At 38.7% G+C, this 72,089-nt stretch overlaps 2 protein-coding genes across 2 annotated transcripts; both read right to left on the reverse strand.

Moving 5' to 3' along the window:
- Window positions 1-47,887: 47,887 nt before the first annotated feature.
- On the reverse strand, window positions 47,888-48,463 carry LOC113315801. Its single transcript, XM_026564051.1, has one exon. The coding sequence runs from the start codon at window positions 48,461-48,463 to the stop codon at window positions 47,888-47,890; it is 576 nt and encodes a 191-aa protein (XP_026419836.1).
- Window positions 48,464-52,405: 3,942 nt separating this feature from the next.
- On the reverse strand, window positions 52,406-53,223 carry LOC113317279. Its single transcript, XM_026565418.1, has one exon. It carries the CDS (start codon window positions 53,008-53,010, stop codon window positions 52,609-52,611), a length of 402 nt encoding a protein of 133 aa, XP_026421203.1. The 5' UTR covers window positions 53,011-53,223; the 3' UTR covers window positions 52,406-52,608.
- Window positions 53,224-72,089: the final 18,866 nt, after the last annotated feature.

Raw genomic sequence — 72,089 nt, forward strand, 5'->3', positions numbered from 1 at the left:
GAGTCTTCAGACATATAGTCAGGTTGTATAGCCCGTACAATTTGTTCAAACTCTCTTACATGATTATAGGGATTCTCAGAATCGAACCCTCGAAATATAGGAAGTATTTGTATCATGCTTGCGTTTAGTTCAAATGGGCCATCAGTCTGGGGTAAGACGATACATAATAACTGAATTATTCTGTTAGAGTACATGTATTCATGGATACTACGGGGTTTATTCACATACTCGCCCATTGTTTTCAGAAAAATTTGGTTTTGATGGGTTTTGAAATTTTTTGGATTTGTTGGGTTTTGAAAAGAAAATTTGGTTTGAATGTGGGAGAAAATTTTTGGTTATTGGGAGCAAATTTGGTTTTAAAATTGGGAGAAAGCCCACATTGGTGGGAGAATGCACAACCCACTAGGCAGTTTGAAAAACAGCCTACAGCTGTGAATTTGGATGAAGTTTGAACAGACCCAGTTGGTATTTTAACAGGTCCCAAAGCATAGCCCAGTAGTCCTCAGGAGGCTCAACAGGTTATTTGGAAAGTGAGGAGCCCAACAAGAGTTTTTGAAATTGGAAAACTTGATAGATTTTCAAAGATTTTAAGCCCAATGTTCTCAAAGTTCCAAAGTTGCTGTTTTGAGTACAAGGCCCAGTTAATGTTCAAAGTTATAAGCCCACAGTTTTGGTTTGGAGACTTTGGTTTTGAGGCCCAGTTGGGATTTTAAAAACTATTGAAAAGTTCAATTTTCAATTTAAAACATGCCCACAGGTAATTAAAATTACAAACCCAACAGAAAATGGAAGCCCACAATTTGGGTTCTCTTAATGGGTTTAGGCTTACCTTTTGGGAGGGAAGCCCAGTTGGGCTTTGGTCCCTTTGTGTTTGTTGCAAAAGCCCAGTTAGGCTTGGTTCAAATTCTGTGCAACTCCACAAGCAGATCCAGATGGTTCACAGCTTCTACTCCAACAGCACCATCCCAGCCCAGCAGATCAGCAAGGCAGTGTCAGGCTTCAGCAACAGGCCCAGCAGGGTATTTGGACTACCACACCCAGTAAACTGGGTTAGATTTGGCTGATTTCTGCCTCAGCCCACATCTACTGTTCCTCTCCCTTCCAACTTTGGCAGCAGCACCACAGGTTCAGGCTTCACAGCAGCACAACAAGAGAAGCACAGCATCAACAGAAGACGTTGCTCCACAGTAGGTACCTGCTGGCTCAGAAGAGAAGATCAGTCTCTTTGAAGAAAATGGGTGGAGCAAAGAAGCAATGAGGAAAAACAACAAACAATAAGTGATGCAAGATGCAGGAATGCACTATGCAAGAATGCTAAGCTAGGCAGTAGCAGGAAAGCAATGCAGTATGCAATATGACAGATAATGAAGTTATGCTAAAATGCAAGAATGCAAAGAGAAAGAGTAAGATGAAAGAGCAAACTAGCAAAGATGACAGCAAACTAGCAAGATGCAGAAAATGAGAGAAAAAACACAGCGCCGCTACCGAGTCCCCGGCAGAGGCGCCAAAAACTTGGTGTGGTTTGAAAAGAACCTACAACTTAGACCTGCAAGTATACAGGTTCAGTTGTAGTGAGTGAGGTAAGAAGGGGTTTGTCCTCAGGTACAAGGAGGGTGTAATGCTATTTCTTTGTGTTTTCCTAACTAATTTCCTAAAGTGGCAGTGACAAGAGCTAAACAATGGGAAGTATACTAGGGCCTTTGAGTCCACCACTAATTTACATTACTTGTTCTGATCCTAACACTAACCTTGTCCTTACAACTGATAATGAAAGGGATGTCAATCCTCTACATATCTAAGGTCAATCTGATATGGATGATTCAATCACAACTAAGATAATCCTACTAAGCATTAACTGTCTTTTCAAGGTACATCTAATAAAAAGGTTGATATATACTGTTAAGTATGAGTTGCAGTTCTACAACACCGAATAAATCTAACTACAATGGATGCATTACATACACTGTGAAAGTTAAGTGTTGAAGTCCTAAGACTAAATTCCATCCTAAACAATTAAGCATAACAAGGTTATTATCATGAACATGAACAACAAATAGCAAATTAGGGTTTCATCTAACCCTAGCAGAACAACTTAGAACATGAACTGTGAATTAAAATTAGAATTGAAACAAAAAAAGTAAAAACCTAAAACTAACACTATTGGTGCTCTGGCTAGATCAGGCATACCCCTAACATTACAAACACCATGTTCTATTTATAGTGCAGAATCCCCAAATTTCTAAACCCTAATTTTTGAAAACCTAAAATTTGATTTGGGGATTTTCAATTTGACGTACCCACTTGCGATTTCACCTCGACCCATACCTTCTTCTGTTTTTCCCACTTGTTCTGCTGCTTTTGCTGCTATTCTTTGTGAACTGTGAACCCTAGCTCGAGTCGTCTCATCAACTCCACACCCTAGGTCAGTGGGATGTGAATTTGATGAAACACCTAGGCTAGGTAGAGAGATGGTGGAGTGGTTGTGGTGGTGGTGTGGTTCGAGGTCTGGTGGTGGCAGTGATGGCAGGAGATGGTGGTGGCGGAAGTTGCAGGTGATAGGGAAGAGAGGAATTTGGGGAGAAGAGGAGAAGAGGTCGATGAAGAATGGGTTAGGGGCTGTTTGGTTTGTGGTGTAGGTGTTTGGCGTTTGGGTGTTGAGCGGGAGTAGCGAACTTTGATGCACAACGAGTAAAGAGCGTTGGATGATCCCATATAGATTGAATCGAACGGCTACGATGGAGAGGTATGTAGCGACCGTTGGATTATGAGATACAACAAAACTGACGGCTTCAGATGGAGTTAGGTACTATGGTATTTGACAGGAGCTTCGGATTTTGATGCACAATGATGAGGTGGCCGTTGGATGATGAGATGGATCCAATCTGACGGCTCTCATGGAAATGGGTATGGATAATGGAAATGTATTTGGGTATGCCAAGCCCATATCTTCTTTAAGAACAATTCTTCCTCTTCAAGCCCACTTTTAATTGATCCGGCTCTTACAAACATCAATCTTCGCTGCCTTTCTGCGGGAGTCTTTGCCGTTTCTTTGCTCTTTTCGCTCCGTGAGTTAACCAGGCTTTATTTAGTACCTAAAAATGCAAAATTAATTGAGAAAAGTATTTATTCTTGAAAAAAACGAAAACACAGAATATGGGATAAAATGGAGCGTTAGTGCACAAATGATGAGTTAAATGCCAATAAAAAGGTGCAAATATATACAATATTTGGCACTCATCAAATACCCCCAAACCTGAATTTTACTTTTCCTCAAGTAAAACAAAACTAAGGAAATCCTACCTATACCACTGTCGCTGGTCTCTCGATTGCATTTAGCGAATGCAATAAGCCTTTTAAACCACTAAGTGTCCCTAGTGGACGAGTTGAAGTCTCGTGAAGGTTTGCTTAGAACGTACCTACAAAGTTCTAGGACAAAATATAAGCTCAGATTCCATGAAATGTGACATGCGCAAGATAGTAGAATCTCACAGCAAAATGGAGATGTCAATCTAGCTATCAAAGGCACAATCCTAGCACTGATAACAAATAAAGACATGTGACAAGAGTGTAAAGTGTATCTACACATGTGTAAAGAAAGATCGGATGTTATGACTACTAATCACCAAGAGATAGTTTCTCAGGCTAAGAACCGAGGTCGAAATCTAGCTAGGTGTCCGGACTTTACGAGAATTGTGAATGAGTTGGAAGTATTTCACAATTACTCGCGTTGTACATCAATGGCATACACCCTTCCTTGCTTATAACACAAAAACACAAAAGATGACTCTTTACATGACTCTTATTTACATTGACTACTCTCTTTTAGTGTTGGAACAAGAGATGATGGAATTGATAAATACTTGATTTTTTTTTTTTTTTTTTTGAAAAAAATTATTTACAACATGGTAACTCTTTTGATACATAAGAAAAAAGAAACAAAAAATTACATGACACTTTGCAAGAGGTAGCCCTTTTTGATGCACCATGTTAAATTCGATGGTTGTCTTTCTTAATGTAACCTCCACCTTCTATCCCAACCAACCAAAGAACAAGATAGTCAAGTTTCGTTCAGTATTCTAAAGTGATTGGCAATCTTGACTTCCGATGGAACACCTCAAGGATGAGGCTATACATGTATTGGTAGATCGTGCGTGTGCAAGTTTCTTATCACTATGTGAATTGTGCTAGAATCAGGGTGCCTAAATATCTAGACTAAGAATCCTTATGTTTACATACATGCACAAGAGTCAACATTTCAAGGTAAATGAGCTCCATTTTTATGTTTTTTTTTTTCGAACTTTTTAATTTTTCATTTTTTTTTTCAAAAAGAAAGAGTTCTGTTTTCAATTATAGCATGTTATCAAAGTATCTACTTTTCACCCCCAAACCTAAACTAAACATTGTCCTCAATGTTTCAAAAGATAAACATGATTATAACACATACCATGAGAACGATGCTAAGTGTAGAAAAAGGAAAGAGATTACCGGATATTGGCGAAACCAAGTTTTGAACTCCATTATTCAAGGGAAAACCCAACAGTAACTCAACTGAATTCACATTGGGTTAGCACAATATATACAAGAAACATATGATTCCACTAAACATTACCTACCAGATTATATACAAACAATTCACTATATACATACAGTCTAAAGAGTTGAGGATCAACCCAAAAGACAAAGTGTTGAAACATAGACAGTTTCAAACAACTATTGTTGGACTGAAATGCGAGTGAGAGTGAAAAACCAAATGAGATACCCCTAAACCTGTATTTTACACTAGATATACTATTGGATACAAAATCTCGCAGTTTTGGGGGTTCATCATGCACAAGGTCTAACTCGAAATGGACTTTGCTAGGGACGGGCGAACATGCATATTCCAACTGTGGCTCCTTAAAGGTGTTGTATTTAGATGCAAAATAGTCCAAGAGGACTTGGGAGGCACACAGTTCCAGGCCTAGATTAGGTATTCTCAGAAAAGTTGGTTTTACAATATTGTTACAAACCAAATCTAGGTTGGGTGGAAGGCTATCAGATTGTGACTTAAGTAGGAAGGTGACATCTAAGTTTCTCACATGCATGAGATCAAGAGTACCAATATTATTAGTCACATCAGCATTTTCCAAGTCATAATCAAGTTGTGTAGCATGCTTATCATCACAAAACAATTGCACAAGTCCAAATTCAGAATCATGGTTATCCGAAATATCCAAGTCAGCATCAAAAGAAGCAATATATTGTGGCTTAAGTATGGAATCAGACACATCAACTATATTTTCATGCATAGGATCATTAGTGTCAACAGAAGATTCAACATTACCTAAGTCATGCTCTTCACAGGATAACTGCACAATATCTAAATCAGTAGCCTCATCACATGTATATGGAATACTAGAAGAAACATCATTCATGAAGGTCGGGGTAGAAAAGCCTAATGTATTTGAACCCAAAGGTTCCATAACATTTTCAGCATAGATATGTTCTTCTAAACTCAATTATTGGTTATGGGATAAAAGTTGATTTCTCAAGCATGTTATTTAAATCAATGAATTAGTTTTGTCTCAAAACTTTGTTGTTTATGATTCATGGTTGATATTGTTTTATGATTTGAATGCTAGTTTGGTTGAGTCCGGAATCAATTAGATTAGTCTTCATCTCTATTGCTAGATTAGGGTTTTCAATACGAAATAGTTGTTTATCCCTGATTCTAAGTAGCATAGTGCCATTATTACTTGTAGTGATACATCTTTTTAATTGCATATGAATCATAACCTTTGTTAAAACGAATTAGTACTTTTACACGTTTGTTTGCATTGATTGGTCTTATTTCATAGAACTTATTGCTCTTAGGGAGTTAAACTTAATTGTGCTTTTACACTTTAGGTTGCTTTCTAGGTAGATTTCACAATAGCATCTTTTAATGTTGTTTGTGATAAAATCGGGAAATAAACGAGAGACTCTTGCGATCAAGATATCCTAGGACTTTTAGTAAATGAGAGATTAAAATTCCAATTCTAGTCATTGATGAAAATACATGTTTGTGAATGATACTATCCCGTGACCAATATCTTCTCCTTATTGATTATTCAAATTATTTTATTTCTTTTGATTACTTTTATTGCTTTTTTTATTTAGATAAAACAAAATCCCCCCCCCCCCCCCCCCCCCCCCCCCCCCCCCCCCCCCCCTTGGTTACTTAAGAATCTGAAAATTTGATAACAACAAAAGCCTCTCTGTGGGAACGAACTCTTTCTTATCACGTACTATATTTATATCTAGTTGAGTGAGAAAGTGAATTATTTTTGACGCATACGACTGCGACCAGCCACGTTGGTGCAACAAAAACTAACGAGTATCTATGCTTGCTTGTAGTGATCACTGTTGGCCTCCCTCCCTTTATTGGTGTATTGGTGTGATAAATATCTTGTTTTCCACTAATAGATGGTGTACCGTGCAATTGATGTTATTAATCGTATCTTAATGGAAGAAATGTGCGAAAAATGTCTGGTATAAAAATTAAAGGTGTAAAATTTAAAACCGAGATTGTCCGAAATTTGAAACTGAAGTTTCCCCGATACAAAGTTGTACCAGTGTCTTGGTCTCATCCGAGACAAATTAAAATCCGATATTAACCACATTGGTTTCAACATCCCAAAAAATCTGATTATTAAACTGTACTCTTTCCAAAGAAGATTTTGTTTGGTCGTAAAGGTAATATAGGTATTAATTTCATTGCATGGGATGATTTTTGTAAGCCTGAAGCACTCGGTGATTTATCTTTTAAGAATTTAGAAAATTTGAATAAGGGATTCGCTTAGTAAATTAGTTTGGAAGGCTTGCACTAATATTGATGACTGTTAGACTAGAGTCTTAAAGCAAAATATGCTAAAGATTGACGATTTTTTCATTACAACCATCTGAGCGATACGAGCTCTTGGATCTGGAAGAGCATCTACCAAGGCATCAATACTAATTTGATATTATACTTTTTGGGATGTGAGGTGTGTTTCTAAATGATGAGTGCTAAAAAGTGCATATTTCTATATATTTTTCTTGGCATTTAACTCATCTTTTGTGCATTAATTCTACATTTTAACCCATATTCTGTATTTTCATTGTTTTCAAGAATAAATATTTTTATTAATTAATTTTGCATTTTTAGGTAATGAATAAAGACTAGATGAGTTGCGGAGCGAAAAGTGCAAAGACACGGAGAAAACCGGCGGAAACTCTAGAGAAAAAGAAGTGCAGAATACGGTATGGAAGACTCAAGGATGAAAATGGGCTCACAAAGGAAGAAATTGTTCTTAAAGAAGAAGTGGGCTCAAGATTGTTTAAGCCCAAACCCATTTTCTAAGCCTAAAATCAATACCCAAACCCGTTTCTCTCCTTCACCGTCAGATTGAATCCATTCCATCATCCAACGGTCGCTCCATCAGAGTCCATCGAGTTTTGATGTTCCTGTCTAACACTATAACACCTAACTCCATCTTGGACCGTCAGCTTTGTTGTATTTCACAATCCAACGGTCGAAGTGATTCATCTCTCATACCACCGTTAGATCTACCAACCATCTTCGTATCCAACGTCTTTCACACGCTGATCATCAGATTCTTCTGTTCCGCCTCACACCGAAAAGACCTAACCCTATACCCTAAAATCTATCGACTTCTCTTTCATTTCCTTCTTCTTCTTCTCTTTCTCTCCACCTCCTCTCTGCAACACCCATTCCGCCACCATCACCTCCACCTTCTACTGCCACTGCCATCGCCACCACCTACACCAACTGCCACCAACTACCCCCCATATCTGCAAAAACCCATCCACCTAGCCTTTATTGTTTCATCAAACCCACACTCACGCCTCTGAACCCTAGGGTGTGGAGTTGATGAAGTAATTCATGCTAGACGCAGCAGCAGGAGCGTGAGAAGAATCAGAGCAGAGAGATAAAGCATGGGTCGACGATGTGGTGAAGACATGTCAACCAAATTAGGTAAAAAAATCAAACCCTAGGTCTGTAAAATTAGGGTTTTTAATTTAGGGTTCATAGGTCCCTTTTTGTATAAATTGAACACAAGGGTGTCGAATAGAAGATATGCCTGGACTAGCCAGAGCACCACCAAGAGGACTGGAATAGCCAGTTCCTCAATTGTTCATGTTCTGTTGTTGTTTCACTTTCAATTTCAATTGCTCTTTATGTTCATCATGTTTTAATTTATCACTTGCTAAGGCTCAGATGAAGCCTAGTGCACTGTTGAATGATGTATTGCTAGGATAGTAGTCTTAATGCTTGTCTTGCTTGAGCAATGGGAAGAAGTCAGTGCTCTGATATGCCTGTGATTGACTGTGCTGTCAAAAGACAGTCAATACTAGGGGCATATCAATGAGCAAGCTGATTCTCCTCCCATTCTAATGTATGCTTAAGATCCTAATTTCAACCTAGAATTGCATTGCTTGATTAGGACACAAGGTGGATTCTAAGCCCTTAGCTTAACCCACAATTTGTTTTCACAGTCACTTGCAACTCCGAATCTGTTTTTCTTATTGCTTAGTTAAATTTTCCTTGCTGCTTTGTTTAGTTTTTGTGCAATTTACAGCTTGCTGTGCACTGAAATCAGTGCACAAACTCCCCCTGCCCTTGGCTTACAGCCTTGGTTCTTAACTGTTCTGCCTTATTGCTTTGCCTTGCTCACTGCCTTGGCTTATCCCTCATTGTCACTGCCTTGCATATAGCTTAGCTAGGAAAACTTCATAACACCCCAAGTCCCTGTGGAATGACCCTGTTCTTGCACACAAGCTACAACTGACCCTGTGCACTTGCAGGTATCACTGTAGGCATCCATTTATTGTCTTATTTTCACATCTTTAAATGCCTACCAAGTTTTTGGCGCCGCTGCCGGGGACTCGGGTTTGTTTCTCTAGTAGTTTTATTAGCTATTTTTGCATTTCACTGCATAGCATTTGCATCTGCTTCACTTCATTTGCTGTTGGACCTGCTGTTCTGAACCAGTTTTTCCTCTGCTGGGACGCCACCAAGGAAAAGAACCAAAGCCCAACTGGGTTTTTGCAACAATATCAGAGCAGCTGGGCTGTGCTTAAAAGGTAACCCATTCAGAGAACCCGAATTGTGGGCTTCCAATTTTTAATTGTGGGCTTGTAATATTAAAGCCAATTTTTGGGCTTTTTATTTTCTGTTGGGTTTGTAATTAATTTTTGTGGGCTTGTTTGTTTAATTTGTGGGCTTGTATTTAATTTTTGTGAGATTGTTTAATTTGGACTGGTATTTTGTATTCTGGGTTTTTAAACCCAGCTGAGCTTGTAACCGATCACGCTAGGTTAACTCGTTAGTGGGCCGAGTACCCAAATTCTAGGCCGAGATTTTGGACTCAGTTTCACCAAACGTTTTCAAACCAGCTGAGCCAAAGCAAACACAAAACCAACAGTGGGCTTGCTCCCATTCAAAAACCAAATTTTATTTTCTTTTTAAAAAAAAAAAAAAAAAAAAAACCAAAAGTTTCCAAATTTCAAAAACCAAAATTTTTCTCCCTCTTTAAAAACCAAAATTTATCCCAAGCAAAACCAAATTTTTTTTCAAAACCCTTTCCCAAAAATCCAAACCCATTAAAAACCAAATTTTGGGCTTTGTAATATAGTTACTTAGCTTTTGAGCCCAATCATGTCTAGATCTTGGTTACAGTTGGGGAATACAACAAATCCCTTAGAGAACTTGCGTGTGGACATACTTCACGTTATGAACCTCCCATAGACCATGATGTCAATAGTCATAGGAATTATTATGGACATTTTCAAAGTCCCGAGCCTCAATACATGAACCCTAATGACTATTCACACATGCATCATTCGCCACAACGTGAAAATGAACATTTTGCTAGTGCCTCACTCACACAATCATCACTGATCGATCAATTAGAAGCTCGAATCGCAGCTTTAGAAATGCAATCACATGAGGAATCTGTCACATCTAATTTTATTAGGCAACCTGAAATCTATGCATGTCCCGCATGTGGTAGTTTAGACCACCCTGTTGAGAATTGTCATATTTTGCATAATTTTAGGCAATCTAGAGAAAATCCAAGGTATGAAATGCCCATAAATTGTGAGAATGGTATTCATTGGGACCATAATCAATCCTTTGAGGGTTGCGATCAATATTTTGTAAACCCTAATGACCATGCACGCATGTACCATTCACCACAATTTGAACATGAAGAATTTTGTACTCCCATGAATTTAGACTCCACCACAGAAGCTTTAAGACTCAGTAAGCAAAACTTTGATAGATCTACATCACGAATTCATGCATATTTAGATCAGATTTTGCTTCACCTACAAAAGGAGGAAATTCATGAGGAAATGTATGTTGTCCCTAATGAAGTGTCTAGTCCCATTCATGTAAATGATGTTGAATATGAACCTAATTTAGAGGAACATGAATCGACTAATGACACCACCACTGTTAATGAGGACCAATATGCATGCTACCATGATGATGATTATGATGATATGTTAGAAGAACATGAAAATATTGTGGAACCTGTTGGTTCAATAACATATGGCTTCTCGCCCTTGACCTTCATGAATGTTGTTTTTTCTAATACTCATTGTAATTCATATGATTTTGATATTGACATGGGATTCGTACAATTATTCTGTGAAGATGAGCATGACATAGGAATAGTTGAATCTTCTGTAGACACTAATGCTAATATGCATGAAAATATATTTGATGTGTCTGATTCTCTACCTAGGTCACATTGTGATATTTCTCCTGATTTTCCGATGCATGAGAATAAATTTGTTGATGATGTTGATGACTCTGATTGTGATCTTGCCAATTTGTTTGATGATTGTGAGCATGTTGTGACACGTGTAGAAGACTTAGGAGATGTTGATGTGATTAGTAATGATGTGCCTATCGTCCTACATAAGTCACAATATGATGGCCTTCCACCCAACCTAGATTTGGTTTGTACCCATATTGTCAAACCGACTTTTCTGAGAGTCCCTAATCTAGGTTTGGAACTGTGTGCTTCCCAAGTCCTTTTGGACTATTTTGCATCTAAGTATAATACATTTGAGGAACCACAGTTGGAATTAGCATGTTTGCCCGTCCCTAGCAAAGTTCATTTCGAATTAGACCTTGTGCATGATGAACCCCAAAAACTGCGAGATTTTGTATCCAAAATTTTATCTGTTGAAAAATCCAGGTTTGGGGGTAGCTCATTTTGTTTCACAGTTTCACTTGCGTTTATTTCCTGTTATATTTGTGTGAAGCTGTTGAAACCTCTACACTTTGTCTTTTGGGTTGATCCTCAACTCTTTAGATTGTTAGTGTATGGTGAATTTTTTGTATATAATCCAGTAGATAAAATTTCTTAAAACCCTTTTGTTCCTTTGTATACATTTTGCTAATCCAATATGATCTCGGCTGAAATATGTTGGATTTTTTTCCTTGAATAACAGAGTTCTAATCTTGCTTTCGCCGAAATCGGGTATTCTCTTTCCTTTTTCTCTACTCAACATGATCCTCTTCATATGTTGTATTATAATTTTGTTCATATTTTGAAACATTGAGGACAATGTTTAGTTTAGGTTTGGGGGTGAAAATTAGATACTTCGATAACATGTTATAATTGAAAACAGAACTCCCTCTTTTTGAAAAAATTTAAAAATTCCGAAAAAATTAAAAAATTAAAAAATCATAAAAATGGAGCTCATTTACCTTGAAATGTTGACTCTTGTGCATATATGTAATTTTTAGGAGTCTTAGTCTAGATATTTAGGCACCCTGATTCTAGCACAATTCACATAGTGATAAGAAACTTGCACGCGCACGATCTACCAATACATGTATAGCCTCGATCTTCAAGGTGTTTGATAGGAAGTTAGATTGCCAATCACTTTAGAATACTGAATGAGACTTGACTAGCTTGTTCTTTGGTTGGCTGGGATAGAAGTTGGAGGATACGTTAAGAAAAGCAACCATAGAATTTGACCGGATGCATTCGATAAGGGCCACCTCTTGCTAAGAGTCATGTAATTATGTTTTTCTTTTTGGTTCATGTATCAAAAGTGTCACTATGTTGTAAAGATCAAAGTTATTTCTTCAAAAAAAAAAAAAAATATCAAGTATTTATTTATTCCATGTTTTGTCATGTTAAAGACAATATTCTCTCTTGTTCCAAAAATAAAAGAGAGTAATCAATGTAAATAAGAGTCATGTAAAGAGTCATCTTTTTGTTATAAATAGTCTTGTAATAAGCAAGGAGGGTGCAGCCATCGATGTATAACGCGGGTAAACTGAAATATCACCAACTCATTGAGTGAACATTCACAATTCTCGTAAAGCCGGACAGCTAGCTTGGCTTAGAATTCGGTTCTTAGCCTAAAAACTATCTCTTGGTGGTTAGTAGTCATAACATCAGGTCATTCTAGAAACATGTGTAGATACACTTTACACTCTTATCACATGTCTTTATTTGTTATCAGTGCTAGGATTGTGCCTTTGATAGCTAGATTGACATCTCCATTTTGCTGTGAGCTTAAACTGACTTGCACATGTCACATTTGATGGAATCTGAGCTTATATTTTGACCTAGAACTTTGTAGGTACGTTCTAAGCAAACCTTCACGAGACTTCACTCGTCCACTAGGGACACTTAGTGGTTTAAAAGGCTTAGTGCATACGCTAAATGCATTCGAGAGACCAGCGACAGTGGTATAGGTAGGATTTCCTTAGTTTTGTTTTACTTGAGGACAAGTAAAATTCAGGTTTGGGGGTATTTGATGAGTGCTAAAAAGTGCATATTTCTATATATTTTTCATGGCATTTAACTCATCTTTTGTGCATTAATTCTACATTTTAACCCATATTCTGTATTTTCATTGTTTTCAAGAATAAATATTTTTATTAATTAATTTTACATTTTTAGGTAATAAATAAAGACTAGATGAGTTGCGGAGCGAAAAGTGCAAAGACACGGAGAAAACCGGCGGAAACTCTAGAGAAAAAGAAGTGCAGAATGCGGTATGGAAGACTCAAGGATGAAAATGGGCTCACAAAGGAAGAAATTGTTCTTAAAGAAGAAGTGGGCTCAAGATTGTTTAATCCCAAACCCATTTTCTAAGCCTAAAATCATTACCCAAACCCGTTTCTCTCCTTCACCGTCAGATTGAATCCATTCCATCATCCAACGGTCGCTCCATCAGAGTCCATCGAGTTTTGATGTTCCTGTCTAACACTATAACACCTAACTCCATCTTGGACCGTCAGCTTTGTTGTATTTCACAATCCAACGGTCGAAGTGATTCATCTCTCATACCACCGTTAGATCTAACAACCATCTTCGTATCCAACGTCTTTCACACGCTGATCATCAGATTCTTCTGTTCCGCCTCACACCGAAAAGACCTAACCCTATACCCTAAAATCTATCGACTTGTCTTTCATTTCCTTCTTCTTCTTCTCTTTCTCTCCACCTCCTCTCTGCAACACCCATTCCGCCACCATCACCTCCACCTTCTACTGCCACTGCCATCGCCACCACCTACACCAACTGCCACCAACTACCCCCCATATCTGCAAAAACCCATCCACCTAGCCTTTATTGTTTCATCAAACCCACACTCACGCCTCTGAACCCTAGGGTGTGGAGTTGATGAAGTAATTCATGCTAGACGCAGCAGCAGGAGCGTGAGAAGAATCAGAGCAGAGAGATAAAGCATGGGTCGACGATGTGGTGAAGACCTGTCAACCAAATTAGGTAAAAAAATCAAACCCTAGGTCTGTAAAATTAGGGTTTTTAATTTAGGGTTCATAGGTCCCTTTTTGTATAAATTGAACACAAGGGTGTCGAATAGAAGATATGCCTGGACTAGCCAGAGCACCACCAAGAGGACTGGAATAGCCAGTTCCTCAATTGTTCATGTTCTGTTGTTGTTTCACTTTCAATTTCAATTGCTCTTTATGTTCATCATGTTTTAATTTATCACTTGCTAAGGCTCAGATGAAGCCTAGTGCACTGTTGAATGATGTATTGCTAGGATAGTAGTCTTAATGCTTGTCTTGCTTGAGCAATGGGAAGAAGTCAGTGCTCTGATATGCCTGTGATTGACTGTGCTGTCAAAAGACAGTCAATACTAGGGGCATATCAATGAGCAAGCTGATTCTCCTCCCATTCTAATGTATGCTTAAGATCCTAATTTCAACCTAGAATTGCATTGCTTGATTAGGACACAAGGTGGATTCTAAGCCCTTAGCTTAACCCACAATTTGTTTTCACAGTCACTTGCAACTCCGAATCTGTTTTTCTTATTGCTTAGTTAAATTTTCCTTGCTGCTTTGTTTAGTTTTTGTGCAATTTACAGCTTGCTGTGCACTGAAATCAGTGCACAAACTCCCCCTGCCCTTGGCTTACATCCTTGGTTCTTAACTGTTCTGCCTTATTGCTTTGCCTTGCTCACTGCCTTGACCTATCCCTCATTGTCACTGCCTTGCATATAGCTTAGCTAGGAAAACTTCATAACACCCCAAGTCCCTGTGGAATGACCCTGTTCTTGCACACAAGCTACAACTGACCCTGTGCACTTGCAGGTATCACTGTAGGCATCCATTTATTGTCTTATTTTCACATCTTTAAATGCCTACCAAGTTTTTGGCGCCGCTGCCGGGGACTCGGGTTTGTTTCTCTAGTAGTTTTATTAGCTATTTTTGCATTTCACTGCATAGCATTTGCATCTGCTTCACTTCATTTGCTGTTGGACATGCTGTTCTGAACCAGTTTTTCCTCTGCTGGGATGCCACCAAGGAAAAGAACCAAAGCCCAACTGGGTTTTTGCAACAATATCAGAGCAGCTGGGCTGTGCTTAAAAGGTAACCCATTCAGAGAACCCGAATTGTGGGCTTCCAATTTTTAATTGTGGGCTTGTAATATTAAAGCCAATTTTTGGGCTTTTTATTTTCTGTTGGGTTTGTAATTAATTTTTGTGGGCTTGTTTGTTTAATTTGTGGGCTTGTATTTAATTTTTGTGAGCTTGTTTAATTTGGACTGGTATTTTGTATTCTGGGTTTTTAAACCCAGCTGAGCTTGTAACCGATCACGCTAGGTTAACTCGTTAGTGGGCCGAGTACCCAAATTCTAGGCCGAGATTTTGGACTCAGTTTCACCAAACGTTTTCAAACCAGCTGAGCCAAAGCAAACACAAAACCAACAGTGGGCTTGCTCCCATTCAAAAACCAAATTTTATTTTCTTTTAAAATAAATAAATAAATAAATAAATAAAAAATTTCCTAATTTCAAAAACCAAAATTTTTCTCCCTCTTTAAAAACCAAAATTTATCCCAAGCAAAACTAAATTTTCTTTTCAAAACCCTTTCCCAAAAATCCAAACCCATTAAAAACCAAATTTTGGGCTTTGTAATATAGTTACTTAGCTTTTGAGCCCAATCATGTCTAGATCTTGGTCTACAGTTGGGAATACAACAAATCCCTTAGAGAACTTGCGTGTGGACATACTTCACGTTATGAACCTCCCATAGACCATGATGTCAATAGTCATAGGAATTATTATGGACATTTTCAAAGTCCCGAGCCTCAATACATGAACCCTAATGACTATTCACACATGCATCATTCGCCACAACGTGAAAATGAACATTTTGCTAGTGCCTCACTCACACAATCATCACTGATCGATCAATTAGAAGCTCGAATCGCAGCTTTAGAAATGCAATCACATGAGGAATCTGTCACATCTAATTTTATTAGGCAACCTGAAATCTATGCATGTCCCGCATGTGGTAGTTTAGACCACCCTGTTGAGAATTGTCATATTTTGCATAATTTTAGGCAATCTAGAGAAAATCCAAGGTATGAAATGCCCATAAATTGTGAGAATGGTATTCATTGGGACCATAATCAATCCTTTGAGGGTTGCGATCAATATTTTGTAAACCCTAATGACCATGCACGCATGTACCATTCACCACAATTTGAACATGAAGAATTTTGTACTCCCATGAATTTAGACTCCACCACAGAAGCTTTAAGACTCAGTAAGCAAAACTTTGATAGATCTACATCACGAATTCATGCATATTTAGATCAGATTTTGCTTCACCTACAAAAGGAGGAAATTCATGAGGAAATGTATGTTGTCCCTAATGAAGTGTCTAGTCCCATTCATGTAAATGATGTTGAATATGAACCTAATTTAGAGGAACATGAATCGACTAATGACACCACCACTGTTAATGAGGACCAATATGCATGCTACCATGATGATGATTATGATGATGATATGTTAGAAGAACATGAAAATATTGTGGAACCTGTTGGTTCAATAACATATGGCTTCTCGCCCTGACCTTCATGAATGTTGTTTTTTCTAATACTCATTGTAATTCATATGATTTTGATATTGACATGGGATTCGTACAATTATTCTGTGAAGATGAGCATGACATAGGAATAGTTGAATCTTCTGTAGACACTAATGCTAATATGCATGAAAATATATTTGATGTGTCTGATTCTCTACCTAGGTCACATTGTGATATTTCTCCTGATTTTCCGATGCATGAGAATAAATTTGTTGATGATGTTGATGACTCTGATTGTGATCTTGCCAATTTGTTTGATGATTGTGAGCATGTTGTGACACGTGTAGAAGACTTAGGAGATGTTGATGTGATTAGTAATGATGTGCCTATCGTCCTACATAAGTCACAATCTGATGGCCTTCCACCCAACCTAGATTTGGTTTGTACCCATATTGTCAAACCGACTTTTCTGAGAGTCCCTAATCTAGGTTTGGAACTGTGTGCTTCCCAAGTCCTTTGGACTATTTTGCATCTAAGTATAATACATTTGAGGAACCACAGTTGGAATTAGCATGTTTGCCCGTCCCTAGCAAAGTTCATTTCGAATTAGACCTTGTGCATGATGAACCCCAAAAACTGCGAGATTTTGTATCCAAAATTTTATGTTGAAAAATCCAGGTTTGGGGGTAGCTCATTTTGTTTCACAGTTTCACTTGCGTTTTTCCTGTTATATTTGTGTGAAGCTGTTGAAACCTCTACACTTTGTCTTTTGGGTTGATCCTCAACTCTTTAGATTGTTAGTGTATGGTGAATTTTTGTATATAATCCAGTAGATAAAATTTCTTAAAACCCTTTTGTTCCTTTTGTATACATTTTGCTAATCCAATATGATCTCGGCTGAAATATGTTGGATTTTTTTCCTTGAATAACGGAGTTCTAATCTTGCTTTCGCCGAAATCGGGTATTCTCTTTCCTTTTTCTCTACTCAACATGATCCTCTTCATATGTTGTATTATAATTTTGTTCATATTTGAAACATTGAGGACAATGTTTAGTTTAGGTTTGGGGGTGAAAAGTAGATACTTTGATAATATGCCATAATTGAAAACAAGAACTCCTTTTTTGAACTCTTTTGAAAAATTTAAAATTCCAAAAAAAAAAAAATTAAAAAATTAAAAAATTAAAAAAATCATAAAAATGGAGCTCATTTACCTTGAAATGTTGACTCTTGTGCATGTATGTAAACATAAGGATTCTTAGTCTAGATATTTAGGCACCCTGATTCTAGCACAATTCACATAGTGATAAGAAACTTGCACGCACACGATCTACCAATACATGTATAGCCTCGATCTTCAAGGTGTTTGATAGGAAGTTAGATTGCCAATCACTTTAGAATACTGAATGAGACTTGACTAGCTTGTTCTTTGGTTGGCTGGGATAGAAGTTGGAGGATACGTTAAGAAAAGCAACCATAGAATTTGACCGGATGCATTCGATAAGGGCCACCTCTTGCTAAGAGTCATGTAATTATGTTTTTCTTTTTGGTTCATGTATCAAAAGTGTCACTATGTTGTAAAGATCAAAGTTATTTCTTCAAAAAAAAAAAAAAAAATATCAAGTATTTATTTATTCCATGTTTTGTCATGTTAAAGACAATATTCTCTCTTGTTCCAAAAATAAAAGAGAGTAATCAATGTAAATAAGAGTCATGTAAAGAGTCATCTTTTTGTTATAAATAGTCTTGTAATAAGCAAGGAGGGTGCAGCCATCGATGTATAACGCGGGTAAACTGAAATATCACCAACTCATTGAGTGAACATTCACAATTCTCGTAAAGCCGGACAGCTAGCTTGGCTTAGAATTCGGTTCTTAGCCTAAAAACTATCTCTTGGTGGTTAGTAGTCATAACATCAGGTCATTCTAGAAACATGTGTAGATACACTTTACACTCTTATCACATGTCTTTGTTTGTTATCAGTGCTAGGATTGTGCCTTTGATAGCTAGATTGACATATCCATTTTGCTGTGAGCTTAAACTGACTTGCACATGTCACATTTGATGGAATCTGAGCTTATATTTTGACCTAGAACTTTGTAGGTACGTTCTAAGCAAACCTTCACGAGACTTCACTCGTCCACTAGGGACACTTAGTGGTTTAAAAGGCTTAGTGCATACGCTAAATGCATTCGAGAGACCAACGACAGTGGTATAGGTAGGATTTCCTTAGTTTTGTTTTACTTGAGGACAAGTAAAATTCAGGTTTGGGGGTATTTGATGAGTGCTAAAAAGTGCATATTTCTATATATTTTTCTTGGCATTTAACTCATCTTTTGTGCATTAATTCTACATTTTAACTCATATTCTGTATTTTCATTGTTTTCAAGAATAAATATTTTTATTAATTAATTTTACATTTTTAGGTAATAAATAAAGACTAGATGAGTTGCGGAGCGAAAAGTGCAAAGACACGGAGAAAACCGGCGGAAACTCTAGAGAAAAAGAAGTGCAGAATGCGGTATGGAAGACTCAAGGATGAAAATGGGCTCACAAAGGAAGAAATTGTTCTTAAAGAAGAAGTGGGCTCAAGATTGTTTAAGCCCAAACCCATTTTCTAAGCCTAAAATCAATACCCAAACCCGTTTCTCTCCTTCACCGTCAGATTGAATCCATTCCATCATCCAACGGTCGCTCCATCAGAGTCCATCGAGTTTTGATGTTCCTGTCTAACACTATAACACCTAACTCCATCTTGGACCGTCAGCTTTGTTGTATTTCACAATCCAACGGTCGAAGTGATTCATCTCTCATACCACCGTTAGATCTAACAACCATCTTCGTATCCAACGTCTTTCACACGCTGATCATCAGATTCTTCTGTTCCGCCTCACACCGAAAAGACCTAACCCTATACCCTAAAATCTATCGACTTCTCTTTCATTTCCTTTTTCTTCTTCTCTTTCTCTCCACCTCCTCTCTGCAACACCCATTCCGCCACCATCACCTCCACCTTCTAGTGCCACTGCCATCGCCACCACCTACACCAACTGCCACCAACTACCCCCCATATCTGCAAAAACCCATCCACCTAGCCTTTATTGTTTCATCAAACCCACACTCACGCCTCTGAACCCTAGGGTGTGGAGTTGATGAAGTAATTCATGCTAGACGCAGCAGCAGGAGCGTGAGAAGAATCAGAGCAGAGAGATAAAGCATGGGTCGACGATGTGGTGAAGACCTGTCAACCAAATTAGGTAAAAAAATCAAACCCTAGGTCTGTAAAATTAGGGTTTTTAATTTAGGGTTCATAGGTCCCTTTTTGTATAAATTGAACACAAGGGTGTCGAATAGAAGATATGCCTGGACTAGCCAGAGCACCACCAAGAGGACTGGAATAGCCAGTTCCTCAATTGTTCATGTTCTGTTGTTGTTTCACTTTCAATTTCAATTGCTCTTTATGTTCATCATGTTTTAATTTATCACTTGCTAAGGCTCAGATGAAGCCTAGTGCACTGTTGAATGATGTATTGCTAGGATAGTAGTCTTAATGCTTGTCTTGCTTGAGCAATGGGAAGAAGTCAGTGCTCTGATATGCCTGTGATTGACTGTGCTGTCAAAAGACAGTCAATACTAGGGGCATATCAATGAGCAAGCTGATTCTCCTCCCATTCTAATGTATGCTTAAGATCCTAATTTCAACCTAGAATTGCATTGCTTGATTAGGACACAAGGTGGATTCTAAGCCCTTAGCTTAACCCACAATTTGTTTTCACAGTCACTTGCAACTCCGAATCTGTTTTTCTTATTGCTTAGTTAAATTTTCCTTGCTGCTTTGTTTAGTTTTTGTGCAATTTACAGCTTGCTGTGCACTGAAATCAGTGCACAAACTCCCCCCTGCCCTTGGCTTACAGCCTTGGTTCTTAACTGTTCTGCCTTATTGCTTTGCCTTGCTCACTGCCTTGGCCTATCCCTCATTGTCACTGCCTTGCATATAGCTTAGCTAGGAAAACTTCATAACACCCCAAGTCCCTGTGGAATGACCCTGTTCTTGCACACAAGCTACAACTGACCCTGTGCACTTGCAGGTATCACTGTAGGCATCCATTTATTGTCTTATTTTCACATCTTTAAATGCCTACCACTAAGTTTACTAATTTGATATCTACCAAGGCATCAATACTAATCCCTCGCAATTTACTTATGTATCTGAATTGCTTATCCCTAATATTAGACAATAAATCTAAGTTTAATTAATGAGATTTTCAATCAGGATTATGCTTTAAAAATAACGTCTATGATAGTTCCTAGAATAGGTGAGGATTATCTGATCTGGGTACACCCGATAGAAAAGGCGTGTTTTCTGTCAAAATCTTATTTTACCTCCGCATATACTTCATAATTATTTTTTTTTCATGTAGTGATGACCCACAAAAAGAGGTATTATTAACCTCCCCATAGGGTGATTTTTCCCCCTACCCTTGGAGAAGCTCTTAGTAGTTCTATTCAACCTCTTGTTTATACTTTAATTTGGAAGCAACTTTGGAAAACTAAACTCCCACATCAGACAAGTTGTTTGTGCAAAAATTTCTCAAAGATATCATTCCTACCAGGGATGAAATTTCTAGATATAAGTATGATATTGAGCCTCAATGTTGTCTCTGTGGTGCTGATCGTGAGACTGTTAAACAACTATTTGTTGATTGCTCCTATGCAAAACCAATTTGCATTGGAATGAAGGTTAACATATTGTTCATGTATCCTCTTAAATTAGAAGCTTACTAATGTGGGGTATTAGTTGGTTTTCAATTTCTAATGCTTTATGGGGTACTAATATCATTGACAACTTCTTAGATAATCTGGAACGAATTGAAAGATAGATATGCTATCATTTGACAGGTGTTGTACGTGTAAAAAATTACTTTAGATGTTTCCCACTAATACTATTAAGTAATATTCAGTAATAAGGATCGTTCCCATGAGGATTTGTGTAATTGATATATGTCGTTGGCTTCTTGTGTAACCAAGGGGAGAAGTAATTAAACTATACTACACTAATTATAAAATAAAAACGAATAAATAAGGATTGAGATCAAGGTGAGAAAATATTGGTCAAGGAATTCATCTTCCATCACCAATCATGCTCCTTAATCGATGAGATCATCATCCATTTTCTCTTCATACCAATAACATTAAAGTATTCCCAATCGATCTAATACTTCGTTATGCCTCCACATGTCAACGCATACTGCAACTGCAATCGCTAATACGAATTCGTCTCCACCAAATAACTTAGGATTTATGGCTTTGAGATTCAGCTTGAGGAAAGCATTAATATTTGTGATATAAGTTATTGATAGGAAATACATCAAACAATCGTGGCATATTCAACCTAGGACAAACTTTATTTGTGACTTCCTTCACGATTCACACCGCTAGTGATCGAAAATTGCTACTTGTTGCTAGAGTTCTTAATAAAATTACCTAAGAACCCTAACTAGATATAGAAAATCTCCCAAGCTTATTTAATTTGCAACTTAAACATTCAAGAGATCCATCATATTGCATGAACACAGTCACCTAATTGTTATAAGTAGTAAAACTTGACGATAAAAAAAGATATTGAACATTAATAATAATCAACCATATTGATTCATATGTTTAGGACTCTCTATTACACCCCCAACAAATAGGAATTTTAGATAATTGTAGGTTTACTAAAACCCATGGAAAATATAACATATGTAATATGAGAGGTGGAATAGAAACCCTCGGCGTAGAATGTTTTGTTTGAGTTTTAGGTGTCTCTTTTATATCCATCAATACTTGGCTCTCAAGTATTCTCTATTTTTAGGGTTTGGAAACCTATTGGGAACAAGTTTCCTTAATTTAGAACTCAATTTCACAGCTTCTTCTTTTCTACTCGCGCATGCCCAGTAAGGCCCAATAAGCAATAAAAACCAAACCAAAGTTGATTTCCGTGTTTTTCTCATAACTTCGTCCAAACTTGAAATTATCTCATTGTTTTTGCGTTGGATTTGTATTTCAATTCTCTATAAGAAGGTGAGAAGAAATCCTAAATTTGGATGAGTCACAGTTGGTCTTTGGCCCTTCTCCTTAGACATCACTTCTTTAAAACTTTTATAGCTATTTCCACTTCTTTTGGTTGATTCATCCTAAAAAAAGGCTGCAAAATTACGAAAATAAATAAATACACATAATACTAAGTAATATGAAATAATAACTAATTTAAGTATGAATTTGATACTCAAAACATGTAAATTATGCACTTATCATCATTTTCAAAACATGAAGCCTAATCGACAGTTTACGATTGAAATAACTTGGAAGATTGCTGAAAAATTTTGCTCTATAGTTAATGGATGTAATGTAACTAACATGTTACAAAGTTTTCAGAATAAGATTTGACATTCACCCGAAGAAGGATTCGTGAAGGTATATATAGATGCATCTTATGTTAAAGAAACATGTATATATTGAAGCATAGGATAATTCTTAGTGATTGTACAAGGACATTTTAGTGAGCAAGCAAAAAAAAAAAGATTCATCAATAGGGGGCTAGCTGCTGATAATAGGGCAGAACAAGTAGAATGCTTGGATGTTAAGGAAGCAGTGAGCTGGGCTAGTACCTTGCGCTACAACAACATCATCTTTGAATCTGATAATGAAAAATCAATCAATAAACTACAACCTTGAAATTAAACATCTTTTAATGAGTCAGAACTCATGATTTTTTTAATTCGTTAATTGTAGTTGTAATGGAGTAACAGACACCTTAACTAAATAGGAAAGATCGAAAGGTTCTGATTTTGAATTCTATAGTAATCTTCCTTTTAATACCTGGTCGGATCAGGGAGGATTCCGCAATGTACTAATTTAACTATTATTAATGGAATTTCTAAGTCTGAGTAAAAAAATAAAATAAAAAAATAGATCCAAAGTCAAAATAACCCATAAACTTTTTATTTTCTTTCATTAGTTATCATAATTTCGATTTTAATCTTCCAAAACTTGTTAGAATAACAGATTTAGTTAATAGTTTAAGACCAAGCACTATGGTGAGGGATTTCGCGATGCTATCCCCTAAATGAAGCGAAATCCAAGTGTTATGGTATCTCTTTAGAGAAGGGATATCCCTTAGCTACTCTACAAAGTTGATCAGATCTGATAAATTTTGTAACATAGAGAAATCTGTTTGCTTTTTCACTGAGTTTCTGTGTAATATTGAACGGATACTCAGTATCTGTGTTTCTGGTTTTCCATATTTTAGGCCAATATTTCTATTTTTCACTCTTTTATTTACTTTTACTTTTTTTTTTACTACACGGATATTCAATATCCGTTTGACACTATTTATACGAAACTATATAGCTAAAAGATACAAAGTCGCCATAGGGAGGTTGGCTTCAGATCCATTTTCCTTTCCTTTAAATAAGCTATAACTAAGGAAAAGGTTCACCATACTGCCAGGCCTAACCGTGCATGCAAAGTTGAAAACCATTGTTACGTTTGACTAGTGAATTAAGGTCGTGTTGGTGAGTTTCACTCAGAGCCCATATACCACCAAAAAAAAGTTATAATTTACCATGGTGCTCACTGCATTTAATAAAGATTATATAATAGGTTAACATTTGCCTCTGAAATTCGAAGAACTTATTTTTAGGACGTGTAGTGGCATAAAACCACACACTACATCCAATGGTATAGACGATGAATTAAAACTAAGTAAAGATGCACAACAAACATAGACACAAAGATATACGTGGTTTGGTATGATTACCTACGTCCACGGGGTGAAAGGATGAATGTTATTATTTATTTTCTTTGATTACAAGGTGTTCTCTCCTTCTCCAATGGTGTAACTCTCAAACTCTCAAATGTAGTGTCTTCTTTTCCTCTCATTCTCAAATGGTCAAGCTCTCACAACTCAAGTATGATGCCTTATTTTCCTCTCCTTACAACCTACCTCTCTCTATCTCGAACTGCCCTTATATTTATAGGCCAAGGTCGACATACAACAGAATTACAATATTGGTCACATTACATCATTTTAGCTGTTCTCTATCGGACCTTCATTGATTTCCTGACTTCCTGGTTTGACCGATAGTTCTTTACCCGAGGCCGAGTCTGTATCGCCTGGTTAGCACGATGTCACCCTTCTTTCTTCTCGTTCCTTTGTTTGACCATCTTCCTTCATCTGACCGAGTGCTTTCTGATTGTTCGCCCGACCTGTAAGAGGATAAGGGTCACATCACATCCGACACCTATTGGGCCATCACGTCCGACCCACGTGATACCTCGCTCTTTGCGCCATTTGGTTCTATCATGTGCTTCACCGCTCTTTTTTATTTGGTATATCATAGCTTAGGATCTTGCCACCTATCCCAGTGGATTATCTACACCTACATTTATGCCTCTTCTTTCGCTTGTGTGCTTGACACGAGGGAAAGAAAATCGTTCCATCTTCCCACGTCCTCGAGCGTGCCGCGAATTCCGCCATGCAGTCTCCCACTAACTCTCCTTTATGACTCGTAATCGTTGTTATCGGTTGAGGCGTTGTACCTTATAAATACCCTCCCTTAGGTTCTCACTCCCTTGTTCGCCATTTTTCAGAGAAACGAAGTGATGTTCATCTTTCTTATCTTCCTCCCTTTGTTGCCGACGCCATTAATTCCGGTGACTCTCTTCTCTTTTCAATCTTCGTCTTTGTTGTTTCTGTTGGTGAGATTCGCGACTGTTGTGGTTAGTTCTTCCTTTTGCTTTTATCTTCATCAGAGCTCGTATCTCCCTATTAATTTTTCTTGACATGGCTTCTTCTTCTCCGTCAATGACCGAAAAAAGGTGTGTGAGTGATACCTTCTCCGAGGGCGATGTCGTTTCTCTCGATTCCCTGTTTTGGCTTGAGAGTCCATCCCATCACGATTATCGTGTTATAAATTCCCTTTTCCCTGATGAATCTCCTTCTTTTTCATGTAGGTCTGATAAGAGAGTCTCAAAAGACTTGTATGATGATGAGTTTGTTGAACAGTTGAAGGAAGAATTTGGCCTTCAAAACTACGAGGTATCCCTGGTCTCGAGCCGGACGGGTGTATTGAGAAAGTCTGATGTCGACAGATATGATCAGTCATCCGAGGCGGTTATCGTTACTCGTGGGCAATTAGAGCTCGACCTTCGCTTTCCTTTGTATAACCTACTAGCACTTTCTACTTTGATGTGTTGTCGCAGCTTCATCCGCCTCGGGACTTGACCCAGTGGAATGGCAACACTTTCCGTCTGATGAATGAGTAGAGAGACCGGGGCGAGGGTCATGGATCTACGGCCGATTGGTCGACCTACAGGCCCGAGGATGCTCCCCAATATATTTTCTCCAATTTCCTTGTGAACTATCGGAGTGGGACATATACCAATGGTGACCTTGCTGGCTTTGCTGCCAGCCCTCATCGCTTGAAGTCTATGCCCGATGGTGCTGAACGATTGATGCTGGATGCTGATCCTCTAGGGATAAGTTCCAACAAGTGTGCTCGCCATACTAATGACCCATACTGGGATCGGGTTCCATTACTTGTTCGCGGCCAGATTTTGCATGGTAGCTTCCCTCCTCCTCAGTTTCTTGCGGAGCCTTACTTATTCTGGGTGATTAGTGATGACAAGGTATGTTTTTTTCTTTCCATTTTCTTCGATTCCTGTTGTGTCGGCACATGGTATTGATTACTTTCTTGTCGTAGGTTAAGCCTCAGGGCGAGGCTACCAAATCGGCTTCTATTCCCAAGAAGAGGAGCGCTGGCACAAGGGTCGAGGAAGACCAGGGGAAGGTAACAAACATATAGCTTTTAATCTAAGTACATGTACTTGCCCCTGTTTTTTTCCTTCATGTGTTCTGACGCTGAACTTTGTGCAGAAAATCCCTAGGCGCGACGATGAAGATGTTGGAGGGTCCGATACTGTTGGTGGTGAAGGTTTGGTTCCAAGACGTAATTCTCCTCGGGGGAAACTGGCGGCGAAGGGAGTGATGCTGAAAAGTTCGGACATCGTGATCGACATCCCAGATCAAGATGATGAGGACGATATATTCGGGGACGGGAAGCTGTTTGATGAGGATGGTGGTGGGCAGAAAGAAGGGGAGATTCCTTTGGACACTACTATTGTGACTCCTACCGTGCAGCCCGGGGCTCAGGGGCCGACCGAGACATCGCTCCAAAATCGGCCCCCAATGGATGTTGGTTCTTCCTCGAGTGTTCACACATCTTTTACCATATCGGGCCCTCTGTGTGATTCTCTTGGAGCATTACACTCGGAGGAGTTCGGCTCCTATACTGATGAGCAGATGATTGTTGTCGTGCCCCTGTATCCTGACATTGCGCCGGTCTTTGATAATCTGGTAAGTGGTTTTTCTGAACTCTTTGTTTTGATGTTTTCGGGCCTTACTAATCTCGTCTTGGGGTGAAATTTGTAGGCGTTGAATCGGTCGAGGTTGGAGGTTGCACTCTGCCGACAAGAGATTAGGAAGTTAAAGGCTGCTCTTCAGCAGGAGAAGGAATGATCTCGTGACCTGGAGATCAAACTCGCCAATGCTCAAGGTATATTGTTTACATAGTTGTGTTAATTGAGTTCTTCGTACCAATATCCTGAGTCAATTATTGTTCTTCTAGCCGAAATATCTAGTATAGATCTAGATGCTTCTTCGGAGTATATGCTTATGAAGAGAAAATGGGATATCGAGAAAGATCTTGTGGAGAATCTTCGACAACGAATTTTCAATAAGGATGGGAAGATAGACCGACAGGAGGCCGAGATCCAACAACTTCAAGAGGAATTGGACAGATATCGCCTGTTTGAGTATGTCCCCGAGGAGATAGATAACTTGTGGGCTCGCTTGGGGATGTTTCAGAGACTTGCTGGTGATAAAACGTTACTAGCCGATAATCTGGAGAGTCAAAATTGTTCCCTTAGGCTTCGAAATCGAGATCTTCATGAATATCGGCGACGAATTTTGAGGAAAAAAGCTGTGGCCGAACAGTCCAACCGAGATCTTCTTGAAAGGACCAAGGGCTTCGATAAGCTGTCCAGTGACCTAGAGTGGACCCAAGCCCAGTTATCGATGCTACAATTGTCCTATAATCGTCAGAGGGCCGAGTGGAGCGATCAGAAGAAATGTTTCCCTTCGAATGAATTTAAAGAACAATACTATAATGAGTTAACTTTGAAGCTTTCTAAGGCCGAGGATGAGTTGTCCAAGTCCGTAGAGTCGTTAGAATCTGTGTTGTCAACCCTATCAGGTCTCTGGGGTGTATGCTGGGGTGGCCTTAGATCGAGTTAATTTTTTGTTCTTATTCTGCATTCTGCTATGCTCCTTATCTAACATGCTTGTGATTCTCTGTTACAGCCGAGCAGGGTCGTGTTAAGGATCTGGAGCGAGATGTGCACAACTTCGGGCAAGAGGTGGAGAAGTGGAAGAAGGCTGAAGGTGAGACGAAGGTTAATCTCCAAGCCGCCGAGTCGAGGTCTGAGCAGCTTTCTCAGCAGATTGTGGACGAGAGAAACGCTCATCAGAGCGAGCTGGCTGAGGCGATTAAGGCCGATGTGAACGAGTACATCGCGCAAAAGCGTCGCGAAGTTGCTCAGAGGAAGGGAGGGGCCGGTGCTATTCCACCCAGGAGTTGATCACGCCTTTTGTAGTGCTGCGCCACTAATTTTCCCTTTGTTGCGGGTTTTAATTCGTTTGAACACTTGTCCTATGCTGCTTTGAACAACTTCTTTTAAATGGGGTACTGCATCGCCAAGATTGTTTTTTCTTTTCTATTTTCCTTGATAATTTCCGCCTTTTCCACTTTGTTGACAATTCTCTTGATAATTTCAGCCTTATCTTTTTGTTTATGTTGCGCACCTGCATTTAATGTCACATGTATTGGTTATTAGTGCCTTTTCTGTCGAACGCACTCAACAAGGAGGGTCATCCGGCCCGATGCCATGTCCCAGCCGAGGTATCTCATCACTATCTTTTAAATTCAGTGGAAGGGTTATAGTCGCCCTAGGTCTAGGCCCGATAATCCCGAGTGGTTATCGTCCAACCAACTCGGGAAAGTGGTCACGGCCACCTGCGATGAGGGTAACCTTTCAGATGTAACTAGGTTACCTGGCTGAGAAGAAATCGTATCTTAACAACCTTTGTTATCTGGCTTCCAACCACCAGTACCCTTAGGCTACCTCGGCACTTGCACACTTCCAATGCCCCGAGTATCGAATATCCAGTCGACTGTAAGTCACCTCGGCACTTCCACACTGGCTTTGCCCCAAGTACGAATGACCATTCGAGTGTAAGTCACCTCGGAACTTCCTCACTGGCTTTGCCCCGAGTACGAATGACCATTCGAGTGTAAGTCACCTCGGCACTTCCTCACTGGATTTTCCCCTAGTACAAATTACCATTGGTCGCTCATGTCATATTTCCTACCCCTCGCGGTTTTAAAGAAATGAATGACAAGTATGTTTACCTGTTTTTCTCGAACCCCTCATGGGTAATAGAGTTTCATATGTTGAGCGTTCCACGGTTTTAACTCAGGTTTGTCGTCTGGTTTGAGTAATCGATAAGCTCCCTCGCCAGCTTTAGACACGATTGTGTATGGTCCTCCCCATGTCGCCGCTAGTTTACCGCCCTTTTTGTCACGTTCCCAATCGACTAGATATTTCAACACTAACTGCCCCGGTTGAAACTCTCTTGGTCGAACTCGTTTGTTGTATTCTCGTTGTAATCTCCTTTGGTAATTCTCCATTTTTGCAACGCCATCTCCCTTGTTTCCTCCAAGTCATCGAGCTTGGACAATATTAGATCTGCCGATTTGTTTCGCCCACAGGCTTCAGTTCTTGTGGTGGGTATCATTGCTTCAGTTGGTAGTATCGCTTCGGTTCCATAGGTCAGCATCAAAGGTGATAGCCCTGTTGCTTCTCTTCGAGTGGTTCGATAGGACCATAAAACATTGTAGAGTTCTTCGCACCAATTACTGTATTCTCCATCTAACTTTTTCTTCATATTATCGGCGATAATTTTGTTTGTGATCTCGGACTGCCCATTACTTTGAGGGTATATCGGGGTAGCCTTGCTTTTTCTGATGTTGTAGGTGTTAAATAGTAGGTCGATGTTTTCTCCCTGGAGCTGTTTTCCATTATCCGAGACGATGGTCGCCGGTACTCCGAACGACATATGATGTGCTCTCAAATAAACCTGAAGACGTCCTTGTCACGGATATGTCTCAGTGGTGCCGCCTCTACCCATTTAGCGTAATAATCCGTCGCTACTATTAAGTATTTTCTCTTCCCCGATCCCACATGCAATGGTCCTACGATATCGATCCCCCACTTTGCGAAGGGACAGGGGCTTACTACCAAGTTTAGAGCTACTGAAGGTTCATGTATCTTCTTACCATACCGCTGGCATTCTTCGCAAGCTTGCGACATTTGTTTTGCATCACCTTTCATATATGTCCAGAAGTATCCCATCGTTTTCGCTCTCGCTGACAGACTTCATCCCGAGCTGTGATTTCCGGCCCCTCCATAGTGTAGTTCATTTAAGATTGTCTGGCCTTCCTCCTTACTTAAGCATCTTAAGAGTGGTCCCAGGTATGATTTCCTTATAGGATTCCGTCTCTTAACTCGTAAGTGGCCGATTTGGTTTTCAGTTTGTTGATCTCGGGTCACCCCTTGGGTAACTTGCATGTCTCCAAGTACGAATGAATCGGTTTTCTCCAATCTCCGTCTGGATATCTGTCGGCCGTGTTGATATCCACGTTGACGTGCACCTCGGGTATCTCTGGTATAGATGGGGCGAGGAGTCTCATGACACGAATACCCTCCACACTTGGGTCTGTGAGCTGGGATGCAATATATGCCAATGCGTCCGAATGTCGATTATCTTTTCTGCATATGTGGCGAAATTTGGTGCCGGGGATCTGGTCGATATAGAATTGGGCGAGCTCCCAGTACTTCTGCAAAATCGTATCGTGGATGTCATATTTGCCTGTGATTTGTCGGATTACCAACTGTGAGTCGCTAGTCAGTCTTACATCTTGTAGGCCCATCTCGACGATTAATCTCAGGACGTGAATCGCAGCTTCGTACTCGGTGACGTTGTTTGTCGCCACAAATTCCAATCTAAACGAATGGACCATTTTTCGTCCCTTTGGTGTGGTAAAGACTATCCCAAGTCCCAATCCATCTTTGTTTGATGCTCCATCGACGAATACTTCCCAACATGATGGTCTACTTGCTTCGAGTAAGTCGTCCGGGTCTTCTCGATCTTCTTCCATTCCGGGTATGTCCTCGACCTCATCTTCGTCGCTTAGTGAAAAATCTTCCAAAAAATCTGCCACTACTTGTGCCTTCACTGCTGTCCTCATTTCGTAGAAAATGTTGAACTGTTTAATTTGCGCCCCCCATTTGGAAATCCTTCCATATCGGCCTGCATTGTCCAGTACCGCCTCAATAGGTGGTTTTGTGAGCACGCGGATCCGATTGGCTTGGAAATATTTCCTTAGCTTCAAGGTGACGAAAGCTAGCGCTAGAATCATCTGTTCCATCCTTGTATAATTTTTCTCGGACGGACTCAATGTCTTGCTAATGAAGTAAACGGGATTTTCCTCATTCCCTTCATTTCGGACTAAGACTGCACTGATAGCATATGAAGTTGCTCCGAGGTATAATGTGAGGACCTCCGACGGCTCGGGTCTTTGTAATACTGGAAGACTTGCAAGATGTAGCTTAATATTCTGAAACGCCTCCTCACAGGCGTCCGTCCATTTGAATTTCTCTCCCTTTTAAGAGTACTAAAGAAATCCTTGCATTTGTCGGACGACCGAGATATGAATCGCCCCAATGCTGCTATAGTTTCGTTCCGCTTTTGTACGTCTTTTATTGTGGATGGTGACGGCATCTCGAGGATGGCTCTAAATTTCTCGGGATCTGCTTCTATCCCCTTTGGAGTGATGATATTGTAGATGGGGAAAAACGATTTGTTGGTTTTTAAGGGATTGAGGATACGACCGTACGGAGGAGACTCCTCGTACCGAGCGAAATGTTAAACCTCACACAGATGCACCGCTGCAAAGGGGGTGCTTTAGATTCGAGAGATCAATCTGTAGTACTCCGGCCTAAATCAAGACAATGATCGTTCCGGAGTAAATTCGGTCACAAGAGAGGATGGGTTGATTTGTAGGAGAGAAGCTGAGAAATGTGTATAATCAATGGTAATCAAAGATTGTGGGTGTGTGAATTCTGAATACGATAAACTCTGAGTGATTGAAATTGCTCAATTGAGAGTAGTTGCTCAATTGATGAGTTGATGATCTCGTGTTGTCAGTTTGACGTGATATTGACGATACTGATGATGATGATTCAATCATGATTCAGAGACTTATTTATATTGCTGGAATTTTAGACACCATGATTCGATGAAGTGTGACAGTTGATGGAATCGAGGAGTGGGAAAGTGGAGATCGTGTTTGAAACCAGTTACTCAACGTGTGGAGACTTGGTCGATTTTCCACCCACTACCTCGTGAATTCCTTCAACTGATTGCACGACTTGCTCACATTCCATCGTGTGTTTGAACACACGTGCCGTAGTCCGCCAGACCAAAACCCTAAGTGATATCCCCCCAAAGTGACATGATTGACGTCTCGTGGTATGTTAGTCAATTGATGACTTCGTGGTTTGATGGGACGATGAGTCCATGTAGTTGCTGAGTTAAACATGATGTTCTGAAACTCACGAGTTGAACATGTCAAGAGACAGAGGTATAGTTCTTACGATGAAGTGAGCAAGTATTGCTCATTCGATGGATCGTCTAATATTGATTGGTGAACCAATATTCCTTGGTTAGATCAAATATTTATCATCTGAGCAAGTGTTGCTCATGTGATGAATTGTTGAATATTTGATCGTCTAAGCATGTGTTGCTCATCTGATGGATTATTGGCAGCGTACCAAAAATATTAATTAGAATACTGGTCGTCGAGCCGAGCATAATTGTATATTAATGACCATGAGGCCATCATAAAATTATTAAGGTTGGAATCTGGAGTGATGATCCTTGGATTCAGAAACCCTAATTTGATTAATTGATGATCAATTCATGGTTCGTCAAAAGTTTAACCATCGGACGAAAGAGGGAGCAACTACATGGGACCGTGGATCAACCATGTAGTTTCCATATGATCACGTGAGCAAATACAAAGAACTCCTAAAGAGTTGACGATTTGTTGGTGGAAGAATGATTAAATGCTGGCTTAATCATTTATTCAAAAATGCTCGTCTGAGCCTTATGTGAGAAAACCTAATTAATTATGACGGGGCGAGGGATCGACCATGGAGTCATGAAACCGGCCCTGGGTTGTCCCGTGACTGCCTGACGATCACTTCATGAAAATCCAAAGTGTTTGGGAGAGTTTTGGACCTAATACGAGCAATTGTGCAAATTAGGTAAAAACTGTGAAAATTGATGGGACCGGCTTCCGTGAGCCAAAGAGCCAATCTTGGTCGGTCAAGATAGCGTGCTCGTGTCCCCAAGGCGTCCGCGTCTCAGTCCTGAGAATTTTGATATTTTCTGGCGTGCAATTGAGCATCCATTCGAGAAAATATGCCAAAATTAGGGTTTCGACGAAACTGAGGAAAACACCATGAGATGATGAAAAATAATTATAAAATAAAGAATGAGGAGGCGTGGGACCTCCGTGGTCAAGGAATGGTCGGACGGTCGTTACCACGGTCCCGTGGTGCCCTTTCCTTAATTTTATAATATTTTGATGATTTTATGAAAAATTCATGAATATTGAGAAATTTGATGAATTTAGGGAGTTTCCATTAATTGAAGGAATTTTCATGAGTTCAAGGAAGCAAAAAATATTAAAATAATAAAAACAAAGGCTTGTGGGATCGTGGAAGGCATTGCCGGCCGGCTTGGGCCGGTCCCACGAGATTCCTTAATTTTTTGTGTATTTTCATGTATTTTTGATGAATTGAGGGATTTTTTCCTAATTTGAGAGAAATACCATGAAATCAAGGAATTTGATGAATTCGAGGAAAACTAATAATAGAATAATAAATCAAAGGGGCGTGTGGGACCGGCTAGGGCATGGCCGGACGGCCAAGGCCCGGTCCCACAAGTTTTCATAATTTATTTTATTATTATTTGATGATTTGTGCAAAATACCATGAAATCAAGGAGTTTTTTTCATGAAATTAGAGAAATAATAATAATAATAATAAAATAATAAGGTACCGTGGGATGTGGGGCCGGTTGGGACCAAGGCATGGCCGGTTGGCCAATGGTCACGCCCCACACTCCTTTCCTTAATTTTATATTATTTTTTATGGATTTATGGAAGTACCATGAAACCGAGGAGTTTCTTCGAGACGAAGGAGATTTGATAAAATCAGAGAATTTTCATCAAATCATGGAAAATAATAAAAATGCATTAAAAATATAAAACTGGCGTGGGATTGACCACGACACGGTCGGTCGGTCGTGTGTCCGTGCTCCCAACACCCTGGTCAATATTTTTAATTATTTATTATTTTCTTCTCTATTTTGCATGGTTCATTGTTTCATTGTATTTTTGAAATACTCGTTCGTGCGGTGACTGTTAGTGTATCGTCGTTGAATACACCTTCACCATTTGATTCGGGGCTTACTTAGAGGTAGCTCAGACGCCCAGTTGTTGATTGTATAGTACTAATTGTGGAATTCGGTGGAGAATAATTCACAAAACTGAGTAATAAGGTGTTTATTATTAATTCATAAGATCAGTTGAGGATTCGACTACGAATTCAGAATAATAAAGTGAGCATTACCATTCCATGGGATCGTAGATTCGACCATAGAATCGGAGTAATTAAGATTTATCTATTACCATTTATGAGACCAGTTGTGGATTCGATCATGAAATCGGAGTAATGAGATAATATAGCTATTGCTATTCTATGAGATCAAGCCGTCGATTCGATCATAGAATCAGAACAATTGTTATTGCCATTCCATGGGACCAATCGTGGATTCGACCAAGGAATATGAGCAATTGTTATTGCCATTCCATGGGACCAGTCGTGGTTTCGACCATGGAATAGGAGCAATTGTAATTAGGAATAATTAACTTTGTGGCTCTATACTAGCAGAGCAAGCTGTCTAGGAGCATTAATTATCCCGATATGAGCTTGTCGGTAAGTCATATCCTTTATATAGTCAGGGTAAACTCGTTGTTTGTTCCTGAAGACGTTATCGCTCTATACTAGCAGAGCAAGCTGTCTAGGAGCCGCCCATCTCGTGATACTATATATAAATAATCACTGAAAGTGTTCAGTATTCATGAGATATGCCGTTGTCTAGTCGTGAGACTACATATCTACATGTACTCTGAGAGAAAGTACTCTCCGTTGAGAATTCGATGAGAGAGCCGTGTCTCGATACTCATGTCTGATTGTTGAATCAGAGCTTCGTATAATTATGAGTTTACGATTTTAGCCTTTGTCGAAAATCCACCATCTACACAAGTCCCCTGCTTACTGAGGAAAGTTGTGTTCCTCAGTCAGCATTAAATGGTGATTTTTCGGCCATAAATAATAATACCAGTAATTGAACTTAGTCGTGGGTTGAGACGTTACCGGATTTAGAGAGCATGAGAAAACCACGACTTGATGAAGGCTTCAATGTCATGATTGGAGCGTCGTTTGATGAGCATAAATTGGTGTTGAACCGCTGGTTTGGACGACGAGTCCGTGGTCAGTTAGGATTCGCGGGTCGGGCCCAATAAGGAAATCCTTAGAAAATTAGGTTTTGGAAATAAAATTGATATAAAAGGGATTAATCCTTCTTTTTTTTTCTCACACACGACCAGCACCTTCATCACCTTTACGCCAGGGAAGAAGGGTTTTTCCACCGGAGCCGCCAGCCGCCACCGATCGTCGGCGTCGTCCGACCGTCGTCCGGCCAAATTCCGGCCGCTGCACGTTAGGTAATTTTTTTTTGTTTGCTGATGTTTATGATCCTCATGAGTTTTTCATGCTTTGATCATGATGAAGTTATATACATGTGTGTATATTAGTGTGAGTTTTATGAAAAAACTCTCATTTTTAAAAACGTATGTTCGTCCAATCGTTAGTTTTGAAAACTAACTATAATCCCTGATTTAGGAGAGATTTTTTTTTTATATATATGAACCTAGGTCCAGTGATAAAACCTAGTTTATGAGTTTTCATGTGTACCAAGGTTTTATCATAAAAGAAGTGAATTTTCATGAAATCCGAATAATCCTTCGTTTTAAAGACAAATAACGATGACACGAAGGAAAATATGTATGATGAACTTGTGTCCAGTGATAAAATTTTGCTTATGAGCTTTCATGTAAATAAAAACTTTATCATATGTATGAGATGTGAGCTTTCACAATATTTTTTGAAATAAACCTTCGTTTCAAAGACAAATAATGACGATACGAAGGAAAAATAGTTTTTTTTTATATATATATGCAGCCGTGACATATATTATGCAAAATATGATGATATATTTTATTTGCATGAGTTTGTTTTCTTTATACAAAATCCTTGAAAATTTATGTATGCAAGTTGCATTAATTGTTATTTTTTCGAAAAATCAAAACGTGGGTTTTGAGGAACCTTCGAAGATAGACGATATATTTATGATGAAATATTTTATTGTTGTAAACTTCATAGGTCAGTTGTGTGAATGTTCACATCATGAAAATTGTGTCCATGATTTTATGAAAAATCAGTTTTGGAAATTAATAAAGTTTCGTTCGTTTTTTTGCAGTTTTTCGAAGAGACGAACGATTTTGAGGTGTTAACTCTAACATTACTATCACTATTGTTAGGGGAAGTATAAAAGGTAAGAGTTAAGAGTTACCATTTTTTGTTGATGCTGGTTTGTTTACATAGTAGTAATCTTTGATCTTCCGGTTCCAGAAAATGTCGACCAACAATAACAACAATTACGATTACTGGTATTCCTCTTCTTCCTCTGGCTCTTCTGATGAGGATTCCGACGCTCCTGTAGCGAAATAAAAGGCTAGGGTTACCCACGAAGGGAGAAACCTAATGTTCCCTTGGGTGAGCGAAGAGTCTTTTTTGCTGAACTCGAAAAGAAAAGAGCTGAAGACAAAAAGGAGGATGCCCGTCAACGTGAAAAAGATCGCACCGGGCGTAAGAGACAGAGGGTTGAGGAGAAGCGTCAATTCTTGGATGGGGTGCCTTCTGATTCTGATGCTGATGCTTCTGAAGGAGAGATCACATGGAAACCATCCGAGCGTTACATTAAGTATGATCGATATGAAAGAGAGCATCAGAGGACGATGAAGAAAATTGAAGCTGAAGCTGCAGCAGAAGATAACTCGGATTCAGATGATGATGTTATCTTCCCTCCACCGGACTTCACCAATGATCCTGACAGTGACTCTGAAGAAGATGATTCCGAGAAGGATAGTGACGATGAAGCTGACAATTCGGATGAGTCCGACGAGTAGTTTTACTTCCATCTTCTTTAGACGTTAGAGCATTCCCTTTTTAGTCTTCATAGCGGATATCTTTATTTTGACTGTTTAAACGACTTTACTTCAATTAGACTTTTCTTCTGAATGATGAACATTTTGTTAACGTCGATTTCTTCTAATCCATGACATGGACCAATGTCCATATATCCAAATTCATCATGACTTATCGATTTTCATGAGAAGTAACATAACACACGACTGAGAATTCATGACGTGTACAAGGCCGCGTGGCCTATCCTTTGACCCTTGATGTTCAGTCCCCGGTGTGTTATTTTCCTCCGCGTCTTCGTTATCGATCTTTGAAGCCTAGGGTTTCAGTGAAACTCGTAACTGAGTTGACTATATGACTATCGCCTGATATATGTATCTTCAAGACTCCAAATCTATGATCCACGCAAATATTTCTTCCATTCCTGAGTCAGTTTCATCGTGTAGAAAATTTTTGATCCTACCTTCTTGCCGTCATGTCGAGTAATATCATTTCTTCTCAAGATGATCTTCAGTCGAAGCGTGAAATAGCAATGTCTATCTCAGTAAGTTGTACACTTCCTCTTCTTCTTCTTTATTGTCTTTGTTCAATCGAGATTGTTGATCACAAGAGAATGATTTGTCGTAGGACTGTAAGAAGAACGTTACTCCTCATAATGCAAGGCCTAAGCGGACTGTTAGAGCTCCTTCCCGTTATGGATCGGCTCGCGCTGAAGCTGGATCGTCTGTAAGTAAACCTATGACTCTTGAGATTGTACTGAGTCCTGGGATTAACACTTCTTCGTTTCATCGTAGGCGGATGTCCGTATCGTCGTCGATGCTAGACGAAGAAAGAGTGGAAAGTCCGTGACCGTGGTTGAGGTTGAGGAAAGCAGTAACCAGGCATGTGAAGATTCTGTAGGATCCGTGAGACTGGACACGGTGTCCATGCTCGTGAATACCCAACCGCTGGACTTTTATTCGAAGCCCCGTTGATTAATACCTTCCCAGACAATGAAATGGTCGGCGGATTCGTGATTCCAAAATGTCATGTGTCTTTGTACACCAAGATCTGGAAGAAGTATGGTCACATCGCTTCCACAGAAGTGTGGAAAGGTTTTCTTCCAACCCTTTTAACCACGGTAGCGGGGCTATTGCCGATCATCAAGGAAATGAATCAGATGCACTTGCGAGACGTCAAAAACCATGAACTGCACCAATGGGATGAAATGATATCGAATTGTGAGATATTGCGATTCAATGTAAGATGGTTCCATCATCGTCTTGAGATAATCAAGGTTCATAAGGCGGCAGAGGCTGCTGATGCAATTTCCATGAATGCAACTTTACTGGATGAGGAGAGGATACTGCTCTGGAGTCAGCAAGGGTTGAGAAAGCGGTCGGAGACTTGAAGGCAAATACCAAGATTTTTCAGAAGAAGCTTTATGAGGCTTCTTACATGGATTACTCGTTGCTGGATGGTTTGATCTGAGTGAGCATTTGTGGTTGTTATTTTTTGAGTAAATCTGAGTTTCTAGTTAGGTGAAACAGTTGATCATGGTACGAACGAATTTTGCACATTTATGAAATGTTTAATGAACAAAGGAGAATTCGCATGCTCTTTGGAGGAATGAAATTACATTTTTGAAAATGATTGAAATGATGAAGAGGTAGTTTGTTTCATGGATCATGCATAATAAGCTTTGAGCCATTTGCCATTGATGATGTTTCCTTCCTTTCCTCCATTGATTGCTAAAATTTTGTAGTATCCGCTAGACACTGCTTTGATAACAACATATGGCTCTTCCCATTTATGAGAGAACTTAGGAGCAGACATGTCTTGTTGAATGTGTTTTGCCGTCTTTAATACCAAATCTCCTACTTGGAATGTTCGAGGTCTTACCATTTTGTTGTAGGCTCTGGAGATCCTCTGTTTGTAAGCTTCCACATATTTTTCCACCTTGGTTCTCCTTGATTCCAGCATATCTAGCTCAGCGATTCTTGATATGGAGATTTCGGCCTCATCCCATTGTACACCACTGGATGCTGCAATCCTGGCTGAGGGAACTTTGATTTCTGCTGGAAGTATGGCGTCGGCTCCATAGACAAGGGAATATGGCGAAGTACCGATCGATCTCCTTGGTGCAGTTCTGTAAGCCCATAGATCCATGGGTAATTGCTCATGCCATGATCGAGGATTGTCATGAATCTTCCGACTGCTAATCCTGACCAAAGTCTTGTTGGTACTTTCTGCTTGACCATTTTCTTGTGGATAGTAAGGCGTGGAGAAGATTTGTTTGATCCCATATTTATTGAGCAGCTTCTCAACATCTTGATTGGTAAAAGGAGTTCCGTTATCTGTGATGATATGCTTAGGAACTTCGAATCTGCATATTATGTGCTCTTTGATGAAGGCGGCAATCGTAACTCCAGTGGTGCTTCGAAGAGGAATAGCTTCGACCCACTTGGTGAAGTACTCTGTCGCAGTGATGATGTATTCATGTTTTTTTGAAGATCCTGGATTGATCTTCCCAATGATATCTAGTCCCCAGATGTAGAAAGGCCACGGACTATTCACAGAATTCAACGGGAGACAAGGAGTGTGGATGAGATTACCATGGGTTTGGCATTGGTGACACCTCTGAACGTGTGCGGCTGCATCATCTTCCATGGTTGGCCAATAATATTTCTCATGAATTTGAAGAAATAGTTTCCTCTTTCCTTGATGTTCTCCATCATGTACTTCCTTCAGGATTGTAGGGATTTCATGTTCGGCTAAGCACCTCAGTAAATTTCCACCAAAGCTTTTGCGGTATAAGATCCCATCGAGATAGACGAATCTCTTAGCTTTCTGAATGAGTTTGACTGCTTGCTTCTTTTCCAGTGGTAGTTCGTTGTCCCGGAGGTATTTGATGTAAGGCTCCCTCCAGTCCCCAGTGTGGTGGACCGTCAAAACCTCCAAGTGATGAGGAGGTGTTTGGCAATCAGGACAAGATCCTTGTAAAGCTCTTGACTGAGTCTCCATGGACAGTAGTACCCCATTTTTGAAGCTTTCTGTAAAGTGTTACACTAACGTTTGCCCACAGACTTCCTCATGTATGCGCTTGAGCTGTTCTTCCGCTTCGTCGCTCCCAAGACATCGTGATAGAGATCCATCAGGGTTTCGATAGTACCCTCCATGAAGCAAGAAGTAGTTCTTCAATTCCTTGAGGCTGACTTGGCCTTCTGAAATAGAGCTGCTCAATTCATGAATGATGGGTGCTCGCCAATCGTTCGCTGGAATGTCTTCGATCTGAGTGAGCCAAGTCGAAGATACTGTACGCCTCTGTACAGTGATCGTTTTCTGTGCTCCTTCGAATTGCAGCTTGGAGGCGAGAGTTCTAGGCAATCACATGCCTATTGTTAGTCCGTCCAGTATGGACGATCGTTGCGTCAGCAAAATAGGTCAACAGTCGCTGAGCTTCGGTTCTGAATGGAGCAAGTGTGATTTCTTTGAGAGAATATGTTCCATTCATCTGGTTGACCAATAATTTTGAATCTCCCCTTATCTCGAGGTGTGTTGCTCCTGCTTGCTTGGCCAAGATAATCCTAATAGGAAGGCTTCATATTCCGCTGAGTTGTTGGTGCAGTGGAAATCCAACTTGAACGAATGTGAGAAAACTTCACCAGATGGAGACACCAGCACTACGCCCGCTCCTCCGGTGTCACTACTAGGGGTGGCAGATCCATCAAAGTATAGAAGCCATGTTTCTTCCTTGATGACCAAGATGTCTGGGAATTCGCCGGGCACTTCTTCATGTAGTGTTGTTGTGTCTTCCCCTGGAAAAGCAGCGAGCAAGTCTGCGACCGCTTGACCTTTGATGGCTTTAGGTGGCGTGCAAGCTATGTCAAATTCTGACATCTGGAGTAGCCACTTCGCTGGTCTCCCTATCAAGGCTGGCTTTGATAGCAAGAACTTTATGGGATCAGCTTTGGAGATGAGTACGACCCTGTTAGATAGTAAGTAATGTCTGAACTTCTGGATTGCATGTACCAATGCCAGGCATGCCCTTTCGGCCTTTGGATATCGGAGTTGAGCTCTCATTGTGCGGCTGAAGTAGTAAATCGGTCGTTCGACGCCTTCGTCGTCTTCCTGAGCGAGGAGTGCGCCGATGGCGACGTCACTGGAGGCTGTGTAAAGAATCAGAGGTCGTCCCTGCACTGGAGACCTCATGACGGCCGGTGACAATAATATCTGTTGTATTTTATGGAAAGCTTCTTGTTGAACAGCTGTCCAGGTGAAGCTTGCTCCTTTTTCAGCAGAGGTGTGAACGAAGCAATGAGTTGAGCTAATCCAGGAATGAAGCGTCGAATATAATTTACCTTGCCCATAAAGCTCTGTAGTTCCTTCACGGTACGTGGAGGAGGCATGGTGGTAATAGCTTTTGCCTTGTCGGGTCGACTTTGATCCCTTCAGCCGTGACCAGGAATCCTAAGAATTTTCCGGAAGAAACTCCGAATGCGCACTTTAAAGGATTCATTTTTAATTTGTATTCTCTGCATCTTTCAAACACCTGCCTTAGAACTTCGAGATGAGATGCTCGAGTCTTCGATTTTACCACCACATCATCAACATAGTCTTCTACTTGCTTGTGCATCATGTCGTGGAATATGGCAGTCATGGCTCGTTGATAGGTGGCACCAGCATTCTTTAATCCAAAGGGCATCACAGTGTAGTGAAAATTCCCAATGGGAGTACGGAACGCAGTCTTGTTGGCGTCATGTTCATACATCTTGATCTGGTTGTACCCACTATAGCCGTCCATGAATGAGAACATACCGTGACCACTGGTTGCATCGACGAGCATGTCAATGTTGGGTAGAGGAAAATCATCCTTTGGACAACATTTATTCAAGTTCCTGAAGTCGACACAACATCTGATTTGACCATTTTTCTTCTTAACAGGTACCACATTTGCTAGCCACGTTGGATGAAGAATAGGCTTGATGAACCCTGCTGCCAACAGTTTCTGGATTTCGACCTTGATTTGCTCCTCGACTTCGTGTCTAAATTGTCTGGGCGGTTGTTTGACAGCTTTGGAACCAGGGACGATGTGCAGGTGATGGGTGACGAGTTTGTCATCCAGACCCGGCATTTCTTCGTACGTCCAGGCGAAGACATCTTGATATTCTTTCAACAATTTTACCAGCTCGGTCCGCTCCTCTGGTGATAGCGCTGAACTGATCAGGATTGGCCTTGGATCGTCTTCAGTCCCAATGTTGATTGTTTCAAGATCGTCAGTGGTAGAGTCAGTGCCGTCCTGTAGTTGTCGTGGGGCATCTTGGACTTCTTCTTCAAGTGATAGCTCATTCTGACACGATTCTTCATGGTGGGGAGACTTTTCATCGTTCTCCCCGATTAATTGCTAATCTTTCCGTCGGCGATAAATGACTCTCCCTTCTACGTCTCGATCGGTCGTGAAGTTTGTCCCTGGAGTTGAGACTTGATCATTATGGCGTTTAGTCGGTGTAGTAGGTGACTTGATCATTTTAGCAGCTGAGGATGACGGATCGTTATCAGCCTTCTCGATAGTCTTCCAGCTTGGAAGTGGAGTACTGCGAATCCTGCTTGGAGGTTCCGGGACGCCTTTTTGAGATTCAAGGAACTCAGTATCATAGACGGGAGCATAAGGAGATGATGAAGCCGGAATGCGAACGATCTTGTTGTCGAGCAGGGCCTTCATGCATTGATGGTATGTTGAAGGAACCACCTTGTTATCATGGAGCCATGGGCGTCCCAGTATTATGTGGTAGTCAGGTTCTTGCTCGATCACATGAAACTTTGCTTTCGATCGAATCGGCCCCACCCTCAAATCTATGTATGCATATCCATATGTATGGCTTTGACTTCCTTCAAATCCTGTCATTAGGATGGGATAGCGAACGATTTTACCTTGTGGGAATCTGGCCATCCTGAGAGTCTTCATAGTGACAATGTTGGTGGAAGCACCGGTGTCAACAAGAGCTCTTCTAAATTCGGTGCCTTTGATGAAACCAGTGACATACAATGCTCGGTTGTGTCCTTCATCCGTCATGCGATCTTCTTCTCCAAAAGAGATGTTGTCGATCGAATGCCCAGGCACTAGGGAGACTTCTTCAACTGATGGTGTTGGTGGCGTTATTTGCACGCTGGATGATATCTGGTTGAGTGCTGAAAATGTGTCTGTGCGCTGATCCCTGGAGAAGTGCAGGAGTTCACATAGATTTTCAATCAAATGTGTGACCTCTTGTTCCACCGGCTTCTCGTATGTGGTGAAGCTGTTGATTTGAGGGTCAGATGACGCTTCAGTCCCCGGTGTTGAGGCTTCTGGAGCGGAGATACCTAACTCGGATGTTAATCTGATGAGAAAGTCGAGGATGTGGTTTATCGTCTCCTTCATCAGGTCCATGTTCCTGGTATGGACCTCTAGGATTTGAGCCAACTCTGCCAAAGTCGGGATCCCTCTGCCTTCCATGCCGCCAGGTGTAACATGAGGAATGTTGCCGTTTGAAATATTCTGATCTGAATTAGTTGAATTAGTCCTAAGACCAACCATCTTGTGAGATTGTTAGATTGCAACCGAGAGAATGATCTCCCACTGTGGTCGCCAATCTGTAGATGGGGAAAAACGATTTGCTGGTTTTTAAGGAATTGAGGAGACGACCGTACGGAGGAGACTCCTCGAACCGAGCGAAATGTTAAACCTCACACAGATGCACCGCTGCAAAGGGGGTGCTTTAGATTCGAGAGATCAATCTGTAGTACTCCGGCCTAAATCAAGACAATGACCGTTCCAGAGTAAATTCGGTCACAAGAGAGGATGGGTTGATCTGTAGGAGGGAAGCTGAGAAATGTGTGGAATCAATGGTAATCAAAGATTGTGGGTGTGTGAATTCTGAATACGATAAGCTCTGAGTGATTGAAATTGCTCAATTGAGAGTAGTTGCTCAATTGATGAGTTGATGATCTCGTGTTGTCGATGACGTGAGATTGATGATACTGATGATGATGATTCAATCATGATTCAGAGACTTATTTATATTGCTGGAATTTAGACACCATGATTCCATGAAGTGTGACAGTTGATGGAATCAAGGAGTGGGGAAGTGGAGATCGTGTTTGAAACCAGTTGCTCAACGTGTGGAGACTTGGTCGATTTTCCACCCACTACCTCGTGAATTCCTTCAACTGATTGCACGACTTGCTCACATTCCATCGTGTGTTTGAACACACGTGCCGTAGACCGCCAGACCAAAACCCTAAGTGATATCCCCCAAGTGACACGATTGACGTCTCGTGGTTTGTTAGTCAATTGATGACTTCGTGGTTTGATGGGACGATGAGTCCATGTAGTTGCTGAGTTGAACATGATGTTCTGAAACTCATGAATTGAACATGTCATGAGACAGAGGTATAGTTCTTACGATGAAGTGAGCAAGTATTGCTCATTCGATGGATCGTTGATTGATTGTTGAACCAATATTCCTTGGTTTGAGCAAATATTTATCATCTGAGCAAGTGTTGCTCATGTGATGAATTGTTGAATATTTGATCGTCTGAGCATGTGTTGCTCATCTGATGGATTATTGGCAGCGTACCAAAAATATTAATTAGAATACTGGTCGAACCGAGCATAATTAATAATGACCATGAGGTCGTCGTAAAATTATTAAGGTTGGAATCTGGAATGATGATCCTTGGATTCAGAAACCCTAATTTGATCAATTGATGATCAATTCATGGTTCGTCAGAAGTTTAACCATGGGACGAAGGAGGGAGCGACTACATGGGACCGTGGATCAACCATGTAGTGTCCATATGCTCACGTGAGCAAATACGAAGAACTCCTGAAGAGTTGACGATTTGTTGGTGGAAGAATGATTAAATGCTGGCTTAATCATTTATTCAAAATGCTCGTCTGAGCCTTAGGTGAGAAAACCTAATTAATTATGACGAGGCGAGGGACCGACCATGGAGTCATGAAACCGGCCCTGGGTTGTCACGTGACCGCCTGACGATCACTTCATGAAAATCCAAAGTGTTTGGAAGAGTTTTGGACCTAATACGAGCAATTGTGCAAATTAGGTCAAAACTGTGAAAATTGATGGGACCGGCTTCCGTGAGCCAAAGAGCCAATCTTGGTCGGTCAAGATAGCGTGCTCGTGTCCCAAGGCGTCCGCGTCTCAGTCCTGAGAATTTTGATATTTTCTGGCGTGCAATTGAGCATCCATTCGAGAAAATATGCCAAAATTAGGGTTTCGACGAAACTGGAAAACACCATGAGATGATGAAAAATAATTATAAAATAAGGAATGAGGAGGCGTGGGACCGCCGTGGTCAAGGCATGGTCGGTCGTCGTGACCACGGTCCCGTGGTGCCTTTTCCTTAATTTTATAATATTTTGATGATTTTATGAAAAATTCATGAATTTTGAGAAATTTGATGAATTTAGGGAGTTTCCATGAATTGAAGGAGTTTTCATGAGTTCAAGGAAAAAAATATTAAAATAATAAAAACAAGGGCGTGTGGGACCATGGAAGGCATGGCCGGCCGGCTTGGGCCCGGTCCCACGAGTTTCCTAATTTTTTTTATTTTTAGGTATTTTGATGATTTGAGGGAATTTTTCCTAATTTGAGAGAAATACCATGAAATCAAGGAATTTGATGAATTCAAGGAAAACTAATAATAAAATAATAAAACAAAGGGCGTGTGGGACCGGCTAGGGCATGGCCGGCCGGCCAAGGCCCGGTCCCACAAGTTTTCATAATTTATTTTATTTTATTATTTGATGATTTGTGCAAAATACCATGAAATCAAGGAGTTTTTTCATGAAATTAGAGAAATATAATAATAATAAAATAATAAGGAACCGTGGGGTGTGGGCCGGTTGGGACCAAGGCATGGCCGGTTGGCCAATGGTCACGCCCCACACTCCTTTCCTTAATTTTATATTATTTTTTATGGATTTATGGAAGTACCATGAAACCGAGGAGTTTCCTCGAGACGAAGGAGATTTGATAAAATGAGAGAATTTTCATCAAATCATGGAAAATAATAAAAATGCATTAAAAATATAAAACTGGCGTGGGATTGACCACGACACGGTCGGTCGGTCGTGTGTCCGTGCTCCCAGCACCCTGGTCAATATTTTTAATTATTTATTATTTTCTTCTCTATTTTGCATAGGTTCATCGTTTCGTTGTATTTTTGAAATACTCGTTCGTGCGGTGACTGTTAGTGTATCGTCGTTGAATACACCTTCACCATTTGAATCGGGGCTTACTTAGAGGTAGCTCAGACGCCCGGTTGTTGATTATTTATTACTAATTGTGGAATTCAGTGGAGAATAATTCACAAAACTGAGTAATAAGATGTTTATTATTAATTCATAGATCAGCTGAGGATTCGACTACGAATTCAGAATAATAAAGTGAGCATTACCATTCCATGGGATCGTAGATTCGACCATAGAATCAGAGTAATTAAGATTTATCTATTACCATTTATGAGACCAGTTGTGGATTCGATCATGAAATCGGAGTAATGAGTAATGAGATATATAGTTATTGCTATTCTATGAGATCAAACCGTGGATTCGATCATAGAATCAGAACAATTGTTATTGCCATTCCATGGGACCAGTCGTGGATTCGACCAAAGAATAGGAGCAATTGTTATTGCCATTCCATGGGACCAGTCGTGGATTCGACCATGGAATAGGAGCAATTGTAATTAGGAATAATTAACTTTGTAGCTCTATACTCGCAGAGCAAGCTGTCTAGGAGCATTAATTATCCCGATATGAGATTGTCGGTAAGTCATATCCTTTATATAGTCAGGGTAAACTCGTTGTTTGTTCCTGAAGACGTTATCGCTCTATACTAGCAGAGCAAGCTGTCTAGGAGTCGTCCATCTCGTGATACTATATAGAAATAATCACTGAAAGTGTTCAGTATTCATGAGATATGCCATTGTCCAGTCGTGAGACTACATATCTACATGTACTCTGAGAGAAAGTACTCTTCGTTGAGAATTCGATGAGAGAGCCGTGTCTCGATACTCACGTCTGATTGCTGAATCAGAGCTTCGTATAATTATGAGTTTATGATTTTAGCCTTTGTCGAAAATCCACCATCTACATATATATCCCAAAAATCGCATTTGGTCGGGTTCACTTTCATTTTATATTCTCTCATCGTTCGAAAAATTTCCCGTAGGTCTCGCATGATATTCTTGGCTAGGAGACTTTTTACTAGCATATCGTCGACATAGACCTCAATGGTGTTGTGGATTTGGTCTTCAAACATATCGCCCACCAACCTCTGATATGTGGCGCCTGCATTCTTCAGCCCAAACAACATCTTGGCGTAGCAGTATAGGCCCCTTGGTGTGAAGAAGGAGGTATGTTCTTGATCCTCTGGAGCCAGCGGGATCTGGTTATACCCTGCGTATCCGTCCATCAACGTTAGCGCCTCGTACCCCACTATAGATTCCACCAGTTGATCGATACCTGGGAGAGGGAAACTGTCCTTCGGACAAGCTTTGTTCAGGTCGCTGAAGTCGATACAGATTATGACTCCTCTATTTCTCTTTGATAACACGACCATGTTAGATATCCACTGTGGGTAGTGCGATTTCCTAATTATTCTTGATTCCTGTAACTTCTTTAGCTCCTTCTCGACGGCTGCCTGTAATTCTGGTGCGATTCGCCTCATCTTTTGTCGGACTGGCCTGAAGTTTGGGTCGATCCTTAGATGGTGACAGCATACCTCTGGATCTATACCCTCCATATCGTGCATGTTCCATGCGAATGCGTCCATGTTTTCCTTTAGCACCGCCACGAGCTGGTTTACATGTTCATCCGATAGTAAGGACCCGATCCTTACCATCCTTGGTTCCTCTTCAGTTCCCAAATTAATATCTCGAGTAGGTTCCACGGCCGAGAAGTTTGGTCTTGATTCCTTCACCGGCGTCGTCTCCTTTAATTGCTATGAAGGCTCGCTTCCTTGTGCTTCGTAAGCCATGACCGCTTGCGAAATAACCTTCTCCAGTTCTTCTGTGACTTTGGCTTCTTTAGCCTTTTTCTTCTCTCCCCTTTGCCGTGCTCGCCGCTCCTCATTTATCTGGGAGTCGGCCTGCATGCACTGTCTGGCTGCTTGTGGATCTCCTACGACTTCTGCTATCCCCTTGTACGTTGGGAACCGTAATCTTTGATGATAGGCCGATGTCACTCCTTTGATTCCCGCGATCCATGGTTTTCCGATAATAACTTCATAGGGCGAGGCGACATCAACCACACAGAATGTGGTTAAAGTATCCAGGTATCCACCTCCATCCGATACCCTTAGAGTTACTTCGCCCTTCGGGATGGTTACCGTCTCATTAAAACCGTATATACGATATGTTGACGGGACGATTATATCATCCAAAAACTCTATCCTTTTGAACGTATCGTAGAAGAGTACTTCGACGGAGCTCCCACTATCTACTAGTATCCTTCTTACCCCCCATTCCTCAATTAGCAGGGTAATAACCAAAGGATCACTGTGAGCTTGTCCGTTCATCGGGACATCCTAGGCCGAGAAAAAGATATGTCGCACCATCCATGGTTCCATAGGCAAAACTTTTGCTACACTGAAAATTTCCTTCCCACTATGATCTCTCTTGTGGATTATAGACACTATTTCGGGATTCAGATTGTACGCTTGAGTGGCGGAATGCGAAATCGTGTTGACAAACTGCGTGAATCTGTCGATCCGAACCTGATGGACTGGTGCATTGGGCGATGCGGTCGTCTGGGCTGGGTATCGGACTAACTATCTCAGATAACCATCTCTGATAAGGTGTTGCACGATGTCTTTCACTTCTCGACAGTTGTTTGTAGAGTGGCCTCGATACTGATGATAATGGCAATATTCCGGGTGATCCTTGGTCTCTTCGAACTGTATCCCTCTTGAAGCTGGGTATATGATGTCACTCCTTTTTTCGACTTCTTTGAAGATTTCTTCCAGTGGAGCATTCAAAGGGGTGTACGTTCTCGCCTCGTGCCTTGGCCTCTTCCCTTTAGCTATCCATTCCTTCTTCCCATTTCCTCGTACGGGCAGACTCGGTCTCTTCTCTGGCCGTCTTTGAGTATCGTACGACGTTGACCCTGGCGCTGCACTAGCTTCTTGCACTCCTCTATCTCTTGACTCTTCCTGAATTTCTTCTAGGGAGATGAAATGCTCTTGCATTTTCCTCATTTATTTCAACGTTTGCGGTTTCTCAGTGAACATGGCTACCCAGATGGGATCCGATCTCCCAAGTGTGTTTTCAAACCCGAATATCTGCTGGTCGACGGGTACTTTCCCAATTTTTGTACACAAATTTCTCCATATATCGGTAAATGATCTGAGAGGTTCTCTGAACCGTCGGTCCAAGTGAATAACCTGTTGACCCTGGGCCGAGGTCTGATGTTGTGCATGTATGTCTCAAGGAAGGCTTCGACTAGAGTCTCATAACTGTTGATTGTTCCTGGTGCGAGGTTGTAGAACCATTTCCTTGCCTCTCTTTCCAAGCTTGCAGGGAAGAATTTGCACGTTACCACCTCATGGTTTTTCCATTGTATTAGGGACATTGTGTACATCTTCAAATGCTCAATTGTGTTTCCCGTGCCGTCGAACCTCGATGGGAAGGTGGGGAGCGTGCACTTAGGTGGGAAGGCCCTTAGTTCTAGATCTTGGGTGAAAGGGGTCCTTTCGGCCTCGCTTATGACCTCGGCGAGCTTATCTTCTTCGCTGGTTCCTGACAACTTCCTTATCTTTTCCTCTAACTCTCTTATCTTGGCTTCAGTCGCACTGTCGGACTTTGTGTTTTTCTGTTGATTATTCCTATTGTGCCTTTCGTCTTCTGTCGATGAATCCTCGGGTGGACCGTATCTTCCGATAGGTGGTGTTGGGGGTGGTCCTGATCGACCGAAATTGCTTGGTCCTACTGCAGGTGGTACCTGCCCGATTCGGCCTTGGTGACCCGATGTTCCTCGACTTGAGGATCCTCTCGACCTCGGCCTTAAGTTCCGTAATTGATAGTTCTCGAACTCTAGAGCCAGATTCCTCTGTTGAAGATCTCTTAAAGCCTCCTCTTGCCTTCTTTGGCTTTATAGAATCGCGAGCAGTGTTGGATATGTGCTCTCATGGCTGGAATGACCATTTGGATGGCCTAGATGAGAAGGGGGTGGTTCCATCGTCACAGGTGGTGGAGGTGGTATATTGGGAGGTATCTGAGTTGATGTCGCTGGATCGACCCCGATAACCACTTCTCGTCCCAGTTGTACTCGCCTTAACCGTTCTTGCTCTCGTCCGAGGGCTTCTTGATACTCAGCTTGTCGTCTGATGTTTCGTCTCCGAGCATGCATGATCAATGCTGCCTCATCATCTTCCGTGTCTGACGCAGTAAGTCCATCTATTTGATCATCCCTCCTTGGGGGTGAGGCGATTCCCTCCAGAGGCGATGGGTCACCGTGTCGTTCCAGATCGATCTCCTCGTCCACAGTCGGCATACCCCTTGCAGCAACTCGTGATTCCTCTGGTGGTGGATGCCCGTTACTCCCTCGCCTCGTCCCAGTTACTCCTCCTTGCATGATGTTACTGGAAGTCGTGCGGTTCCTCAGAGTTCTTCCCATCCCTGACGTGCTAGCCATCTGACACAGTGTGATGTTAGTACGAGAGTCGTCCCTACCTACGTCAGCGAAAACAGACAACACCTTATTTTGACCTGTTTTAGAAAATTTTCTATAGTACGTACGGTTTTTAGAAGAAAAAGGTGACTGACACTAAAACTGAGTTTCAAAAGTACGACACCCTCTACTCTGTCATGCCGAAATCGCCAGTTTGCCCTGTTCAGACTCTAAGTGTCTTTTTTAGACGGGTATCATGCTACGTCGCTTTCAAGGGCACGACGTCGCTTTCAGTACCACGACTCTGCACTAACTACAATTTGTCCTACATTCCCTAGACTCCAAATCATTAACACCTAGTTCTTTGTGAGTAAAAGGTCCCAATTCGTACTTTTATGAGGTCAGCATGCCATGGCAAAACTGGACTAAGACTTATGCACTCCCTTGGAACTACAAAGGGATGTCTTCCCTTGATTCCTTGGATTTTTTCACCAGCGACCGATGATCTCGCCGTGTTGTTGCTTTGACACTTTCCCCAGCCAACATGGAACCTCAAGCAACTTCAACCACACATCAAAGATGTTATTTGGGAGTTTATGGGTATTCCGTTGTTGAACTCGTAAGACAAAAACCAAGATCAAAATACGAAGATAAGTGCGAAAAATACTATGAAAACGAAGATTAAGACACGAAAACGGACTCTCCTACAAGCAAGACTAGTCGACTGTTCGGTATTGACCCAACTGAACATGTTTGCTAATGACTCGATCTTAACAACGAAAACTTAACTATCTCAACGGACTTCAAACCAAACAATCATATACAGAATTTCTCCAAGCAGAGTTCATCCCATAGCCTCAACTAACACACAAAGTGTTTTTAGGAGCTTTTGGATCGTCTTTGTCGGCACATGCAGTCAAGGTATCCGGAAAACTTAGACGTTCCCCTTAGTGGACGCCAGAATGTAGTGGCATAAAACCACACACTACATCCAATGGCATAGACGATGAATTAAAACTAAGTAAAGATGCACAACAAACATAGACACAAAGATATACGTGGTTCGGTATGATTACCTACGTCCACGGGGTGAAAGGATGAATGTTATTATTTCTTTTCTTTGATTAAAGGTGTTCTCTCCTTCTCCAATGGTGTAACTTTCAAACTCTCAAATGTAGTGTCTTCTTTTCCTCTCCTTCTCAAATGGTGAAGCTCTCACAACTCAAGTATGATGCCTTCTTTTCCTCTTCTTACAACCTACCTCTCTCTCTAGACCTGCCCTTATATTTATAGGCCAAGGTCGACATACAACAGAATTACAATGTTGGTCACATTACATCATTTTAGATGTTCTCTATCGGACCTTCACTGATCGCCCGACTTCTTGGTTTGACCGATAGTTCTTTACCCGAGGTCGAGTCTATATCGTCTGGTTAGCACGATGTCTCCCTTCTTTCTTCTCGTTCCTTTGTTTGACCATCTTCCTTCATCTGACCGAGTGCTTTCTGATTGTTCGCCCGACCTGTCAGAGGATAAGGGTCACATCACATCCGACACCTATTGGGCCATCACGTCCGACCCACGTGATACCTCGCTCTTTGCGCCGTTTGGTTCTATCCTATGCTTCGCCGCTCTTTTTTCTTTGGTATATCATAGCTTAGGATCTTGCCACCTTGACCTGTGGATTATCTACACCTACAGGAATGTTGAGGAAAATTGGATAATGAAAAATCTGAGATCACAACATTTTGATAACTGGGTTTATTCACTGACAGAACCATGTATATTTTGATTTTGAAAACAAATGGGTTAAATTAGTAGGATTAATTTCTAGATTAGTTATTTCTGACGGCCAAGATATTATTAATAAGAATGTTGAGAATATTGAAATGAAAAGCCAAGAAGAAACCTCCATTGAAAAACACAACATATTTTGTACAAAGAAGAAAGACTAGAAAACCACAACCATGAAATTTGATTAGCTAATTATTCAAAAACTCGGACCTTAATCTCCTCATGATCATATATGCATCTTTGTAATCAACCGTCAATTCTCTAGTAAAGAGTGAATGAAGTGGTGGATAGATGAACAACTTGTGAAGTACTAGCTGATCTCGTATACTTCTTGGGCGTAGACGTCGACGTTGAAGTTGATGATGTTAAGTTATTCCCTGATCCTCTTCTAAGAATTTGTCTCATTCCATCGGCTACTCGTTTAGCAGGACTGGACTTGAATTTTCGGCAAAACGACATATGAGCTTTCATAGCTTCTTCATCAACTTCAAATGGTATCTTCTTCTTTTTCTTGTTTTCTCTAGTAACTTCATCTCTAACTGCTTCAGCACATAACCCGCATAACCATTTACCATCAAATTTCGCTTTCACTTCTGCTATGTAATCTTGAGTACATTCTTCTTTCAATCCACAACACTCACATTTGATCATTTCAATGTCCATAGTTTTAGCAGTGTCTTTAATTAACCTCTTTATAATGTGTTCTTTTTAAGGACTGTGAATGAAGAATGAAAAAGATGAAAAGAAGAAAGTGGATAAATATATTATTGAGAAATGAAGCTAGTTTTTCAATCTGGATTTGATTGTAATCATAGGTAAGGAAATTAGTTTTTCTTTTGGGTATTTGCTTTTGTCTAGCTCCTCATTTAGGATTGGATGCTTTTGTTGCCACAACAAGTAGTGGTTTGGTTTTTCAGTCTTCTTTTGCGACCCTTTTATGGAGAGAGCGAGAGAGAGAGAGAGAGAGAGAGAGAAAGGTGATGTGGGTAAGGGAAATCAGCCTTAATTTCCTCCATGTTCTAAGGAACACGGGGAGTGGAAACCCTAGTTAGTAAGTTCGCGAATGATTCACGAATTATTCGCGAATTTTCCTGTATCACGAATTTTACCGTCTTATTCGCGTACGTTTGCAACTCCGAACTCAAGTCGCGTATTATGTGGCATTCCCGGATTATTCGCGAATCTTTCACGAATTTTACGTATCCCGAATCCCGAATGATACGTCCGCTTAATTAACCATAAATTCTTTAGCTTTTACGTTTTCAAATGCCCCAATTTTTGGGCTTTACTGCCTCCCGAATATACACCACCCAATATTAGACGTTGTTTTAATTTTTATGAAACAAAAATGACTGAAGAGATTTGAATGTGAAGGTGAGAGAGATCTCAGACTTACTAACCAAGCATCTAAACCACTATACCACGTCCTCTTGGATGACTAATGTTGTATATATTATTAATATCATCATATTAAGTTTATTTTTTCTTTAAATAACTCACACATATGTATAAAAATTGGTGTATGACCTTATAAATGCAAATTATTTAGTATATATAGATACCGAATTTTCAGAGCCGAACTCACATTTATAAATCGAATTATACACGTACGTATGCCGTTCCGAATTACTGACGAATCACGTCTCGTTGACCGAATTTTGGACAGATTCTGGATTTTACAAAACCGTATAATACTCGTACGTTTGCCGTTCCGTACGTTTGCCGAATCCCGAATTACTAACTAGGGTGGAAACGGAGACAATGTGATTGGCGTTTTCTCATATTTACTTCAATATCCAACTAGTAGCGAAAAGAATTGATTTGAAACTTGGACTCTTTGATACTCCCTCGCGACAAAAAAAAACAAAATCGTTCTTTATTAGGAGTAACTCAAATTTGGGGGCAGTTATGTATGTGTATGGCCTTGTGTAAGTGCGGATAATTTGTATTGAAATTTAGTTTTAGTTGACAAAGCCAACACTAGCTCCCTTCTCTCAATTCTTTGAGCAACAGTGTGGTTTGCATTTGTCTCCATTGAGAAGTGAATTTTTGCCTGCATATGAGAGTATTCTCGGCTCCCCCATTAGCTTACTTGTAATCAGTGAATACAAACTCTGTAACGGGGAAGAGAAACGCTGGCAAGTAACTCCCTCAAGAAAATGTATTCACCGCAGTTGAATCAAAAACTACTGTCAATCTCGATGAATTAATAACCACATTCGTTACATACAGGGTTGCATTTGCTTGCACTTTTTCCTTCGTTACTAAAAAAAATCAATCTCAAATTTTCTAAAGTAGTTCTAGTTTTATTGCTTTTACTAGCTACTACCTAGCATGACCTAAGCAAAAGACAAGATTACTTGTTTACATGCATGAATCAGCAACCACTTCATATTTGACCAGGTCAGTATAGCAACCTATGCAATTTTGACTTATCATTAAGTTTTTACTTAATTGCAAAATTTTGACATTATAATTTTCATTTGACCGGGTCAAAAGTTGATGGAAAGAACAAAACTCATGGAGTTCTACAAAAAAAAAAAAGTAACACGAAGCGCCATGTTTTTGTTATAGTAGTAACCATTGTTTTTATTGTAGAAATAAAGGATACTTGCAACTAGATGATTGCTGCCACATTATAGGACGACCAAAATTTGGAGTGTCGAGCGGGTCGGTGGAACCGTAAGGGCTGGTTTAGGTGACGGTTAACAATGGTTTTGTAATATTTATAAGCGTTATATTTTACATTACACTTATTTGGTAACATTTGTGTAACAATTTTTGTAACAGTTTTAGATCAGATGGCTGAATTTTGTTGGTAATCAACGGTCAAGATTAAAATTAAAAGTTTAGGTGACGGTTTTTTTACCATTTTCATGACGTAATAACCGTCAATCGGGTCGACTTCCATTCGTTTTCATCCTGCCTAACCGTTGTCGGGGATGATGACTCTCCGGTTGCCGACCCAATTTAAGGGAAAAACGACAAATATCCATTCGATTGAATCAATTAAAAATGGAAAAAAAAACGCTACATGCAATGCATTTTAGGCCCCCGTAGTGAAAGTACAGAAAGGACTCCCTTCGGTCGTCTCAATAAGATGCAGAGTTTGTAAGATTTGAAATGCACTTTCTTTTACATTGTTAAATTGCTAAGACTGTTCCCCTTAATAATGCAGGTCGCGATTATCCAAAATTTAGGAAAATAATTATAATAATAGTTCAAGATTTGCTTATCAATGCTCAACAAAATTCTCTCAAAAACATTCTAATATACTACGATAGAAATAACTTTATAAATGGAAGGATAAGATCTAATATTCCAAATTGGAAAAAATTAACTCAACAAATTATCTTAAAGACCAATCTAATGACCTCTCAACAGTTCTCATATTAGGAAAACATTTGGCATCGTTTTTCTTGGATATTCTTGTTATGTAACATTAACAGGTTTGGTTCCGGAACAAATAAGCAACACTCTTCAACAACTACAAGTATTTGGCAACTGAGATCTAGCGTTTCGGCGACTAATTTGCACTTGTTGCTAAAACCCACTTCACTTGTTAGTTTGATTTTTTATCACTCCATATTTAGGTTTTTCTTGACTCACTTTTGACGAATCAACCTATGAATGCTACAGAATGGAAAATAAAGTAATAGTGCATGCCTAACAGGAAAACTAACAAATAAAGCATATAAGATTGATAGTAAAATGCGATAAAATTATCCACCTATCAAACAACATATGATTTTTTTTTAATTCTCCTTCTTCCACTCTAAAACTGGGCGATTTCAGACCGAAAGAACATCTTTTTCCGGCGATAGCTTTCTGCTGAGATCTACTTCTTGTGGAATAAATATGGGTAGTAGTAGCGTTTAAGGTTTAAATTTAGTGTTTATTTACTGTTTTCTTAAATTTAGAAATTAGGATTTTGATTTTGATTATGCTGTTTTTGAACGAAATCTTCTTCTTGTCATCCGGCAGTTCAACTGCACCTTTACGATGTTTTTTTCGGAGTTTTCCAAAACGTTCCTTTCTAGGTTTAATATAGATATTCTACTTTGGTTACTTTCTGGTTAAAGCGCTCTGGCATCAAAATCCGTAACTAAAATATGAAGCCTTCCGATCAAGGATGAAGCAAAAAACCTCATGTCTTAATCAAATGTCTCTTTCAAAGGAAGACACCTTATCACATGGTCATTCTATGACTAGAAGACCATTCTCTGCCGATTTAATCGGTTCTCCCATACCTATAATTTATTGATCTCTGGTGCAGAGCTGGTTTTAGAGGGTGGCAATTTGTGCTCCAGCACAAGGCGGCCGCCCAACACTAACTTTTAGTTTTTAGTTTATTTATTCATCGCATATCTATGTTTTAAAAAAACATTGTCTTTGTACGTTGATAATTATTGATAATATGAATATTGAGATCAGATTTGTTGATGTGATTATTCTCACTATTTTACGAATTTTAGTATCAATTTATTCATAAAATCTAAACGATTTTTTTATATTTTTTTCTTTCATAATTTTATAACTTTTTTTCGAACTTAGATCACGGGTATCATCTCCTAATGACTTTATCATTGTATTACAGTGACATCGTCTAGCTAATTGGAAAATCAAAATGGAAATTAAAGGATTGAGTGATAAAAATTTTGTTACTCTCTCTTTAGGTAATATATACTACTAACAGTAACATTGAGTAACCAATGGAATTATTTTTCAAACCATACTTATTTGATTTTTCTGTATCAGATGTATGTCGATGATAGTAGTGGTACAATTACAATGTGAATAGTTTTGATCCAATATTATAAGAAAAATGTATTATTTTGTATTTGCCGAGGAAAATTGCATTAAAAGGCTATCTAAATGTTCTTTGCATGTTAAGCAAAAAAAATAAGGTTCTTTGCACAGGGTCTTCAAAATGCCAGAGACAGCCTTACGCTGATGTTCAATTTTTTTCTCTTATTGGAATACTCGGGTATATATACATTTTACAGTATGTTCATCTTGTTCTACAAAGGTTTCTTGGCGTACTTAAACATGATGTAATCACAGTTTGGGACTTATTAATAGAAAAAAAATATATTGTGCTTACGACACTACTTATTTATCTCCAAATGATTCAAAATTACTTGGGTTACTTCTAAACAACACCCAGGAAGTTTCAGACATGGATTAGTACATAAGTTCAAGAAAGTGCCGAGATGTTTATAAGGTTGTGAGGAAACCATGGAAGGAATGGAGCGATAAAGTCATACGGGAATTCCAAGACGACCACATTGGATGAGACAATTTTGCTTATCATGCCGGCAGGGCCGTCTTAGGGGGAAGGCGAGCTAGGTGTTCGCCTAGGGCCCCAAATTGTTGAGGGCCCAAAAACATTCTGTTTACACTTGAATTACTAACAGTTATAAGTGTTACTAAATGATTTTGTTACAGTTACAAATTGATGCAGGGCGGAAGCGTTGAATAAAATTAAAATCTAAAACCACATATTTCCGAGATACCACTTTCAAGGAAAATACTACTTTTCAATTAATCAAAATCTTCTCCTAATATGAAAACATGGAGCTCTTTATATAGATAATTTCCAGACAAATAATCAAAATACTTATTCCTTAAAATACGAGATTTCTAAACTAATATATAAAATCCCTAAATAAACAATTATATTTCTAGAATATTATTAATAAACGAAAACATCTTAATTAATTACAATATATCTTTCTAGATAATTAAAATATATTAAATAATAATGAAAATATCCAAGCATATTTTCATCCCATGAATACTCCACCATTCTCCCCTTCTCAGAAAAAATTCGCCCTCGAATTTTGCCAGTATTAGTTCTTGTATAAATAATTCGTCGATGAAAATATTTATAATCCGTCGACTTAAATAATCTTGGCATAATTGCTATTGGACTCAAAAATATTTGCGCTTTGAAAATGTGAAGTTGATGTCGTTGATCCACCTGACTACATACTGGGTTTAGAGAGTATGAATCAACATAACTAGAACATAATATGATCTCATCATCAGGATAAATATCATAAATTGGTGGTAGATTCCAATCCACGGCAACATTATTTTTCTCAACCACAGAAAAAGAAAAAATGCCATCAAACCTTGGGATTTCAAGCTTTAATCCGGACTCCAACGAATCTCGTGGATCATGTGCAACTCCTTGAAATCCTTCTTCCTTGTCGCCAAGGAAGTTTTTTTGTTCATCACCGGTCACTTCCTCCACTCGCTGTAGGCTAGGACCATAATGGGGCTCTTGCTGATGATGCATTTCAGCCAATTGGAGGGTGAGCGCCTTAACCTTCCGTTCTAGATCATCTATTACCGCTTGCTCTTTCTCATCGCTGAGAGCGTCTCTTCGAACAACATCATAATTTCTTCCTCGAAACATGATGCAGGAGCGTTGCCTGTCTCTGATACCAACTGATGCAGGGCGGAAGCGTTGAATAAAATTAAAATCTAAAACCACATATTTCCGAGATACCACTCTCAAGGAAAATACTACTTTTCAATTAATCAAAATCTTCTCCTAATATGAAAACATGGAGCTCTTTATATAGATAACTTCCAGACAAATAATCAAAATACTTATTCCTTAAAATACGAGATTTCTAAACTAATATATAAAATCCCTAAATAAACAATTATATTTTTAAAATATTATTAATAAATGAAAACATCTTAATTAATTACAATATATCTTTCTAGATAATTAAAATATATTAAATAATAATGAAAATATCCAAGCATATTTTCATCCATGAATACTCCACCACAAATATACAGATACTTGTAACATTTATAACTGTTACAAACTGTTTTGTGACAACTAAAGGCAACTGTTAATATCTGTTAGTTATCGATTTTGGGATGTTAGTATAGGACCTGAAATCTAACATGAAAAACTGGGAAAAAAAAAAAGAAAAACAACAACGGCCTCCGGCTGCCAAGCTAATTCTAAATTATCGCTTTTAGAAGTACGCAAATATATTTCCAAAACTAAAAAATCGTCTATTCTTGACTTAATATCACACAAAAAGACCTCGAAATTAAAATTCACCTAGGGCACTCCGAAACTATAAAACAGCCCTGCATGCCGGACATATGTTGCCTTTTTTTTTTTTTTGAAGCATAGACATATGTTGCTATAGGTTACATTAGTCTCTAGATCATGTATTTACCTTGAAAAAAATTCTTTTGCAAAAAGACAAATCCAGTGGCCTCTGGATAATTTTTTGATAAGCTATTATCCATGTGATAAGTTTTCTTTCACTTCTTAAGTGTTATAAATGATTGTAACTAACAATCCAAATTTGAAATTAGTATGTCTAAATGCAATAGATTACTTCTAGTATATTCTTCCGGACTTCCATTATGGCTTTGAATTTTGTTTTAATATCCATAGTTCACTGTCTTCTAGATTTTTATTGAGTTCTTTTTGCATTAATTATGAATTTTGAGCTCTATATATGCATCTAAAGTTTCGATAGACTTCAATCACATGGGTGTCGTTGGACTCAAACACATTATCAAATGGAATTGGTGTATATATAGTTTTTTCAGGGCTCGATTTTGGTTTTATTGGTCCTTCACATGCATCCTCACATGCTTTTCCTTTTAATTTTCTCAAAATATCCACTTAATTTGAATTATATCTCCCTTGCTCTCTCTTCAATTACATGAATTTCATTTCATTTCATTTTTCTTATTACCAATTAATCAAATTATTTAACAAACCTCGATCTTGTAGAATAAATATAATAATTATCCTTATGTGGTATAGCGGTGTTCATATCTAAGTTTAGCTATGCAGCCTTGATCAATCATTAGGATTCTATTACTCTCCATGATCTCTAGTTATCTTGCTTTCTCTCTCCAAGACACAAGTCTTCAAAACTAAAACTAAAACATACTAAAAGTTTTGAATTTGGAATCTGAATTATTAATTTATATATGAGTTTAAGGATATGCTTATCATCAAATTAGTAGTTGTCTCTTCACTTTTTCATCTAAGATACCGAACATAGTATCAGTTTGTACCCCATGTTACACACATTTATCTTGCAAGTAACCAGTCTGTAATTAGGATTTCTTGTGTAGCATAGGAAAATTTGGTAGGTTTGTATATGTAAATAATGTGTGAAAATGTAACCGCTTCCACGCAAACGGTCTGCATTTTTAGGTATTTTAAACCTAACTAGTTTGGGTCTAGAAAAATTATTTAAGGCCGGCCATTTTCTTTCCCCAACCTAAATAAGGAGATATATGATGTCTAAAATGTATAAAAATACTAAACTATCCTCTGCACTAACTTTAATAATTTTACTTGTCTAAAACAAATACAAAAACCTAATCAAAATATTCATTTATATTAATAACCTTTAATCAAAATATTAATACCTAAAGCTTTTTAGATTTCCATGATAATCACCTAATCTCAAGGAACAAGTCTTCTTTTTTTTAGGTTTCTTAATATTTTCAACGATAAACAATTCGAGTGATTAAATTTCTTTAACCCGTTCCTTCTAAGAGGGATTCATCAACGATTTAACTATGAATTTTTGAAATGTCCTCATCAAGTTTTTCTAAAACTCAACCAGAATCGGTTGTTGTGGAACTATTATTGATGTTCATCAAATACGAAGAACATCAACAACAATCGGTATACGTTAATGCCTATATCAACTGATTCATTAATCATATTTGGATTTTTATAAAAACCCATAAATTTTTATCTTTATATTATAAAACATGAAAATACGAGTTGAACGCAAAAAGAATGTGGTGATTCCGACATCGGACGAAGAAATTATGACCAAAACAGTCGAAGAAATGCCTAGATTTACCTTTTCTTTCTTTTTGCTTAATCTTAAATTTGTATTAACCATAAAACTCAAGAGGTACAAGAAAATCATGACAATAAGTCAAGACTGAAAAAGCAAAAGAAAGAGCAAAAACAAAGCCAATGGGCTATCTATAATACAAAACAACATGAGTTTTTGAGATTTGGACGAACGGATAACATTTTGAGAGACAAATGTTACATCCGACCATCTCAATCTCATTCCAGACAAAAAAATCCGATGGCAGTAGGATTAATAACTCCCTTCATTGTCAAATTACATTGACCAACCTCTGGTGGATTTTATCAACACAACAATAGCTAGATGTTCTTTGCTATCACATCGTAACTTAAGAGACTTAGTACCAATTAATTGAGTCCTCAACATATATGAGTCTAAAATTAATACACAGTAATTATAAAAATAAGAAGTTATTTATTTATTATTTATGTAAATCCTCAACATTTTTCAAACATATTTGGGTCCCAATCAGGAGGCTAACCGATTAATCCATTACAATTATTTATTTATTATTAAGAAAAAGAACTGATTTCTTTTTAAAAATAAAATAAAAAGCATTTGGAAAATATTTTTATTTTCTGTTAAAACATCTAATTGATTATTTATTTATATATATATATATATATATATATATATATATATATATATATATATATATATGAGTTTTTCTTTACTTTTATTTTGGAAAAATCCTATAAATCGAAGGAGCAACGATTACTATTTAAAATTTAAAAGTAAATTAATTTGTTTCTTTTATTTTACTTTTTTATAAACTAAAATAACTTTTTAATCCTTTCAATAATTTTATTTACTTTTAATGGTCAATATATGACATGGATATTTATACACATGTCATAAATGGCATAAAGGAAAATAAATGCCCATTACATGGCCAGTTACACCTGGCTCTGGTGATCTTAAGCACATTAATTGATATAATTCGTTTGCATTCTTATGAAAATATTGATCTTAGGTTGTGTTAGCACTTACAAAAAATTTATATTCTCACGACAGGTGAACTTTCTTTTAATTCTATTCAACCAATAGAAATAAGTAACCTAAACCGATATAAAGTCTCTAGTATCAACCAAATATATTCCTATTCAAAGAACCACAAATAGTGGATGACAAGCTAGTAGTCTTTCTAATTATCTTTAGCGTCCAAAATTGTATGGACTGATTTTTATTAATAGGATACATTAAAAAAAAGTGTGAAACTGAATAGGCTCACGAAAAAAACAGAAGTAACCACCTACAATGACTAGAGACCTACATAAATTGAATAGTATTTGTTCCTTCCATACCTTCATAATCTTCTCTAACTCACACTCTAGGTAGCATTTTAATACATGCAACACCACTACCAACAAGAACAACACTGAGGAATTTAAGTGAAGTGCGAAGAGATAGATAAACCTATTCAGTAAATTGAATCCACGTATAAACTACCTAATTTAAGGTATTCAGAGATGTTGTTGGAAGTCATATATGGGTTTTGTGGTGGTTCATATTGAAAAAAAATATATAACAATAATATTAATAAATTATTTAATCTGATCCAAATACAATCATTTTATAAGGATTTTTTGACAGAGTCCAATTATTATGCAATGACAGTTATATGTAATATTATTTGTGACCAAGGCCTGAGCATTGAGTCCAATTTTTTCCTATTATTAATCATATTGACATTTTATAACCTAAATGCATAGCTTTGGGTGTTGTAATTCAAAACTTTTATAATTCTAGATTTCGAACTTGATCGAAAGACTGGACATCTAAAACTCACACTCATTTAACCCGTCAAAATTATTGTAGGAGAATTCCTCAAAGGAACATTCATAAGATGTTCCATAAAGCTACTATCAATTTATTAAAATCGTTTTACATTGGTTCAGTCTTAACCAATGTTGTTACGTAGCAGGTTATTTCTAGTACACTCACAAAATAAAATCAAGAATAAAATTGAAAGTAAGAGGAGTATTCATTTCCCGTATCTACCAGGAAGCTTAGATTTCTGTTATAGAAGACAATATTTATCACCAAGTAAAGCTCCTTTTTTTGCCATTTCATCCGTTAAGAAATTGATTTCTCGAAATGGATGCCTGAATGATATACTTACCAGAAAAGACTTAGTGTTGTGCCATTTATTCACAACTATCCAATTGGTCTTGCCAGACATAAAGTCTATCAACACAGTCTTGGAATCCATACTGAAACAAACATCCACAAACTGTTGTCTGACAGCCAATTCACCAGCAGCAATCAAGGTCATACCATAGTTTGTGGCTACCCCTAATACATCAGGTGTTGCACCTATACATCAACCATCACTACTTCTACTAATGAGATAAAACACTATCCAGGCCTGGATTTCCTCTAGATGCACCACCACAATATATTAGAACTTAATTACGGTTAAACAATCTGAAAAAAATACTCCTTGATTGTACTAGTATGAGATTTAATTCCTTTATTACAAAAAAGTAAGAAGAATTTGCGGATCATATGCTCAACCCCATATATTCCCATTCATTCTCACATTGCATCCTTTTGTGAAGCTCAGTAGTTTCTGCTTCAACATTTCAGAATTAGGCATTTCACCCTCATGCATCCTATTATTTATAGTAAACCAGAGTTCTACCATAACAAGAAAAGAACTAATGACTTCTCTCACTGCAGCACACTTTTTTTTTCACTAAGTTCAAAATATCTTCAAAACTGACATGATTCAATAAAAGAAATATCCCACCAAGCAAATGCCGACTTTTTTCCACTAAACTCACGGTACCAAAGAATGTGATCCATTGAGTCGTGATCATTATCACATAAGTATCATTTTGTAACAGTACTAAAGAATTTTTTCCTGACTGTTTCCTCAATTGCACAAACTCCTCTTAAAATCTTCCACATGTTAGTTGAAATATAGGGATGAATGCATGAATTCCGTTTTTTAGCCCATGAAACTGGTGGATAGTTATTTCTAATTAGGTGCATAACATTTGCAACGGTAAATCTACCAACATGATATGATGCCCAAAATTTCTTGTCATCCTCCATTCCCAAAACTGGAAGCTCCTCTATGCTGAAAATATTTAACATCACTTCTGGAATAAGCCATTCACAATTAACTATCAAATTATCCACCTTCCAGTCCTAATGTTTGGAGTACAAAATTATCAGTACAAGCCACTAACCCGGTGCATACACACCGGATTAGATTTCTAACATTCTAAGACAGAAGATCTAAAGTATTTCTGGTTATCTTTCAAACTCGCATAGCGTCCAAATACGGTCCCCTTTGCATGCAGAGTGGTTAGTTAGGGTTGATGATTGAAAACATACCCACAGACATGGTTAACTAAGAAACGTCCGAACATATTTAACTATATGTGTGTTTGAGGTAATGACACTTCTACATTATTCAATGAGTTTTCCATATCTTGTATCAATCAGCATAGAAAAGATAACGTTGACAGGGCCTAATAAGAAACAAAACCATTGATTAAACTGTTCTACCGGAAATTAATGATATTCAAAGTATTAATTAAAACGCACCATATCGATCTAACCAGAAACTGTTGATCCAATCCAATTCTAGCCTCAAGTCGTCACTTTAGTGTATTAATCTCAGCGGTACTTAAAAAACACTTGCCGCAAGTAGAGTTAATTAAGTCTGTATGATACCATGGTGGATTCACTTCTGGATAATTCATCTACGACGTTCATCGTTATAAAATGATTGGCCGAAGGTTGGAAATCTAAGACAGGCATAATTAGGAAGCAGTGAGTCTAATTTGGATGATTCGACGACCTCTCCTTGTACATTGTGCTCATCATCAGTTCACAATCTTGTGTATTCAATATATATCTTTGCCATAAAATTTTATGGGTCCCTAAAGTGTCTTTTCTATCCAACTGATGCATTGTCGTTTGTTGTCATCCTCATAGACCCAAATTTAGACATGCAAATTGGTAGGTTTGATGAACTCCACTAAAGGTCCTGACTTCCTCAACTTATTGGTTCTTTTTGTATATTGACCTAAGTAGGTGGCTGCTTTCTCCCCTTCGACAATGGATGTGCATGCGGTAAAGACTTTCCGATATTTTTTAAGACTTCTCCTCTTGACCACCTCTTAGTTTCGTACTCATTTAGTTCTATCTACTGCATGCATAAGTTAATTTCAGGTGCCTTCATCTGTACTATAGCCATTCATCTGTTGCATAAACTTCTACATGATATATTCGTCTGCAAACATCATCCAAATCATCTTCGCCGAGAATATGAATATATATTTACTGATCTCTTGGTTCACTGTAACAACTTCCTAAATTTTTCTGCACCTCATGCATGTACCCAGTGGGGTGAATCCATCTTCTGTTTATCTGTCTCTGTTAAAAGTTTCGTCAACTGTCCAAGTGCTTGATCTTTCCCTTCACTACTTTATTTTAATGGAGTTTCAAATCCCCCTCCGGAATGTTGAATGTAATTTTTGAAACCCAGTGAGGCCTTACAAACGATAGGTAATAATTAACTTCTTTCTGAATGTTGGTCTGTTTGTCTAGAATTGATTCGTTGATTTTTCCTATCAAAGCCAATGTGATTTGGGCGATTGTGCGTCTCTCAACTGTGTATGTTTAGAGCATTTGTGGTTTTATAGTGATACCAAAAGATGGGATGTCCTAAAAGGTTGTTTATAGGAAAGCAATTCAATTACGCTTGCTTAATTAGTGCCGATTGATGGATTTTGACAGTTATATCTTTTTGAGAAAATTGGCGTCGCAAAACACTTTGTGTGAAAAGTCTCGAAAGATGCATAGTTTACTGTTTAGATTCCAGAGGAACTGTAAAGAAGGGAAGGTATGTCTAACCGAATCTTATGACTCAAGAGTTGCGATGAGGTGGTTGTTGACATGTAACAAAGTGATGACATGGCTTCATTAGAAATTAAAATGATTGTGGTGAAGCCATGTGGCATTTTTGGGTCTCTTATTATCTGTTTATCTTTTTAAACAGATACGTTTTTACCCTTTCCCACCAACCGTCTACTCCCTTCCTCAACATCATTGATAACCCATTTAATCCCTGATCGTATGAATGATTGTCTACAAAAAATAATTCATTCACCTTTTCTTATTTTTTTATTTAGCCTTCATATATCAATTTTCCAAAGAAACTTCATTAACAATGCCTTATTGACAACTTCCAATCTTCTGATTCGAAGACCACCTTCAACTACTGGAGCACGCACTTCATCCCATTTAATAAAAATAAGCTTCTTCAGTGAAGGGTCACCGATCACAAAAAGTTTCTAATAATCCTTTCACACTCCTTTAACAAGATTTGTCCACTTATACACTGACATGTTATAAATTGGTATGCTACGATGAACAAACTTTATCAGAGTTAGTCTTGGTGAGAAGGAAAATAACTTACTCATTCATCATGCTAACATCTTTTGCATCATTTCCATCATTCCCTAAACTTGATGATATTTAACCCTCCCTGGATTGAGAACCACTCCCAAGTACTTATCAGGAAATTCAAACAACTCCATATGTAAGAAATCAACAATGTCTCTCCTTACATCCTCACTAACACAACCTACAAAGTATTTAATCTTCATTCTATTTACTACCTGACCAGAAAACCTTAGATACATCATTAAAAGTCTCATCAAATATTCCAGAAATTTTATGTGCCCATTGCAAAAATAAAAATGTCATATGCAAAAAGAAAATGACTAGGATGACATCCACATTTATCAACCATTTACTGAATCAGACCATCCTGCACCATTTTTGATAGCTTTTCCTCCTCAACAATAAGAAACAACACTGGTGACAAAGGGTCACCTTGTATAAGTCCCCTTCCCACTTAAAAAAAAAAACCACAAGTCCCACCATTCACTAACACAAAAATTCTGCCAGATTCAAAGAGTTTTCTTAACCAACATCAATTTCATAGGAACCAACATGTCTAAGAGTCTCAAAAGGAAAATCCCAACTTAATGAGTCATAAGCTTGAGAAATATCTAATTTAAGACTCACACTACCTCATATTCTCTTATTACCCATCTCATTAACCAATTCATATGCAAGCAAAATATTTTCATGAATACTTCTACCCATGATAAAAGCACCCTGCTGATCAGATACCAACTTTTCAACCACTGAACTCAGTCTAGTATTAATAATTTTTATAATTATTTTGTAACTAAAATTAGCAAGACATATAAGTCAAAACTTGTGGGATTTTTTATCACCTTGCACTTTAGGAAATAAGAAAAAAAAATTAGAGCTTAGGACCATAGGCATAAACCCACACCTCCAACAAAATTGTAAGGAATTTAAAAATCACCACCAAACACATCCCATGCAAACCTATAGAAACTCTAAGGAAATCCATCAGGACTTGGAGAACTATTTGCATCCATACCAAAACAATATCCTTGATTTCTAAAGCGGGAAGAACAACATCAATTAGAAAATTGTCCTCATCATTAAGCACTTTTGGAATTGCATCAAATAAACCTTCTGCAAATTCGTCATCCTGATATTCAAACTTCTTTTGATAACGTACCACTAACATATCAACAATTTTCCTTCAATCGGATACCAATTTACCAGTACCAGTTCAGAAATAGTATTGTAATATTTTCTACTTTTCATAGTAGTATGAAGAAAAAAAAACAGTATTTGCACCACTATCTTTAACCCACTTAACTCTTGACTTTGTTCTCATAAGTTCATTAAACTGCTAAGCTACCACTTCATGTCTCCCTCTAGTAGTAACCAAGTTATATAGTAAATCCATATTCTCGGGACTAGTATCAGGTAATAAAGAAACTGGCGAACCATCATCTTCAATTTGTTTTATTTTAACTCTTAAATCCCCAAACACCGCCTATTTTCATTTTTAACACAAATTTTAAATCTTTTCAACTTACTAATAAACATGAAAGGTGGATTACCTTCACATTATTCATTCAAAGAGTTCTTAAGAAGATCTAAAAATCTAGCGTGAGAAGTCCAAACTGACTGATATCTGAAAGGAGCATTAAAAGGTTTGGGCCACCAATAACATAACCCATATGCACCATGATCAGAATCACCTCTAACACCCTCTTTATAACTCCAACCATCATACTTTTCCAAAAATTTTAAATTTAAAAAAGCTTTATCCAAGAATTCTATTAGCACACACTCTATTGTACACCAAGAATATTGAATACCAAATTTGGGGGCCTGCTTTAGATTACAAGCATCCAAACATCCTCTGAAGTCCTGCATGGACACTCTTAAATGTCTTATACCACCAGCATGAACTTAACACCATATTAAAGTCTCCAATCACCAACGAATGACAATTTAATTCACTTACCATTTCCAAATCCTCCCATAAAACTCCACTATCAATAGTTAGACAATCAGCATGAGCTCCAGTCATCAAAACATCACCAACTTTCATTGTAATGGCTTGTTTAGTTATTAATACCACTGAAGGGATAATTAAAGAATAATTCCAGAAAATCCATATACTAGCCTTTGGGTAATCATTAGTATTATGGATCAACATTTGACTCATACCAGGAAGTCTTATATTTTTAACATAACTACCAAAAACTTTTACTTTAGGTTCAGCTACCCAAAGCAAAGAAGAACTAAATCGATTAACTAAACTACAAAGTTTGTCTTTGGATCTCAATTTTCTCAAGCCTCTGACATTCCAAAATAAGACTCTCATGGTGAATTTGACTTTTGAGAAGTTACAGGACTCCTCGCTCCATTATTGTTCTTAGCTAAAATGTTAGCTTGTTTTCTAGTAGTAATAATAGATGTACCTTTTGTTTTGACCTTCAGAGTTTTACCAACATTTTTAGACTGGATACTAGAGTCAAATGAAGTAGAGATACTTACCTCAGTAGTCTTAACACCATTACTAATAGATTTTTCTTCAGGTACATCATGTAACATCTGAAACTTACTTGGGGAAGCTATTAATCCAAACTACAAACACCTAAACTCTATCTCATCCATACCAACTGTAATTTTACTACAAGTCGCTTTAGGAATTATAACAGTTTTTTCTGTACTCATAGTGACATCCATGAAAACTCCTGTCATTAGAAACAATAGTATAAATTATCAAAGGAGGAACAATTGAACAAACATTAAGAATTTTTCCAACAGACAATGTTGGAAACTTTATCTGAGAATTCAATATACCAGAGGATTCTACATTGTTATCATGAAAACTTCCACAACCTGAAGAAATCCCCATTTTTAAAAGCAATAAGGAATGCAATCTTTGCAAACCATGGTGATAATGTTCATGAATTGATTCGAGTGAACCAAAACCGATTTTGCTTCAATTGTGTCATGTATACTTCTATGAGAATATAAACAATTGAACAACTCTATAACTAGTTTCATTTGAGTTATTTGAACTAGTTGTGATTAATATGAAAGTGTTCATATGACTAACTTCGGTTAACTATTGTTGAGCCAACCAAGTGTACACGTTTAGGTACGGTTACCTATATCTAAATGAGGTAAATTTCATTTGTGTGTAACAAGCTAATACAATCTAACGGTTGAAAGATATTATATTGACTCTAATCAGGTTTTTATCTAACGATGAATATTAAATGCTTTGTTACCAAGGTAGCTTTTATTGCAAACCATGATTTGAAGACTATATAAGAGAGAACTCTAGCAACTGGGAAACCTAATCCCCACACCTCATGTGTGATACCAGTTTCGACTAGAGTCGATTCTCCTTTAACCTAGGTTTTTCTTAAACCATTATAGGTTAACGACTTAAAGACTTCATTGGGATTCTGAAGCCAGACCCAACTATTTTCTCTGTAGTTGCATGTTTTGATCTTACTTTGTTTTATCGTATTGAGTACTATCTTCTCTAAAATTTGCTCAATATTTAATCTCTGATAGGTAAGATAAAAAAGTAATTACAGAGCTTTTCGTCTCATTCTTTGTTATTCCACAATATCTTGTTCCGCTATCATACGATTAAGATTATTGTGAGGTGATTGATATTACTAGGTTGTTCTTCGGGAATAAAATTCTGGTGTATCAATTGGTTTCTGTTCACCTTGATTTATCAAAAGACGGAACAAAAACTCGTAGGTATTTATGTGGGAGACAGATTTATCTACTCAATAGACTTTTCTGTGTGAGACAGATTTGTTTATCACGTCTTCGACTTTGGGTCGTAGCAACTTTTAGTTGTGGGTTAGATCAGCTAAGGGAATCAAGTGCATAGAGTCCTGCTGGGATTCAGAGGCGTAAGGAACGCGACTGTACCTTAATCAGTGTGAGATTGGTTAGGGATCAACTACATTTCAGTCCGAAGTTAACTTGTAGTAGGCTAGAGTCTGTAGCGGCTTAATACAGTGTGGTGTTCAAATATGGACTAGGTCCCAGGGTTTTTCTGCATTTACGGTTTTCTCGTTAATAAAATTTCTGGTGTATGTGTTATTTATTTTCCGCATTATATTTTCTATATAATTGAAATATCACAGGTTGTGCGTAGTTCAATCAATTGGTGAATCCAACCTTTGATTGTTGATTGAAATTGATTGACGCTTGGATATTGGTCTTTCGTACCATCCAAGTTATTTCTCTTATTAATCCGGCTCACAGATTTCTATTTGTTCGATTGCAGATTTATTTAAGAAATTGAGATATAACTCTTGGATATATTTTCCTTGATTGAGTATGATTATCTAGTTGATTCTCTTGGAATTATATTGGAGTTAGTCCATAGAGATTGCCTAAACGAAATATTGGGTGTGGTTGTTAGACCCCTGCTTTTTCAATTGGTATCAGAGCAGGCAAACACGTTTAAGACCTCATAAGTCTGTGTTTGTAGCAATATGACTCTATGGACAGAAACAATATCTCTATAAACGTACCACCAGTCTTCGACGGCTCGAATTACTTATGGTGGAAAGTTGTTATGCGCGCCTTTCTTCAAGCACGTGATTTTCAATTATGGGTTTGTGCAGTTAATGGCTATGATCCTCCGGTTGTTATAGAAGGCGATGTAACTGTTCCAAAGGAAATTGGTGCATATGATCCTGCCGAGATTCTCGCTGCAAAGCAAATTTCTGACGGATTAAATGCTATCGTCCATGCCATTACCCCATATCTTCAGCACCATGTGACTACGTGCACTAAGTCTAAAGAATCCTGGGATATCTTAGAAACTGTATTCAAAGGAAATTCCTCTGAGAAAGAAGCTAGGCTTCAAAACCTAAATTCTTACTGGGAAAATCTTCGTATGGCTGATGAAGATTCATTTGATGAGTTTAATCACAAAGTGTCTGAAATTGTTAATGCATCTTTTGCATTGGGTAAGACTATTCCTGAAAAGGACATTTTGATGAAAATTCTCAGATCATTTCCAGCCAGATACGATTCTAAGAAACATGCCATCGTTGAAGGAAATAACATTTATACTCTTTCCAGAAATACTCTTGTTGGAAAGTTAAATATTTTTTATCTTGAACTGGATAAAAGAGAAAAACTTTGCATGTCTTGCGGATTAGGATATAATGTGTAGTTGAGCTTTAGACTTCAATGCGTTTATTGATTGAAGAAAAAGAACTAATAAGGGGAGCTTCTGGAACTTCATCATCAAAAGGTATGTGGAGACTTGAACTCATCTATCACTCAAAAGTCTATTTCTATTCGATCTCCTATTGAGATAAAAGTCGTATAGTTATATAGACTTTAAATTATATACATTTGATATTTCGAGTTGTGTTTAACTCGCTTACATATTTCTCGAAATATGTGTTGGTAAGCTTTCTCTTTAAC

This window comes from Papaver somniferum, chromosome 10, assembly GCF_003573695.1.
Source record: "Papaver somniferum cultivar HN1 chromosome 10, ASM357369v1, whole genome shotgun sequence".
Classification (NCBI taxonomy): Eukaryota; Viridiplantae; Streptophyta; class Magnoliopsida; order Ranunculales; family Papaveraceae; genus Papaver; species Papaver somniferum.

What these genes read in the sequence shown, in the direction of transcription:
- LOC113315801 (XM_026564051.1), bottom strand. Translation starts at nt 48,463, where the DNA reads ATGAACGGACAAGCTCACAGTGATCCTTTGGTTATTACCCTGCTAATT.
- LOC113317279 (XM_026565418.1), bottom strand. Translation starts at nt 53,010, where the DNA reads ATGGACATTGAAATGATCAAATGTGAGTGTTGTGGATTGAAAGAAGAA.